The 63,396-nt window shown below is 36.1% G+C and overlaps 2 protein-coding genes and 1 long non-coding RNA gene across 4 annotated transcripts; 2 read left to right on the top strand and 1 right to left on the bottom strand.

Annotated features, from left to right (window-relative positions):
• Positions 1-24,975: 24,975 nt before the first annotated feature.
• LOC114535265 lies at positions 24,976-33,644 on the bottom strand. Of its 2 annotated transcripts, XR_003688232.1 has the most exons (4): positions 33,535-33,644; positions 32,615-32,673; positions 25,348-25,406; positions 24,976-25,080 (listed from the first exon to the last, which is right to left on the bottom strand). It is a non-coding gene; the product is annotated as an uncharacterized LOC114535265 (long non-coding RNA). The 2 variants fall into 2 exon arrangements; XR_003688231.1 differs by lacking the exon at positions 24,976-25,080 and having other exon boundaries at positions 25,320-25,406; positions 33,535-33,637.
• An 11,605-nt stretch (positions 33,645-45,249) lies between these two features.
• LOC114535295 lies at positions 45,250-46,497 on the top strand. Its single transcript, XM_028556666.1, has one exon. It carries the CDS (start codon positions 45,250-45,252, stop codon positions 46,495-46,497), a length of 1,248 nt encoding a protein of 415 aa, XP_028412467.1.
• LOC114535296 lies at positions 46,494-47,284 on the top strand. Its single transcript, XM_028556667.1, has 2 exons — positions 46,494-46,627; positions 46,732-47,284. Exons 1-2 carry the CDS (start codon positions 46,494-46,496, stop codon positions 47,282-47,284), a joined length of 687 nt encoding a protein of 228 aa, XP_028412468.1.
• The last annotated feature ends 16,112 nt before the right edge of the window (positions 47,285-63,396 follow it).

The following is a 63,396-nucleotide window of genomic DNA, read 5'->3' on the forward strand; positions in this document are numbered from 1 at the left end:
GGGGGGTAAGAGGCTGTGCATCTTATGAGATTTAGAGTTCATGATAGACGAGAAACACCTTTCGCATAACTGAGAACGTCTATCTTTTAGAGAAGTATAGATTAAACGTCTCCAAGTAAGATTGGTATGGACTGGCTTGGTTAGATGATAGCAAGCGCTCTTTTCTGAACATTTTCTTAATTATTAATGATCACACAGCTATTTCGGGAAGGAAACCAAAAATCAAACCTTCCATCCCATCAAGTTTCATCAGGTAATTTTTTGATATTTTTTCAATAGCTTGCTCAACACAGCATAAAAATTTGATTACATTCCAAATCGTAAGGGTTTACAAATTACGGATTTCATATACATTTATTACTTTTTCGCTTTCTTCCATTCTTACGTCGACAAAAAAATACTTGTTCAACTTACCAACACGTTGATCCTTGGTCAGAAGTCAAGATATATTTAAATAATGTGATTATTATTAAAATACTTGAATGGCAGTTCAAAAACGAACTGAAAAACACAAGTTTACAAGTATCAGAAATAAGACTATTTACATATTTACAGTGATAAAATACTCAGAAATACAATTACTAACATGTTAATACCATAACTACAAAAAGATATGCTAACATTAGGTTCTAAAATATTAAAATATTAAAATGAGTTCCATTTACGTATGCAATACGGCAAAAAGCTATCATTATAGCGTTTCGTTCGACATTTAAAAAGAGAGATCGATCGAGGATGTCTGAGATCGTACTCATGGGTTAAAAGTTTGGGTAATAGACTAGAAATTTTACCCGAAGGGTCATTATAATTATTTTTATAAAAGGTTCTGCATAACCGTTCCCTTCTCGCTTCTAAGGTAGGTAAATTCAGGTCTTTAAGGCTTTCGGTGTAGGACAAATGGGGAAAAAATAATTTTGAAAGCACGTTGCTGAATATGTTCCAATTCAACGGTGAGGAAATTAGGTAGTGAGGTATGCCAAACTGGACATGCATATTCCAGGACAGGTCTGATGAAACTACAATATACCGCCTTAAGATCACTAGGTTGGACACCATTTCTTCTTAATAGCCTTAAGGCATACAGGCGTTTGCTTGCTTTAGAGGATATGTGCCTGATGTGTGTGGTCCACTTGAGATCGGAGGTTAAATTTACTCCCAGGAGTTTGATAGAGTTCACAGCCTCCAGAGGTAGGTTATTGACAAGCAAGGGTTGTGCCGGGGGTTGATTGATCAAGAAGGACACGGTGAAATCTTTAGTTTTTTTACGTTTAATTTCATGTTGTTCACATTCGACCACTGAGACACCTTATCGAGTTCTTGCTGTAATTTTGGAAAATCCGGTTCACATACTCTAACAACTTCAGAAATAGCACAATCATCAACGTACTTGTACAGTGGTAGTTCACTGGATAGATCATTGACCATTATAAGAAAGAACAAAGGCCCCAATTTTGTGCCTTGCGGAACTCCAGCATTGATTTCTTTCCAATCAGATTTACAAGATTTTAATTTAACGCGCTGTTGTCTGCCTTGAAGGAAACTTGAACACCAGTTTAATAACACGGGTGGAACGTTGAGGAGTTGTAATTTGCGCATTAGAATGTTATGGTCAATTCGATCAAACGCTTTGGAAAAATCAATAAAGCAGGATCGAATAATGGTATTAGGTGTTTCCAGGGCCGAAAGCCAATGGTGGATTAGGTGCACGAGGGCGTGAGTCGTTGAGGACTTTTTCACACAGCCAAACTGGAGGGGATCAATGAATGGCATAACAATGGGTGCAAGCCAATTGAACACGAAAGACTCAAGGATCTTGCTCAGTACTGCCGTGAGGGATATAGGTCTAAGGTCCGTATCAATAGATTTCGGTGTAGGGATCTTGCTTAAAGGGAGAACATCCGCGCATTTCCACAGATCAGGTACACGACCTTCTCTAATGGAAGAGTTAAACATGGAGCATACAGGGTAGCTAATATTTGCGGCACATGTTTTCAGGATCCAATTGGGGATCTCATCAGGTCCTACAGACTTACGATCGTTAACACCTGCCAATGCAAGTTCAACAGCATCACGCGTAATGACGTATCTATCAGGAACATTGGAAACGGGTACTGGAGTGAAATTTAAATGCGGTATATCAGCAGCAGCACTGCAGAAGGATTCATTAATGACGGTGGCAAGTTCAAAGTCTCTCAAGACGGTGCCGTTTATGGCTAGACTATTAAACGGAGGGGGGTTGGACATTCCTGACAACTGCTTGATACCGTCCCACCACTTTTTAGGATTGCTCTGGTTCATGTGATTGATTTTGTCGTTATAGAATCTTCGACGTGCACTTTTACAGAGTTTTATCACTTTATTGCGATAAACATTAAATTTGGGAAGGTCATTATTCAACCAAGCTTGTTGACGTTTCTTAATGGATTCTTTAATAGCGGGAGTAATCCATGGTTTATCGTTGGGATGGAGTTTAACAGTACGCATGGGAATACATGAATTCAAAGCACCATGAACCACAGACTGGAACAAATCCAGTTGATCGTCACATGAATTTCGCCTCATGAGCGGTGTCCAATTGACCGAGTCCAGGCAGGATATCAAATTTCGTTTGTTGGAAACACGATAATCACGCTTTTGGAGTCGTGTGGTGGGTAGGCTTGGAGCATGTGGTGAAGTGGGTTGAAGTAATATGCTAGAATGATCAGATTGGCCAATAGGTGGCAGGATGGTAGCATCGTAGTAAGCCGATAAAGTTGAAAATGCTTGATCAAGGATATTACTTCCCCTGGTAGGCTTGGTGACCAGAGTTTTCAATCTAAAGGAATTGCACAGATTTCCTGGCTTAAATTGGTTAAAATCTCCGAGAACCAGGACAGCGGAATTAGGATAGTTGGCCAGTGAGGAATCTAAACATTTGAAGATATGCGTTCGAAGCGCGTGGTCATCGCTTTGGGGGGGTGATAAACTGTTCCCAGGATAATGGAGTTTATTCCTCGGGGTAATCGATCCATTTTGATTAAAAACCATTGACTCTCAATTTCAGGATCGCCTAAGTCAGTTAATTCGGTAAAATTAAGGTTTGAGTTAAAATAGGAACAAAGACCACCACCGCGCTGGTTATTCATTCTATCACGTCGGCAAGATACATAACCAGGAATACGTATAGACTCATTAGTTATTTGTGGATTTAACCATGTTTCAGTAATTACGGCAACGTCACACAGTTCGATAGAAATTGATGCAGAAACTTCGTCTAACTTGTTGACCATCGACCTAACATTACTAAACCAAATCTTGGGAAAGCGTGGGATCGTAACAGGAGTCTTCAATGGGATTAATAATCTAAAATTGGGAACCCAGATGCGCTCCCGCCGTTTGTTTTTTCTGTAAGTAATCCTAGTAGGTATTCTCATCTCTGCTGGCTGATATTGTTCCGTGTTACTCGATGAACATAGTGGAGGTATTCCTTCCACGACTTCATTTGTTCTATGGGGTCTATTTGAAGACTCGAGTTGAACTTTATCAGGGGCTTTATAAGCGTTGGCGGCTGCCAGAAATGGACCCTTGTTGGATTCCGAGGCGGCCTTGGACGGTAGTTTCTCCTTGGACGGTGGTTTCTCCTGGACGCTTTTAATAAAAAATTTTGATCACGATTTCTGACTAGGTGTCGATGGGTTATAGGGGGGTGATTTGCGTCTTGAATTCCAGGTATAGAGCTGCAGTGCCTGGGTCTTGCAGGGAAAGGCTTCTTGCACAATTCGCTTTCGCAGCTTGCTTTTGATGGAATGCTTTGTGTTGTTTAGCACGGTAATGATGAACCTGTTGCGTTAGAGAGTCATTTGCATTTTGTTATTTCCATTTAGATTATCTAGATTTGGACTAAGACACCGGTGGCTTTTATTTGCATTTGGGAGATGACCGGCAGTTGGATCTTTTAGTTGGATCTTTCTGACTAGATGTCGATCAGTTATAGAGGGGTGATTTGAGTCTTGAATTCTAGGTATAGAGCCACAACGCCTAGGTCTTGCAGGGAAAGGCATCTTGCGCAATTCGCTTTCACAATCGTGTTTTTGGAGGAATGCTTTGTGTTGTTTGGCGCGGTAATGATAAACCTGTTGTCTTAGTGAATCATTTGCATCTAGTTGATTTGCATTTAGTTGATCAAGATTTGGACTAAGACAATGGTGGCTTTTATTTCCATTAGGGAGATGACCTGCAGTTGGATCATTTTGTTCGACATCAGTAACAATGATGACTGAATCATTAGCAGCTGTTAAGCCTCTCGTTATACGGTTATGGTTTTGATATTCAAACACCGATTCGTGACCCAGACCATTGGGTAGTTTACTTTTGCCATTAACTGAGGCTAATCCGACAGGACTTAAATCTGTATTGTTCTCTATGTTCGCTGTTCCCTTTAGATATGATTTAATTAACAAAATCTCATCTTTGAGACGGTTTACCTCATGCTCTAAAGCACTGTTCTTTGCCTTTTCTCCCTCAAGATCAATATGTAGGCAAGCTACTTCTTTAGACAGTTTAGATACTATGATTGATGGGGGATCACCACGGGAATCGTTTAGGGCCTGCATTGAGTCGACCTTGCTATTCAGAATTTCAATCTCCAACATTATATTTTCTAAATACTCACAGTTGTTATCATGATGGTCGATACTTTTAAAAGCATTTTCCGGCATATCTTTAGGTGGCGTCAATAGGTCGATCAAACAGGCTTTTGCTGTTTCTCCAACTGTTCCTTTGAAAGTTAAGGTATTTAACTTTCCGGGATACCATGTCATAGATAGATCTGTGCTATGGGCATCAAAACACTTTGAAACGCCTCCTGACCGCCGCCACTTGCCTTGTTGACCGAAGGCATTCGCCACAAAATCTTGCAAGGATTCGTAGCTATCCTGCCATTTAATTCGCTTACCATCGTAAGAAATGCTATCCGATGTTATATACTTATTTATATTGAGGAAATCAAAGGCGTCAATGAGATTTTTATTTGTAGACTCGGAGCTATGAACACTGTGTCCATCCGCCATGACGTTCATGGATTGAGTAAATGCGAGTTGTTCTCAAATAAATTTTGCGTCTGTGGTCACCGAAGCCTGGCTTCTTTCGGCTGGTGGAATAATATGTTTGATATTAATATCTTGTACTGCCCTCCCAGCTTAGCAAATACACGGACAAATAGTTCATTAATATATCTCTCCGTAGTAAAAATGTTTATTCGTAAATTTTTGAACCTTTTTTGCTATATGTGAGCAATCACAACGTCACGGGAAAACTTGGGGGACATTTTTGCCCAATGTAATAATAAAGCAAAAGAGCGGGATAATTAAATACCGGACAAGAAGTTGCTAAACCTTTGTATGTTATTGCGAAATAGCTAATAATCGAATAACCGGATGATTTGTCATACTTTTCGACATCCGTGTCGTCGAAAGCGAAAACGAAATCAAAATTTTCCTCTTTCAACAAATCTTCGAAAGTTGCTTGAAACGCCATATTTACTCGCATGCATGTGCTAAAATAAGTAGGGGCCCGTGCATAACACATAAATCAGGGGTTATATCGCCGTTTCACTGCCCTATCTTATATACGCCCTATTTCCGTTTAGTCGTGATTGTCATCAACAAGTCATTTTCATCGATGAGAAATAGTCCGGCGGGTGTAAATTTTTCTTCATTTCCGTATTCAAATCGGTCATTGTTGACTGCACACACATAGAAATACACACCACCCACCTTGACATGTTCACGATACATACGACTGCATGTTCATACGACTTAGCAGACAGCAGGAGCTTTAAGGAGCGAAAGTAATTTGTTTTGGTAGAAACACATTCCTAACTGTTCAATTTCCTGCATTAACAAACTCCACAAGTCACAACAACACAAACTGTTAATCTTAAGTCGAAATGTATTTTTACACTTTCACAAAATTGCACAAAAACTGGTATTTCCGCCTTGTTTACCCAACCAGTAGTTATCACCCCCGTGTTGTGTGTTCAGTCCGTCGCCACAAAAAAACATGTTTTGTAAGGTTAGAAATTAACATTTTGGTCAATAAGTTGGTCGAACTGGCTGGAGTCTACCGAGTTAATTCGTGAAATAAAAGGGATAGGTTTTGAACTGACCACGTGCACTCTGTTTTGAAGTATATGAATATTAAACAATTATTGAATGAGGTTGAGCAGGATATGAGGAATTATTAAGGCCGAGGTTTGTGTTATCTGCCGAAGCCGAAGGCTGAGGCGGATAACACAAACCGAGGCCTTGATAATTCCTCATATCCTGCGAGAACCGAATTCAATAATTGTTTTATTATTTATTTGCAAAAATTCTGGGCTTAGACTAAACGCTTGCGTTGTAGACAAGGAGACGCAAGCTGCTGAAAATTGAACAACAATAGCAGTGTTCCGAATTATGAATAAACCAATCAGACGAGAAAAGAATAATTCTTAATACTGTTGTCAGATTTCAAGGTCGCAACTGAACATAAACACATCAAATCAAACAAATTTATTTCAATTCACATAAATAAGCGTTTGAAATTGCGCTTCGAAATTTTCACACAAATAAATTATTTGAGATTCACAGGTCATGAACCTCGTTATTTTACACTTCAAATCATGTAGAATATTTATATGAAAATACAAATGTTTGGAAAACTAGAGCTGAAATTGTCCTAACACAAGTTCAAATGAAACATTCCAGTTTATAAACATTTTAGTTGAACTGAACTTGACAGTTGTAAAAATTGAACTGTTTTGATGTTTGTGTAGTCGTTTGGATGCAGAAATCCCGCAAAATTGATTCCTCTTGTGAGTTTGTTAAAAGAAGCTCAGTTTCATCTTCATTCACAGAAGTCAGGGCAGACATGTTAGTGTTTTTATCATTACGAGTCGGAGTCTCAGCTACGTAATGTTCGCTTGAATCAATTACAGAAGACAAGCAACCGACCATTTTGCTCTTTGTTAAATCGTCAGTTTTAGTGTAGCTTTTTAAACTGCTTTCACTCCTGTGACCGCTTACTGACATAATGTGTCTGGCTTCATAGCCATTTCTGTCGAGGATAGTAATTGTTGTTGCTCGAATCGAATGGTTGGTATATTCAACAGAAAGCTTTGCTTGTTTTGACAACGCTTTCATCTTCTTGCCAAGTGTGTTTTGCCCGACGACCAAATTGTCATACCAAATTACCCGCTCAACAGGACAATTATACTTCGGCCTTTGGAAAAGAAACTCGTTGACGGGGTTAAGATGATTTAAATATTTCTCGAACGAATGCACAGGGCAGTAAGGACTGCCATTGGCAACCATCATTCCCCCTTCTTCAGCTTGAGCGTCGTTTACGCGGTGGTTTTTCGTGAGTTCGTCTGTTTTTTTTACAACACATCGCTGTCCTTGTGGGTTCGTTATAATAACGAAATCGTCTTTCTTCAGGTCGCGAAGATTCTGTCTTCCTCGACGACAGAAGAAGAACATAATCTCAAAGAATACTTTGTTTTGGAGAGTGGCTGGACTGTCTGTATTGAAAACGCCGCTTTCATAGAGTTTCTTGATATCTTCGTCGGCTATTGGTGGATGTGTTCTGTTTTGGCAAGTCCTCGTTTCTTTAAAGCTACGCATTGGGCCTCGTACACTTTGTTTGCTTCGTCAAATTCTTTGTCTTTGATGATGTCGTTGTTGAAAAGAGACTTAAAGTATCTATTCAGTCCAAACCTTATTGAACACAGCGAATTTTTTGTGTATTCCGACCCATCTTTTTTTCTCACTTCAGCGTAGAAGCACTTGAGAACTGAAGCAAGTTCTTCGCTATTTTGTGGATGGCGAAGCCTCTTTTCTTGTAAATAGTCTTCAAATATCATTTTGCTGCCTTTGGTAGCTCTTTTTGTGTTTTTTGAGTCTTTTTCTTCCAGCAATTTTTTAATTTCATCTTCCCCAAGGTCAGCGAACCTTTCCTTTGATGAAGCCATTCGTATTTTCCCGCTTTTAGGTTTTGGCACAAGCCGCATAAATTAGCGTGACGTCATACCGTGCAATATTTTTTTTCATATCTGACGAAGTGACGTCAAACGTGCAATAATTTTTTTCATATCCGACGAAGTGACGTCACTGTCAAATTTGGGCAGCTGCCGAGCGGATATGACGATTTCGCCAACAGCTGCTGGCCAATCAAAACTCTTGACTCATTTTCAATAAATAATAATGCTCATTAAATCAGCCTCCGAGGCAGTCAATTGGGGCATATTGCCAGTGTTTTGAATACAGCCTGAAATTCACCAAACATTTCTATATATTATTATGACCAAAGAATAATGAATTAACAAAGTAAAGTTGAAACACGAGGCTGTCTGTGTTAGTGATTTTGAAGTTTTTGCAAAAAAATTATTTACCAAATTTAGGGCATATTCGATTATTACACTTCCGCAGCGAACGACGAGCAGACAATCTCGGAATCAACTGCAGCTTTCAAACGGGTAAGATTGCCATTTTAGAATTGATCGAATTCGACTCTAGAATCAACAGAATGAGCAGATCGCCACCAATGGAACGTAAATAGCTTATCTTCGGGAGGAGAAGCTGTTAACTTGAATGTTTAAAACAGAATTAATACGATTACTAAACAATCTGTCGGCCTATATTTATCTATGTAATTAATCTTTTGGTATTTGTCGTAAATCATATGTATAGAAATTCCACGTAATGCAGCTTGTACATATATAAAAAAGAATTAAAACAAATTAGCTGCAAATTGCAAATTGACAAGAAATGAAGGTTTGAAGTGGCTTTGGAATCCTGAACAAAATGAGCCATCGGCAAGCACCTAAAGCCCCGTTTACACTACAGTCAATTTATCGGCACAGCACGGCTAAAAAGGGTACCCGTGCCCAATTTCACTAGTGGTCAAGCTACCAAAACAAAGGCTGGGCGCGGATGAAATGGGCACGGGTACCCATTTTAGCCGTGCCGTGCCAATAAATCGAGTGTAGTGTAAACGCGGCTTATATATAGCATCCTAATATCCTAGTATGAATATTTGACCATTCGTCTATTGTCAACACTTCTAAAACTGATTAATGGTCTCGGAGAATGCTTTAAGGCCCCTTTACACTTGCGTTTTTTGCTGCGATTTGGGGCGTTTTTCATTTGTGGGAAATTCTAGAAATTTTGACAAAAATCAAATGGAACATGGTTATTTCTGGACAATAATTTTGAAATGTTTTCATTATGACACTGACATTCCGGAAACGCAATCTGGATTTTCTGCTAAAATGGAAAGTGCTCTTTAAGTGCCATTTTCCTCTTTGAATAGATATGAATGAGTAATTAGTTACGAATGCTCTGATGTGTAGGAACTGCATGTTGTTTTAATATTAGTAATTACTGATTTACATCTATTAAAAGAAGAAAATGGCACATAAAATCGCAGTAAAAAATTGTATCACGGGCCATTACAGAGCTGTACACAGAGGGTTATTGTGCAGAGGTTATTGTACAGAAGTTGTTGTACAGAAGTTGTGACACTTCGTGTTATAGGCAAAACAGAAAGAAGCTTGGCTTATGGTACTTGTTTATCGGAACACGCAGATCCACAAAAAAGTTCGATTGCTAAACAGTTGTCGGAATGTGAACACGCCAATTACATGCTTAAGTTACACCACCTCTTTGACAACCTTTATGAACAGTAGCGTAGCCAACCTGACGATTTTGTCCTGCTATGTAAATTTTGAGTTATTATAATTATTCACTTCTTTCGAAATTCATTGTTTTCACAGTCAATGAACGCCAAAATATTAGCATAGCGGGACAAATCGTCAGGCTGGCTACGCTACTGTTTATGAAACCAAATTTAACCAATGACAATGATACCGCAAAGAAACATGATAAAATGCTCTGATGATATATATATATATATATATATATATATATATATATATATATACATATATATATATATATTTATATATATATATATATTATATATATATATATATATATATAATAATATATATAATAATATATATAATAATTATATATATTATTGGTCTTTCGCCTTTTGGTTTTAAGCATTTGGCATGAACAACGGAGCGTTCAGCCTGGCTGCATCGTTCACGCTCTCGCGTATTTTACGAAATGCCATAGACGCAGACAAAATTGATGATTTATGGAGTAGGTGCAACTTTTGACCACCTTTTAGAACGGCAATTTTTGTAAATTTTTGTAAATTTTTGGCAGCTTCTCTCATGATGAAGCAAACAAAATAGCTTGTCAATTGTTTTTGGAAATTACCATGCTATTATTTTGATATTCGATTTCTAGTTATTGAGAGCCTTCGTCAGGAAAGTTCGTATGAAAACAAATAGGGCAGAATACATGTTTTGTATGGGGGGAAAAATAAGTGATAAAATGGGCCAATAGAAAACAAAAAATAAAAAAAATATGAATACATTATATTGTTAAAGAGACGCCTGATTGTGGGCTAAGGATCACGCACGCGGGAAAAACACACGAATATGGCGGGAAAATGGGGCTTTAATTTGACAAAAAAGTAACATTTTGAAATGGTTCGATGTGCGTTCAATATTTTCACGCAGTATGATCTTTGTACGTAGCTGGAGTAACTGGAGTAAATGTTAGAAAACATTCAACAATCAAAAACCATGACCAGCCGACAATTTAAAAAAGTAGAGTAAAAAACAAATTCCTAATAAACAAGACATCTTGAGAATCAAATATGAATCAAGCAAGACACAGGTTGAACTGTAAATTTTCGGGCATCTTCAGACAACAATCAGTTGCAATATTCAGATCAGTGTCATCTCTCGAGTGTCGTGGGTATTACGTCGAGTGTCGAGGGTCACTTCGGGAAGAGTCGAGGATCGGACATTTATCGGACATTTAACCGTGTTCTTTGTGATCATGACTGACACTTTTAAGAGAGTTTAAAAAGAAGACATCAATAGAACTAATCATGTTTTTAATATTACTTTTTATCGACTGATACACAAAAACTCATCTACGACTATATTGCATGCAATTGATATTTATCTATCATAACTAATAAGATTATACTGACAAATACTATTTAATATTACCCTATAATATTCAATCCAAAAGGAAGCGGTATTTATGGTATGTTAAATATAATATATTGAACGGAATTTTTTGTATCGAAAATAATTATTTAACGCTACGACTTTTCAAATTTCATATTAATAAATGAGGGGTAATTTGCAGACTAAACAACAATTTTGGAAACTCTTCCTGCACAAACTACCAGGCGTTGAATGAAATAGAAAAACAGACAAAAAAAGAATACGAATTTGTGAAGTCGGCTACCACAACATCCATAAATTATCACTGTTTTGGTCAACATTTTCGTTCTTTTTCATTTTCACTTTATCTCTTCCATTTGTATGGATGAGATCAGTCCTTGGCACACGTTTGATCATAAGTTTGTTGTTCGGCCTCATTGCCATGTACATCAGTTAAACACCGTCTTCAACATATATATCCATTGCTGCTCGAAATATATGGAGTTTGCTTTTTTCGATTTCGACTGAATTGATTTTCGACCCATTAATAGAATAGTATGCAAATGAAGTTTGTTTTCAATCTGTCTTGGTTCCATTGAACTTTGAAGTATGCTTTTTCCATTGACAGCATTAGGCGTTCTTCTTTGGCGGTTAAAGAAATCATCTTTCGGTTTATAGAGTGAATCACATTATATGAATTAATGTAATGCATCTGATGACTCATTCGTAATTCTTGAGATAGCTACCACGATATATTCCAACGTTACTGTGAATGATTCTTCATTCCTCAACGGTCTTCATAAGAACTACACCTTGCAATACGTACTCTTTTCAATGAAATAACTCGATGATTTTGTAAACGTTTTGAGGTACAAGTTGACGATATTCTTCACGACAGCCATAACTGTTTAAATTTACGTTTTAACTTCACTGTAAACACTGTATTCACGATGCTCTAACGAACATATATAGTTTCTTCTGCGATTGAGACTTCTGCATTGCACTTGGGTGAAAGCGAAAATATTGACCACGTTAAGTGTTTCGTAGAATGTTGTGATAGAACTGATAAAATAAAATGCAATTTCGCGCATGCTGCTTGATAAATCTCGTTTGACCTGGCAATTTTTGCTGGAAAAGTAAAAACGTTATTTTAGAAAACTACAAAAAGAGGTTTTTCGACAAAAAATTGTAGATGGATAAAGAATGATTGATGATTGTTTCTTTGACAGCATGCACTATAAACAATTTCAAAAGAAAAGCATCAATTTTGCTCGAAATTTGATCGGCACTTATTTAACATACCATTACACACGCTAGTGTTGATTACATGAATATATCTTACTAAAATTTGAAATTGTAATAAAGTTTCTTTTCTATAAACTTCAAACAATACGTGCACTATATTGAATTTAAAAGATTATACTGATCTAAATCATTGCCATACAGAAATTTTTAGGCTGTCAATATATATATATGTATATATAGCTAGATGAGGTATAAAGTCCCACTTTCCCTACTGTTTCATTTTCCTTCTTTTTCAGCACCCATCTCTTCTGCATACAATTGATTCACTTTACGACTTCTACCAGCCGTTTCTTTGTCGGTTTTAATTGCAAAGCCAGAACTCCAGGCACTTCATAACAGAACTATTTCGATTTACGCTTGTTTTTCTGCTTGTATATGTGAAAATTACTGTAGTATTTGTGCATGCATTGCTCACTAATTTCTGCGGTGTATGAACTATACCGGGCTGTACTGTGATTAACTTAGGTAATTTTGAGTGTATTTCTTAACCGTATAGGATATACGCTACAGGATTATTCAATACAGGATTATTTAGACTACAACTGGATCATGTTGAATTGATGTTTTAAAATTATTTTTAAAAGTTAAATGCGCTTAGCATAAATTTTTATATAATTCAGTTCGAGATTCTTGATCAGGAAATCAAACTTGGAGTAGTGTCAATATTATTGTTTGTATATTATTTGTGACCTAAAGCCTGCTCCTTAACGCAACCGTTGAAAAAATTAGGACATTTCTTTATTAGTGACATATTAAGTGCATTATTTTATAACAACAGAAAAAAATACATGTTTTTTGTTCATCTTAATATATATGACAACATCGTATGATACCAAAGATTATTTACAGAAGATAATCCTCTTGAAGATGTCGTTTTACCTTGTCGAATTTAATACGCTTCCAAGACGTTTGGAAGTTCGCCTGGCCTTCGTAAAATTGAGCCAATTCATTTGAAAACTCTCCCATGAACCACTGCCAATACATTCGTTGTTTATTCTTTGATTTTTTACAAATATTCCAAGATTTATAGTAATCATTCACGGATCGATACTCCTTGTAAAGATGCCATTTCCAAACTGTATCTGGATTTCGAAATTTATCCTTTCCAGCAACGCGCTTTGTGCAATCATCAGTAGCCAATTTTCGTGTGTTTTCGTCTTTGTAACCAATTATCCCCAGTGGACGATGACAGAGTGCAGAGTGAACATCGTGATTTGGGGTGGCATGATCACATAAAGTCTCGCAAAATGGGCAAGAACATAGGCAAGAAAACATGGTGTTTGACAAACAATCCACTGGAGAAGGATTCCATTGTCGAAACATTTCGAGATCAACCACAAGCTTGTTTAAAGATTCGAAATGACAGATACTTTTTCATTAACTTCATTCCTAACAGATCAATATTTTCCAGATTTTCCATTGTAGCCACACTAAACATTTCTTTCTTTATAGCCAAGGAAGAGCACTCTTCCACAAAGCGTTGAATCCAAAAGTCAAGTTTTTTGCTCCCAGTTGCTTGTGTATTCATCTTTTCTGTTTCGTCACTGGCCTTTGAAATAGCAGACAAAACTTCGTTTTCAAACTTTTTGACTTTGTTCTTGAGAAGTGAGTCGATAGAGGCGGAATTTTCCAAACAGAATTTTTCAATTGATTCCTCAATTTTGTTCTGAGAAATCCAAGCTGATTTTCAAGATAAGGAATGTATGGTTCAAACTTACCATCCTCTCCAAGCTGAATGAGGACTCGGGCATGAAATTGACTTTTATTCTGGAACTTATTCTCCTTCGATATTTCTCTTGTCACAAGAGGGCCCATAGACGAATCCAACGCGGATTCAATTTGGTTTTCAAGAACGTCGCAAAACGAAGTAGCTGCTAGCATTTCCTTTCCCATTTTTGTGCAAACATTAAGGAAGTATTGTTTCAATCTTGGACGCAGGTCCTTCTCCATCTGACTCCTAATGTCTCGTTCTTGACAAAAGCGTTCTTCCATCTCGTGAAAGATTGGGTAAGCCTTGGCAAAAGTGTGAAGCAAAGTATTACATTGTAAAGAATTCTTGAATTTGAAGGGAATTCCTTGGTTGCTTCCTCTAAGGTGGTAATCACAATCTGGGTCATTTGTATGATGTAATTGCAATTAAACCTATTCCCCGATTCTGAAGAAGCACTTCTCGCTAAATGAAGTGCTTTCGCTATCGAAGATTTCCTTATGCGTTTAGCGTCAGGGAGATGTCTTGATTTTTCTGCATTTTGCACTACTGATGGAGCCATTTTAAAAAATCCCTTCCAATTAATCTCAAAAGTAAGGTCATCAACAAAAATATCGCCTTTGCTGTCCAGATATTTTGATATAATATGACCTTGTTTATTTATTTTTTCTCTGATTTCTTGACTTAGGACAGGGACTTTCGTGGAAAGATAATCTACAATTTCTTTGTTTATATCAATTTTTATTTCTTGACAAGGTGGAACTTTCTCAATCCACTTCTGCCATTGTTCTTCGAAATCTTCATTCATTTTTTCCGCATCTTCAATATCATAGGCTGAAGTAATGAACGACTTAGCATTTTCTAGAAGCTCTTCTTCATAGGTGCGTCCCTTATCTTTGATGTCTTGTACTCTCTGCAAGTGATTAAAAGTTGACAAGCATTTCTTCTTTACTTCTAAGATGTGTATTTCTTTCTCTTCTTTAATTTTAGTCAATATGTGTTCTTTCCACTGTTCAACAGTTGTCTTATCTTCATCCGTTTCGAAGAACTCGTTCATTTCTTGCGCCATTTTCCCTGCAAGATCTTCAGCTTCTTCATCTATTTTCGTTCTACTGTCTGCCCATCGCTTTTCACGCTCATCTGCCGCTGAACATCTTTCTAGAGCTACCATAATTCTTTTTTCAAGCTCGGCCATTCCTGCTACCATAATAGCCACGGATTTCTCGAAATATTTTCGGTCTAAAGACATGCGAGCTCTAACTTCGATCGTATTACGGAGACTAAATATGAAATCTTCCTTCAGAATCGCTTTCCAAAGGTTGATGACCCTCCTTCGAAATTGAAATACACTATGATAAGCGCTTCGTTTTGAACACATCACGGCAATCACCTCTTTTATTTTTTGAACCGCTTCTCCGTATTTAGGGTTCACTGGAGCCATTGGCGGATTTCCTTTCAGAAGGAAGGGTAAATAGAACACGTCTTCGTTTTCATTGAATGAAATGATATCATTAAATTTGTTGTATTTGTCATCACATTTTTCTTGAGTTGCAGCAAGTTTCGTCATTTCATCCAGACCTTGTCTGAGGTTAAAACGGTTGCCAACCAATTTCTCTGTTGCATTAGTGGCTGTGACATTTTGGTGGACAAATTTGCAAGACTTTTTCTTTTTTTCCTCCACAAGCTTCATTTTCAAAAACGCATGCACAGCAATTTCCAAGAAATCTTTCATTGTATTGTGATTCTCACCAAATATATTCACAATAGTTAAATCTGCAACGCCAATTGCAAAGGCTGCCAACTCATTATCATGAACTCGCAACTGAGGATCTGCTGATCCCCTTAGACCTTCAGTATCAATGACCAAAACGTAATCAAACTCTGACACAGTCTTCAACGAATCACTGACAGGAATAAGACTGGCAAAAACGCACGAGTGCATCTTCCAGCACTGACTGGAAATTCTAAACCAAACATTGTGTTTAACATCGTTGACTTACCTGAACTTTGGATTCCTACGACAGAAATGATAAATATTTTGGCATTTTTCGTTTTATCCTCCAGCTTATTAAACACAGCATCGAGCCATCGCGGTGGAATGTAAAATGAATCTCCATCGAGTATTCGAGAGGTTGTCCTGAAAGCAAAATGTCCGCTGCAACACCTGCATAGTCGTCTTTGCTTTCTTTAATCTCGTAAAGCTGAGCAAGTTCTCTGATGATGTGTTCTAAACCAAACGAGTGTTTTGAGATCGATTCCTCCAATTCTTTTAAACGTTTCTCTTCAGGTGCTTGTCTGTTTACTGTTTCCAATCCTGTGTCTCTTCGTGTCTTCTGTCGTTGAAGATCAAGTGAGAGAGCGCAATATTCTTGGTGCAATTTTGTAATGACCTCCAAAGACGTCTTATCCAACTGATGCTTTACTTTATTCAAGGCTTGATTTCGCTCCGTTTCATTCATATTTACCAAAGATTTGAAACAATTAATAATCTTTTTATCTAGATGTCTGAAAGATTCTTTTCGAGCTAACTCGTTTTCCCCGATTCTTTCTTGTATTTCGTTTTGATATTCTTCAACAGATTTGCCATCACGGTTTTTTGACGATGTAACTCACGTTCCAATTTTGCGAATTCAGGTACGTTCTTTTGCAAACGAAGAAGGTTTTTAGCATCTTCGATCTTCATTTTCAACCAGTTGTCTGAAAGTTTTGCAAATAGTGTGTTTGTTTGATTGTCATCATGTTGAATCCCAGATTCGCTTGTCCAAGATGCAAGATCGACCAGAGGCTTCGCCGTCACATTTTTATATTCTTTTGAATGCTATTTCGAATAGTTTGAAGAAAATCATATTCATTGGGTTTTTTGGCTTTCGTTATGAAGGAAACCATTTTACCGTATTTATTTTTTAATTCTTTGAGGTATTTTTTATGTGCTTCTGCATTTATGTGCATCTGTGATTTTTCATTTGCATGCGCCTTCTCACAAAAGATGACAACGAGTTTTGCTCCACTAAGGGTAGCCTTTTCAATAATATCTGTCAAATTTTCAACAGGACACTCCGAGGGTAGCACTACACATACAACAGACGAAATCTTCAATATTACATTAAGCTGGATCTTGAAATTTCCAGCGTCTCCCCGAAGATTTGCAAAACAAATTTCTTGTTGTAGTATCTGTTCACGATTCTCACCAGGGAGATACCAGCTCAATTCGACCAAACCATCGACAACTTTTCTTTCGATATTGCCACCTTTCATATCTTTGTGGAAGAAAAATCTATGGTCTGTGCTTCCATCGCTCATTATTTTGTTAATCAAGGAGGATTTTGACATGGTAGTTTGGTCAATACGGATGAAAGAAACCACAGGAAATTGATGTTCTGTCGCAAATACATGTCGTACGTTCTTGTTGTCATCTAAACCACTACTCCAAGACTTTGTGATATTCTCTAGAGCTGAGAGCAAAATTGTGACTTTTTCCGATGTCCCCTCAAGATCGGGCAGAAGAAATGGAACACTAAGTTGACATTCAGACAATTTTACAGCAAGATAACGTCGTAAAGAAATATCGGAACAATAAAAAATACTAATCAATGCATCCATCGGATGGACTACAATTTCATCGGCATCAACAAATTCATCCTCGCTGTCATCAGAGTCGTAATTATTGTTGGTTTTACATTTATTTAAAGGTAATTCAAGAACATTGTGATCAGCTATCATAAGTTTATTAAAAATATATTGATCTAAACAGGTTAATTGATCATCGGTAAGTGTACGGTTATCGATTGTTCGTGCTTGTTTTAAAGAATATTTAGGTTTTAAATTAAGATCAGCCCGGAGTTTTGAAAGTGCAGAGCTAGAGGTTGAGCATGTATCGTGTGCTTTTGTGGTTTCAGATTCAGTAGGCGCAATGCTAGAGGTTGAGCATGTATCGTGTGTTTTTGTAGCCTCAGATTCAGTAGGCACAATGCTAGAGGTTGAGGATGTATCGTGTGTTTTTGTGGTCTCAGATTCAGTAGGCGCAATGCTAGAGGTTGAGGATGTATCGTGTGTTTTTGTGGTCTCAGATTCAGTAGGCGCAATGCTAGAGGTTGAGGATGTATCGTGTGTTTTTGTGGTCTCAGATTCAGTAAGCGCAATGCTAGAGGTTGAGCATGTATCGTGTGTTTTGTAGCTTCAGATTCAGTAGGCGCAATGCTAGAGGTTGAGCATGTATCGTGTGTTTTTGTGGCCTCAGATTCAGTAGGCGCAATGCTAGAGGTTGAGCATGTATCGTGTGTTTTTGTGGCCTCAGATTCAGCAGGTGTTGTTAAGGTATCTCTAGATTGGATGCCTGGTTGATCCCTGCCTGTTTTTGAACCAGGAGGACATTCTTTACCAGAGAGGTTTGCAGCTGGCGCTACAATCAGAAAATAAAGCTTGGTGCAAACGCCACACTTCATGCACAATGCAGTAAAGGAGAAAATGAGGTGTTTCAATCTAGCTTTTAGACATACTACCGACAAAGTGTGGTTTTGTGACGTGAGGCAAAATATATAATATAATATCGGAATATTATACAAATTTTTGCGGGGTAATCCGTACTTTAGTGATTGAAATGGAGTCAGTCAACTGATAACCGCAGTGATTCCTTAGATTCCTTAGATTCCTTCACTTTACGCGACCAAAAGCGGTCAAATTTTGAGTAGAAATGGGGTATTTTTGTTCAAAAATAAAGCGGTGAAACTGCATTTTCCATGGCAGGCAGATATAAAATAACTTTATTTACACTTGAAACCGGAATTTCTGAAGACTCGAAAATACTTGTCTGTATACTGGAATTCAAAAGAGCCCCTTTAAATAGGGCAGAGTATGCTAATGTTGCACGGCGATAATTGTCTCATAGGTCTATCTTGACTCGAAGCATTGCAGCTTCAGACTAAAATAGATTCTTTGGTAGTTAGTTAAAAGTACAGTAGATAATATTTTCGTTGCACTATACCAGTTTCGTCAACGTGTTCTCGGGGTTCCTTTGAATTTTCCGATATTGAGTGGTTTGAACCAGATGCGTTTGCTGATTTTTCATTTTTTCCTTTTCCTCCTTCCATGCTGCTGCAAAATAGAAATTGAGCCGTTCATTGTTTGCAATATTCTACTATAATATACTGTATATAGTAATAGCTAATAACACTTTGCATCAACAGATATTGCATGATCTATATACCATTGTCTTTGATCATGCATGCATTACAGTGAGCGTATTGCAGACCGCTGGTTCTTTTATATTTGCTGTTATACAAACAATACTAAACAAACACTGCAGATTCACATGTGATAGATCAAAGTCATATTTCACATCAAAACAGTCTCGTGGAATGTTGTTTACGAATATAGAAATATTGAAATAGCGCGCACATCCGGGAAAATAGGTAAATCAATTACGATTTTGTGGCATTTCACTCGATGTAGGTAAATTCAAAAGGTTTTTAAAGTGTCTTAATTTCAAGTGAAATCATACACAACTCAATTCAAGCCAGGAACAGTTGAGAAAAATTAGTCAACTATCGGTTCTCCGGTTAGCCTACGTAGACCCATCCATCACGACGTAGGCTATCCTCCGGTAGGAATCGAACCTACGCTTATACTAACATGCATATAACTTAGCATCAAATGTGGTATAACAACTGCCTAAATTACACAAAACACTTCTCGACGTTTCGACCTGAGGACGACGTTTCGACCGAGAGTAACTCTCCTGACGAAGGTCCTCAGGTCGAAACGTCGAGAAGGGTTTTGTCTATTTAGGCAGTTGTTATACCACATTTGATGCTAAGTTGTTTAAAGACGCTGCCACGCTGCTCCCTGGTTATGTTGGAACATGCATATACCTAGTTTTAAACGAAGCGTGGACGACGTCTGAAGGGCAACGTTTGAACTGCATTTTTCTTACAAAATGCTGGTAAATATACTATAATATCAATGAAAACACTAACAATTTATAAAGCCTTTTCATATTTTCACACGTTTACTACGAACCAAGACAAAACACGTCTTAAGGCCGGCGCACACTAGAGCTATGTGCTTAGCAAAAAGTCATTCGTGGCCATCGGCGTAAGCCAGTTGCTCTCGTGTGCGGGCGACTTTTCCGGCGACTTTTGGCACGAATGACGAAAGTCACTGGAAAAGTCGCCCGCACACGAGAGCAACTGGCTTACGCTAATGGCCAGGAATGACTTTTTGCTAAGCACATAGCTCTAGTGTGCGCCGGCCTTTAGCAATACCATATATATCTACATCACTAGCTACATGCCTATTACTCAAGTATAATGTTACCGGTAGTGTTGCCATAACTTGTCAACAAAGGTCAGAGGTCTCTATACTACAACACTATACTCAGTCTATAGGCTTATTCGCACTATAATATTTACAAGGGATAACACATGAAGACAACAGCTCTTAATAATTAACGAATTCATAGAAGCGATCAATCTACTTACATAAAATTCTTGTCCTTTTATTAACTTTCGCTGGCCTTCTGATCTTTGCTACACAATTAAACTTTCATATACATACATTTGCAAGCATACAGTGGCAGTTTACTACGCACTTCTGGACGACATTTGGGATCAATAATAATACCCTTGTGTTTCTTTGTGCTTCGCTCGTCAACTGGGTGGATACCTGAGAAACCCCAAAGTGAGGATTACTTTCGATTTTACTGATTTATTAATGAATCATATATTATTCATGTATATACATGGGCTGAATGAAGAGCAAAGCTTGGTAGTTGGTACAATTGTATTGCCCTAATTTGAATTTTAAATTCCTAGGTCGATAAAAATGATTGATTTTTCTGCACAAGGCTAGTTTATTCGCGCGACACGAAGCGATTGGTCTGCAAAAAATCAGTCGCCGGCTCGCCGCAAAAAAATTCAATACGAAGACAACATCTATGATAAACAATGTAGATCTCCAATTACACTTTCATTATTTGAATGCAAATTGGATTGCAAAGTGCACGAGGTGTGAATAAGATCAAAATTTAAGAAGGGTTTATATTCAGGTGAAATGCAACATAATTTTAAAAAGTAAGGTGAAAGATTCACTTAGATTCACTTCAATCTCACCCAGCAGAACTGATTCAGGTCAGACTTAAAATCGTAGCTACGTCACTACATTAAGGAAAATGAATATAATGAAGTGGAAGCTTCAACAACATAAAAACAGTGTACTTTAATATCCCAATTGCTAATAGTTTGAAAAGCTCTAAATTTCCATTTTTAATGCAACCGTTTGTCAAAATACAGCCTTGCTTGACTTCCTGACTTTTATCCATTATTTTATAGTTTTGGCTTTCTGGCCTTTCTTAGATTCTCTATGCCTAGAGATATTTAGTTTTGTTTGCATAATAACTTTCTGCCATTTTGTTTTGTCCATTACCAGAAATTTGTGACATGATAATTTGCATGTATACTAATTTGCATTTAACTTTCAGCATAATGGCCTTCAACATTTACTATAAAATATGTATAGTAAATATACAAAACTTAAAAATGCCGTTGACCTAGACCTTGCCTACTGTTTGCCGACCTCTAGATCGGTCGAGCAGCTGTTTAGAAACGTTTTGGTGGCCGAATTTTTTGCTTGGGCATTTCTGTAATCTGCCAAATTTAAAAATATATTGCTCAAAGTTTTGTCCGTGTTCTGTCAACGAACTTATAAAATCGCTCACATTGATTCGAATATTTCGATTCAGGTAGTTGATGAATTGACGTTTAATATACCAAAAAAGTTGTTAAAGATATTGTCTTTCGTATTTGTGTATAAACTTTTCTGTACGGCTCGGATTTTCACTGCAATCACTTTAAAAAATATTATCAGTCTTATCAGGAACTTGAACAATACGAAGGCTATATACACATTTGTTCACAATCAGTTGGCCGAACGTAGAAATACCTAAGGTAAGTAATTCGATCATTAAAACGTTGGGAAACGGCTGTTCTATTGACCCAGAGGTCGGCAAACAGTGGGCAAGGTCTAGGGCAACGACATTTTAGGGTTTTGTATATTTACTATATGTATTTAATAGTAAAAGTTGAAGGCCATTATGCTGAAAGTTAAATGCAAATTAGTATAAATGCAAATTATCATGTCGCAAATTTCTGGTAATGCATGTAATAATTAATCTCATTATCTCAACATCGTGAACCATTTTGTGTGAAACTGGATGTGTTTGTTCTCACTGACTTGTGGGGACAAGAATCAGAATACACACCGACTTGTGGGGACACCTATACTTGTGGGGACACTTTTGGTGTCCCCGCAAGTTTAAGAGTCTAGAAAGAGATGAAAGGCATCTGATAAGTTCATTTTTAAACGTTTTGAACGTAGGGGTAGTGTTGAAATAAGGGAATTCACATTAAAAAGCATTTTAAAGAAATTTTCGTGAATTTTTTCATGCTGTCCTCACAAGTTGGTTGGATGCGTGTGTAAAACTGTCCCCACAAGTGCGTGTAAAATCAATAGTAATTTAAATCAACACACCTGTGTTCTGAATGTCTAATTTGACAAACAATTGACCAAAAAGATAAATGCAGCAAATCTTACTATTTTTTCTTCTCAATATATTGGTGTCCCATAAGTATTTACACACCGTCCCCACAAGTATTGTACACACAAACTGTCCCACAAGTATTGCATACATGGAATGTCCCCACAAGTATTTACACACATGGAATGTCCCCACAAGTATTGCACACATGGAATGTCCCCACAAGTATTGCACACATGGAATGTCCCCACAAGTATTGCACACATGGAATGTCCCCACAAGTATTGCACACATGGAATGTCCCCACAAGTATTGCACACATGGAATGTCCCCACAAGTATTTACACACATGGAATGTCCCCACAAGTATTTACACTCATGAAATGTCCCCACAAGTATTGCACACATGGAATGTCCCCACAAGTATTTCAGATATATAGATGACACGTGATACATGTATTTAATGGTGCATGAACAATAACAAACGTTTAAAAATTATAGAAATCCTCCAAAACTCCAGAATGGTATTCGAGAATATATCTTAGCCTATCCATACACGAATAGCACGCAATTCATGTACAAGATTTGGAGTGTTGCTTATCGATAACGGTGGAATCATGCACTATGTTTTCAAGTTCAAAGATATAACAGGTACTGGCAGAATCACCATAATACTTTCATGAACGGCATAAACAATAGCTTTAATAAATCAGCATTAGTGGCACATTTCAATGCTATAAATCCATTTAAAATCACTTGCAAAAGTCAGTGGAAAACAGGTTCAAATTCTTATACTATAAGTTGGAAACACAACTACTTAAACAAAATACAGGTCATTGAAACAAATGTATGGGCAAAGGACAAAGTTGCCAAGGCAACAAAATATTTAAAATTTGTACTGTATCAGCGGACAATTTCGTTTTTCTGTCCAACCTAAACATGGAGCTTGTTATGAAGAAATTCACATGGAGGTATTCAAACAAATAACCGTTGGAAAGGCAAGGAGTTCTAGGAGACTTGGTTCGTTGTAATGTAAACAAAGAGAATGTGCAAAAGCTTCTGCGAAATCGAGGTTCTTGATACGAAATCACACATGCTGTGCCTTTACTGGGAAAGAAGAAACAGTTAAAGGCTAGGCTGGATGCAACGTCAATTTTAGGAAGGTGTTCAAAACTTGAAATTCTACTGGAGGAAGGTTCAACAATTTTCAACTCAGACCAGGAGATATCAGAAAATGATTTTAGGATCATCATGGAATAAGACACAGTAGGCATAAGCATATATCATGTCAACACACATCAGCATGTCTAAATGTTTGGGCACCCATCACGAAACGAGAGATGATGACAGTGATCAACAGCATGTCTGATATCATTGGATAATCGCCTCAAATGATAGTAATTGTAAGGGTGAAGTTCAGAAGGGTTCAGAAACCTTTAAATTTCACCTTCTGGCTCCGGGTATTGTACAAACGTGTCGTCTTTGGATGAAAGATTTAGAATAAGAAGTTTTATCACTTTGAGAACTATGGCTTCTCAGATGTGAGCAAAATAGCTGTATGTGCCATAGTGGAGAGTATTAACTATAGACCAACGCTGATTCATCATTCCTTAAGCCAAAATCAAGAATTGCCCTTAGACACATATTCCAAGATTGAAGTCAATTTCAGCTTTGAGCCAAATCATTGAAGAGTAACATGTTGCTCATGGTTTTCTCATAGGATTCCAGATCATGGAGTTTCCTGAAAGCAAATGTGCAATTCTTCAGCACAGTCTATTTTCAAAAAAACAAAAGGCGGAGCTAGGAAGGCGATTATTGAAAAGAGTCAATGGCGGTTTATACGAGCCAATTCTTTTTCTCACTATTGAGAATGTAAGTTAGCAAGAACGATAAAAAGAAGTCAGTTGAAAGAAACTGGAAGAACGACCAGCAGAAATGCACCCAGTCTGAAGAAACCTCCATAGACCAAATGGTGCATTGAGTGTACTACATTAGTAGTCAAACAGCAAACTAGACAGCAAAAAGTAATTTTGCAGAGCAATGCTGTGAAGTGATCGACTCCTATTTCTCATCAATCTCATTGTTCAAAGACAACGTAAGCCCGCACGTTTTAGTCTGTTGAATCTAATAGTTGCAATCATGAGTAGCATGGCCGCCGATCTTGGTGGCATGTGCAGTAGTAAATTCAAACGCTCACCAACGTTACGACAGACGAATTCCAGCCGAGGAACTATGTATGAAATTGTTGTTATATGTTGTCTTTCTTAATATTATCATTCTTATCATTAGCACCCAACTTGTTCATTTTTCTAACTGATGAATATCTTTCTAGCAGCACATTAATACATGGACGTTAGATCCTCCACGAAGATCCTCGGAACAATAATGTTAAAGATTGAAGCACAAGCTACCATCAAAGGTTGTCATCACCAGCTGTTAATTATTGGTTGACAGTATTTCCTCTCATTAACCCCTCCTGTAAATCACCTAAGGTTGAAAGGTCAGTCCATATAAATATATCATCTAACAAAGCCATAAACATTCGACTACGAATCTTTCCACTGCAAAATCACACACTCATCGATAATTTATAAGAAAAACCGTATCGTTGTTTGGACATGTGATCTTAATTAGCATAAAATATCATCAAGTTTAAACTCAAATTTCAATCTAAGGGATCTATCTCGTGTTTCCCAAATCTATACACAACATGCACATAGTATAAAACTTTCATCATAATTTTGTGCTTCATACCTGTTCCCACTTGCTAAACTCTGTTCTTTGAAAGGCTCGTATCGATTTCCATTATAAACCTGAATGATACAGAAACAAAATGAACCTATAGAGCACGAAATCGGAATGCAGACGGACCTAGATTGTCCAAAATGCGAATGGAGCGCGGTTTTCTGTCAAACTAACTGCTTTGCAATCTTGTAGTTGAGCGATGATAGAAAGTTTAGGAAACTGCAAAAAGCAGTCTAAAATAGCTATATGAATAGCCTCGGTGAAAAAATCTTTTTTTATACCAGATCACTGATATAGCTAATAGAACTTTTTCCTGTGGTAAGTTAGCAATTTCATCTTGAGGAAAAAATCATAACTACAATAATTAATAATTTACTGGCAAAAAGCGACCTTTCAACTGACCGCTATAAAAAAGTTGCCAAATTTATAGTAACGAATACTGGTCACGTTATCTACCCTCTTAAACACTTCTTGGGAGTGGCAAAATACACACTTAACTTAATGGTGTGGATAATTTTGTAAAGCAGATGTAGTACATATGGTCTATATCGTTTAAGATATGTTAAATACTAATTGTTCTAATTAGTCATTGTAATATATTCGTGATAGTCTGTATAATTTATAGCACATGCACATTTAAATAAAGTGATTATTTAAACCACCCACGACTGAGTGTATTATAAGACAGACTATCGGTTTTTATAACTACGAATGACTCAAAACTTATCTATATATTCCCTAAATAAGTTATCAGTTCCGTATTACAATATCTAACGCAAGATGTTGATAGGCAGAGTAGTGTTGCTAGAAATACTTCCACGTTTGACAATCTAAGGGATCTATCTCGTGTTTCCCAAATCTATACACAACGTGCACATAGTATAAAACTTTCATCATAATTTTGTGCTTCATACCTGTTCCCGCTAAACTCTGTTCTTTGAAAGGCTCGTATCGATTTCCATTAAAAACCTGAATGATACAGAAACAAAATGAACCTATAGAGCACGAAATCGGATTGCAGACGGACCTAGATTGTCCAAAATGCGAATGGAGCGCGGTTTTCGGTCAAACTACCTGCTTTGCAATCTTGTTAGTGCGATGATAGAAAGTTTAGTAAACTGCAAAAAGCAGTCTAAATAGCTATATGATAAATAGCCTCGGTGAAAAATCTTTTTTTTACCAGATCACTGATATAGCTAATAGAACTTTTTTCCTGTGGTAAGTTAGCAATTTCATCTTGAGGAAAAAATCATAACTACAATAATTAATAATTTACTGGCAAAAAGCGACCTTTCAACTGACCGCTATAGAAAAGTTGCCAAATTTATAGTAACGAGTACTGGTCACGTTATCTACCCTCTTAAACACTTCTTGGGAGTGGCAAAATACACTTAACTTAATGGTGTGGATAATTTTGTAAAGGAGATGTAGTACATATGGTCTATCGTTTAAGATATGTTAAATACTAATTGTTCTAATTAGTCATTGTAATATATTCGTGATAGTCTGTATAATTTATATAGCACATGCACATTTAAATAAAGTGATTATTTAAACCACCCACGACTGAGTGTATTATAAGACAGACTATCGGTTTTTATAACAACTACGAATGACTCAAAACTTATCTATATATTCCCTAAATAAGTTATCAGTTCCGTATTACAATATCTAACGCAAGATGTTGATAGGCAGAGTAGTGTTGCTAGAAATACTTCCACGTTTGACAATCTAAGGGATCTATCTCGTGTTTCCCAAATCTATACACAACGTGCACATAGTATAAAACTTTCATCATAATTTTGTGCTTCATACCTGTTCCCACTTGCTAAACTCTGTTCTTTGAAAGGCTCGTATCGATTTCCATTAAAAACCTGAATGATACAGAAACAAAATGAACCTATAGAGCACGAAATCGGATTGCAGACGGACCTAGATTGTCCAAAATGCGAATGGAGCGCGGTTTTCGGTCAAACTACCTGCTTTGCAATCTTGTTAGTGCGATGATAGAAAGTTTAGTAAACTGCAAAAAGCAGTCTAAAATAGCTATATGATAAATAGCCTCGGTGAAAAAATCTTTTTTTTATACCAGATCACTGATATAATTAATAGAACTTTTTTCCTGTGGTAAGTTAGCAATTTCATCTTGAGGAAAAAATCATAACTACAATAATTAATAATTTACTGGCAAAAAGCGACCTTTCAACTGACCGCTATAAAAAAGTTGCCAAATTTATAGTAACGAATACTGGTCACGTTATCTACCCTCTTAAACACTTCTTGGGAGTGGCAAAATACACACTTAACTTAATGGTGTGGATAATTTTGTAAAGCAGATGTAGTACATATGGTCAATATCGTTTAAGATATGTTAAATACTAATTGTTCTAATTAGTCATTGTAATATATTCGTGATAGTCTGTATAATTTATATAGCACATGCACATTTAAATAAAGTGATTATTTTAAACCACCCACGACTGAGTGTATTATAAGCTAAGTTAAGAGAGACTATCGGTTTTTATAACCACTACGAATGACTCAAAACTTATCTATATATTCCCTAAATAAGTTATCAGTTCCGTATTACAATATCTAACGCAAGATGTTGATAGGCAGAGTAGTGTTGCTAGAATACTTTCACGTTTGACAATCTAAGGGATCTATCTCGTGTTTCCCAAATCTATACACAACATGCACATAGTATAAAACTTTCATCATAATTTTGTGCTTCATACCTGTTCCCACTTGCTAAACTCTGTTCTTTGAAAGGCTCGTATCGATTTCCATTAAAAACCTGAATGATACAGAAACAAAATGAACCTATAGAGCACGAAATCGGAATGCAGACGGACCTAGATTGTCCAAAATGCGAATGGAGCGCGGTTTTCGGTCAAACTAACTGCTTTGCAATCTTGTTAGTGCGATGATAGAAAGTTTAGGAAACTGCAAACAGCAGTCTAAAATAGCTATATGATAAATAGCCTCGGTGAAAAAATCTTTTTTTTATACCAGATCACTGATATAGCTAATAGAACTTTTTTCCTGTGGTAAGTTAGCAATTTCATCTTGAGGAAAAAATCATAACTACAATAATTAATAATGTACTGGCAAACCGACCGTTCAACTGACCGCTATAGAAAAGTTGCCAAATTTATAGTAACGAGTACTGGTCACGTTATCTACCCTCTTAAACACTTCTTGGGAGTGGCAAAATACACACTTAACTTAATGGTGTGGATAATTTTGTAAAGCAGATGTAGTACATATGGTCTATATCGTTTAAGATATGTTAAATACTAATTGTTCTAATTAGTCATTGTAATATATTCGTGATAGTCTGTATAATTTATATAGCACATGCACATTTAAATAAAGTGATTATTTAAACCACCCACGACTGAGTGTATTATAAGACAGACTATCGGTTTTTATAACTACGAATGACTCAAAACTTATCTATATATTCCCTAAATAAGTTATCAGTTCCGTATTACAATATCTAACGCAAGATGTTGATAGGCAGAGTAGTGTTGCTAGAAATACTTCCACGTTTGACAATCTAAGGGATCTATCTCGTGTTTCCCAAATCTATACACAACATGCACATAGTATAAAACTTTCATCATAATTTTGTGCTTCATACCTGTTCCCACTTGCTAAACTCTGTTCTTTGAAAGGCTCGTATCGATTTCCATTAAAAACCTGAATGATACAGAAACAAAATGAACCTATAGAGCACGAAATCGGATGCAGACGGACCTAGATTGTCCAAAATGCGAATGGAGCGCGGTTTTCGGTCAAACTACCTGCTTTGCAATCTTGTTAGTGCGATGATAGAAAGTTTAGGAAACTGCAAACAGCAGTCTAAAATAGCTATATGATAAATAGCCTCGGTGAAAAAATCTTTTTTTATACCAGATCACTGATATAGCTAATAGAACTTTTTTCCTGTGGTAAGTTAGCAATTTCATCTTGAGGAAAAAATCATAACTACAATAATTAATAATGTACTGGCAAAAGCGACCTTCAACTGACCGCTATAGAAAAGTTGCCAAATTTATAGTAACGAGTACTGGTCACGTTATCTACCCTCTTAAACACTTCTTGGGAGTGGCAAAATACACACTTAACTTAATGGTGTGGATAATTTTGTAAAGCAGATGTAGTACATATGGTCATATCGTTTAAGATATGTTAAATACTAATTGTTCTAATTAGTCATTGTAATATATTCGTGATAGTCTGTATAATTTATATAGCACATGCACATTTAAATAAAGTGATTATTTTAAACCACCCACGACTGAGTGTATTATAAGAAGACTATCGGTTTTTATAACAACTACGAATGACTCAAAACTTATCTATATATTCCCTAAATAAGTTATCAGTTCCGTATTACAATATCTAACGCAAGATGTTGATAGGCAGAGTAGTGTTGCTAGAAATACTTCCACGTTTGACAATCTAAGGGATCTATCTCGTGTTTCCCAAATCTATACACAACATGCACATAGTATAAAACTTTCATCATAATTTTGTGCTTCATACCTGTTCCCACTTGCTAAACTCTGTTCTTTGAAAGGCTCGTATCGATTTCCATTAAAACCTGAATGATACAGAAACAAAATGAACCTATAGAGCACGAAATCGGAATGCAGACGGACCTAGATTGTCCAAAATGCGAATGGAGCGCGGTTTTCGGTCAAACTAACTGCTTTGCAATCTTGTTAGTGCGATGATAGAAAGTTTAGGAAACTGCAAACAGCAGTCTAAAATAGCTATATGATAAATAGCCTCGGTGAAAAAATCTTTTTTATACCAGATCACTGATATAGCTAATAGAACTTTTTTCCTGTGGTAAGTTAGCAATTTCATCTTGAGGAAAAATCATAACTACAATAATTAATAATGTACTGGCAAACACGACCGTTCAACTGACCGCTATAGAAAAGTTGCCAAATTTATAGTAACGAGTACTGGTCACGTTATCTACCCTCTTAAACACTTCTTGGGAGTGGCAAAATACACACTTAACTTAATGGTGTGGATAATTTTGTAAAGCAGATGTAGTACATATGGTCATATCGTTTAAGATATGTTAAATACTAATTGTTCTAATTAGTCATTGTAATATATTCGTGATAGTCTGTATAATTTATATAGCACATGCACATTTAAATAAAGTGATTATTTAAACCACCCACGACTGAGTGTATTATAAGACAGACTATCGGTTTTTATAACAACTACGAATGACTCAAAACTTATCTATATATTCCCTAAATAAGTTATCAGTTCCGTATTACAATATCTAACGCAAGATGTTGATAGGCAGAGTAGTGTTGCTAGAAATACTTCCACGTTTGACAATCTAAGGGATCTATCTCGTGTTTCCCAAATCTATACACAACATGCACATAGTATAAAACTTTCATCATAATTTTGTGCTTCATACCTGTTCCCACTTGCTAAACTCTGTTCTTTGAAAGGCTCGTATCGATTTCCATTAAAAACCTGAATGATACAGAAACAAAATGAACCTATAGAGCACGAAATCGGAATGCAGACGGACCTAGATTGTCCAAAATGCGAATGGAGCGCGGTTTTCGGTCAAACTAACTGCTTTGCAATCTTGTTAGTGCGATGATAGAAAGTTTAGGAAACTGCAAACAGCAGTCTAAAATAGCTATATGATAAATAGCCTCGGTGAAAAAATCTTTTTTTTATACCAGATCACTGATATAGCTAATAGAACTTTTTTCCTGTGGTAAGTTAGCAATTTCATCTTGAGGAAAAAATCATAACTACAATAATTAATAATGTACTGGCAAACAGACCGTTCAACTGACCGCTATAGAAAAGTTGCCAAATTTATAGTAACGAGTACTGGTCACGTTATCTACCCTCTTAAACACTTCTTGGGAGTGGCAAAATACACACTTAACTTAATGGTGTGGATAATTTTGTAAAGCAGATGTAGTACATATGGTCTATATCGTTTAAGATATGTTAAATACTAATTGTTCTAATTAGTCATTGTAATATATTCGTGATAGTCTGTATAATTTATATAGCACATGCACATTTAAATAAAGTGATTATTTAAACCACCCACGACTGAGTGTATTATAAGACAGACTATCGGTTTTTATAACTACGAATGACTCAAAACTTATCTATATATTCCCTAAATAAGTTATCAGTTCCGTATTACAATATCTAACGCAAGATGTTGATAGGCAGAGTAGTGTTGCTAGAAATACTTCCACGTTTGACAATCTAAGGGATCTATCTCGTGTTTCCCAAATCTATACACAACATGCACATAGTATAAAACTTTCATCATAATTTTGTGCTTCATACCTGTTCCCACTTGCTAAACTCTGTTCTTTGAAAGGCTCGTATCGATTTCCATTAAAAACCTGAATGATACAGAAACAAAATGAACCTATAGAGCACGAAATCGGAATGCAGACGGACCTAGATTGTCCAAAATGCGAATGGAGCGCGGTTTTCGGTCAAACTACTGCTTTGCAATCTTGTTAGTGCGATGATAGAAAGTTTAGGAAACTGCAAACAGCAGTCTAAAATAGCTATATGATAAATAGCCTCGGTGAAAAAATCTTTTTTTATACCAGATCACTGATATAGCTAATAGAACTTTTTTCCTGTGGTAAGTTAGCAATTTCATCTTGAGGAAAAAATCATAACTACAATAATTAATAATGTACTGGCAAAACGACCGTTCAACTGACCGCTATAGAAAAGTTGCCAAATTTATAGTAACGAGTACTGGTCACGTTATCTACCCTCTTAAACACTTCTTGGGAGTGGCAAAATACACACTTAACTTAATGGTGTGGATAATTTTGTAAAGCAGATGTAGTACATATGGTCAATATCGTTTAAGATATGTTAAATACTAATTGTTCTAATTAGTCATTGTAATATATTCCTGATAGTCTGTATAATTTATATAGCACATGCACATTTAAATAAAGTGATTATTTAAACCACCCACGACTGAGTGTATTATAAGAAAGACTATCGGTTTTTATAACATACGAATGACTCAAAACTTATCTATATATTCCCTAAATAAGTTATCAGTTCCGTATTACAATATCTAACGCAAGATGTTGATAGGCAGAGTAGTGTTGCTAGAAATACTTCCACGTTTGACAATCTAAGGGATCTATCTCGTGTTTCCCAAATCTATACACAACATGCACATAGTATAAAACTTTCATCATAATTTTGTGCTCAATACCTGTTCCCACTTGCTAAACTCTGTTCTTTGAAAGGCTCGTATCGATTTCCATTAAAAACCTGAATGATACAGAAACAAAATGAACCTATAGAGCACGAAATCGGAATGCAGACGGACCTAGATTGTCCAAAATGCGAATGGAGCGCGGTTTTCGGTCAAACTAACTGCTTTGCAATCTTGTTAGTGCGATGATAGAAAGTTTAGGAAACTGCAAACAGCAGTCTAAAATAGCTATATGATAAATAGCCTCGGTGAAAAAATCTTTTTTTATACCAGATCACTGATATAGCTAATAGAACTTTTTTCCTGTGGTAAGTTAGCAATTTCATCTTGAGGAAAAAATCATAACTACAATAATTAATAATGTACTGGCAAACAACGACCGTTCAACTGACCGCTATAGAAAAGTTGCCAAATTTATAGTTTCGAGTACTGGTCACGTCATCTACCCTCTTAAACACTTCTTGGGAGTGGCAAAATACACACTTAACTTAATGGTGTGGATAATTTTGTAAAGGAGATGTAGTACATATGGTCAATATCGTTTAAGATATGTTAAGTACTAATTGTTCTAATTAGTCATTGTAATATATTCGTGATAGTCTGTATAATTTATATAGCACATGCACATTTAAATAAAGTGATTATTTTAAACCACCCACGACTGAGTGTATTATAAGCTAAGTAAAGAGAGACTATCGGTTTTTATAACAACGAATGACTCAAAACTTATCTATATATTCCCTAAATAAGTTATCAGTTCCGTATTACAATATCTAACGCAAGATGTTCATAGGCAGAGTAGTGTTGCTAGAAATACTTCCACGTTTGACAATCTAAGGGATCTATTTCGTGTTTCCCAAATCTATACACAACATGCACATAGTATAAAACTTTCATCATAATTTTGTGCTTCATACCTGTTCCCACTTGCTAAACTCTGTTCTTTGAAAGGCTCGTATCGATTTCCATTAAAAACCTGAATGATACAGAAACAAAATGAACCTATAGAGCACGAAATCGGAATGCAGACGGACCTACAATCTTATGCAAAATTAACGAGACACTACATACTCCCGCACCCTGTTTCAATGTTGGGTAGTGATGGTTTTCACTATTCGAGGTGTTAGTCTTCATTAACTGTTAAAATACAACATTGAGATGGGGGGAAGGGGGATCAACATTGAAAACTCATGGTGGCACATATTATATTGCATGGGATTGTAGATTGTCTAAAATGCGAATGGAGCGCGGTTTTCGGTCAAACTAACTGCTTTGCAATCTTGTTAGTGCGATGATAGAAAGTTTAGGAAACCGCAAACAGCAGTCTAAAATAGCTATATGATAAATAGCCTCGGTGAAAAAATCTTTTTTTATACCAGATCACTGATATAGCTAATAGAACTTTTTTCCTGTGGTAAGTTAGCAATTTCATCTTGAGGAAAAAATCATAACTACAATAATTAATAATGTACTGGCAAAAAGCGACCGTTCAACTGACCGCTATAGAAAAGTTGCCAAATGTATAGTAACGAGTACTGGTCACGTTATCCACCCTCTTAACTGCGAATTGCTCCAGATTCCCTGTTCTAGACTGAAGACATTTGGGGATAGATCATTTTGTGTCGCGGGACCAGGATTGTGGAACGAATCACCCATTAATCTTTGGATGTGCAAATCAATTACTGTTTTTAAAAAAAATCTTATAACATATCTTTTTAACTTATTTTTGAATAATGTATGATGTTGGTCTTAACATTTATTTTATTAGGTTTGTCAATGATTTAGATATTTTAATAGTTTTATTATTAGATTTTACTGTAAAGCGCCTAGAACTGAACACAATTTGGTTGTGCGCTATAGAAATACTTTTATTATTATTATTATTATTATTATTATTATTATTATTATTATTATTATTATTATTATTATTTAATTATTATTATATTATTATTATTATTATTATTATTATTATTATTATATTATTTTTATTTTATTATTATTATTTATTATTATTATTATTATTATTATTATTATTATTATTATTATTATTATTATTATCTTAAACACTTCTTGGGAGTGGCAAAATACACACTTAACTTAATGGTGTGGATAACTTTGTAAAGGAGATGTAGTACATATGGTCAATATCGTTTAAGATATGTTAAGTACTAATTGTTCTAATTAGTCATTGTAATATATTTGTTATAGTCCGTATAATTTATATAGCACATGCACATCTAAATAAAGTGATTATTTTAAACCACCCACGACTGAGTGTATTATAAGAGAGACTATCGGAATGAAACTCATCCATATATACTGAACAGCACACCATTAAAAAATTAAAGGTAACTTGTATGATAATCACAAGTAAAACACAGTAAAATAAGCAAACAATGAGATAGCATAATACAATGCGTACCAGTAGCTGATAATCAGTATATGCATGGCAAAGATTGAAAATTTTTTACTTATATTAAACTCCACTGTTCTGATATGTTGACATGCATGAGTCAACATGCAACATGTATTCTTATGTGGATCTGCATGTGCATGCCTGTATTGATGATTTAATTATTTCCTGAAGCTCAGTTGAATTCTGTTTTAACACTTCACTGATTTTTCATTACCTTATTCTGTGTATAAGTCGGAAAATTTCTCATGATCAAAGGGAACGTTGCATGAGAGTTAAGTGGGATGAGAAATGAGTGAAGACTCCTATGGTATGTATCTAATTATTACTATGTGTGCATCTTGTGTGTCTTTTTTTCTTTCCAGGGCTTTCACTTCTGTTATTCTGTGTGACAATGTGATTACAGGATGGAGAGGGTACCGTTTAGGTTCCCTATCCGATGGACGTATCCATGATTGAAAATTACAGTAAAGATTATTCATAGTATTCACTAAGCTAAGTATATTAATTGTGGTTAGCATTTTGTACATTGTAGAAACTATTTTTAAAAATTCCCAGAGGTATAACAACGCGAGTTCAACGAAGGGTGAGTAATTTATACAGGGGGACACTTTGGGGGCACCCAGTATATATAAAACAATAGTCTTGATAATTCTACCTGATACAATTAAGAGTTCGTAGCTACACTACAATTATTTCTTCCCACACTCAGCCAACACCAAGTTACCGCTTTAGGCGTTTAAATAATTCGATCATGGAATCATAAGCTGTATATGGATGATGATGTAAGAAATAAAAAGAATATGGCAAGATAGTAGCCAATTAATGAAATCTATATGCACAGTTAATTTGAAATTACAAATCAGCGCCTTTCATTTGAGCATAATTTTAAATTTGGCAAAAAATATAAAGCTTACCTTTGTCATATTTTTGTTTAATATATATGTGATTTCAAATATTCATGCATGCATGTAGCCACCAGCATCGAAGGTGCCATCAGACTTCAAATGCATTGAATTCACGCGAACTTGATTTTTCACATAATTATAATACCAGTATTTCACAAGATTATCTTTGCTTTAAAGCAATTGCTCGCTAGATTTTGCCTTTACGATATATTTTCTTTCACGAAACCAAGAAGAAACCTTCCAGAAAGAGGCAGAAAGATGAAAGATCTTTTGGTATCTCCATGGCAACGATTGGCGATAACAACACGTGACCAACGACTGGCCTCCTATATATAGAACTCTCTTATGCCCAAAATGGGAGCTCTGTTTCACCGGCATGTAGTGCCAAAGACAAACTTCTAAATGGATTTACTGTCTGAAACTTTGCATGCACGAATAATTGCGAATTGAAGTATTCCTGAAAGTCAATCCAGTGAATAAAGTATGGGATGTGTGATATTGCTATCGATTTTCTAACAGGGGTGTAGAAACACTGTATAGCGTGTATCTGGTGCCAAAGACAAACTTCTAGATGGATCTATTGTCTGAAACTTTGCATGCAAGATTAATTTACGAATTGAAGTATTATTTTAAAATTTCAGTTCAATCGAGTTTATAGAAGTATTGCATGTGTGATAGTGCAATCGATTTTGTTATAGGGGTGTAGAAGCACTGTATTTTGACGGGCATGTAGTGCCAAAGACAAACTTCTAAATGGATTTACTGCCTGAAACTTTGCATAAATGATTAATTTGCGAATTCAAGTATTATTTTGAAATTTGAAGTCAATCGAGTTATTAGAAGTATGGGATGTGTAATAGTGCTATCGATTTTGTTATAGGGGTGTAGAAGCACTGTATTTTGACGCGCATGTAGTGCCAAAGACAAATTTCTAGATAGATTTGCTGTCTGAAACATTGCATGCATGATTATATTACGAATTCAAGTATTACTCTAAAATTTCAGGTCAATCGAGTGAATAGAAGTATGGGATGAGTAATATTGCTATCGCTTTTGTTACAGGGGTGTAGAAACACTGTCTTTTGACGGGCATTTGGTGCGAAGACAAATTTCTAGATGGATTTACTGTCTGAAACTTTGCATGCATGATTAATTTGCGAATTGAAGTATTATTCTAAAATTTCAGGTCAATCGAGTTAACAGAAGTATTGCATGTGTGATAGTGCCATCGATTTTGTTATAGGGGTGTAGAAGCACTGTATTTTGACGGCATGTAGTGCCAAAGACAAACTTCTAGATGGATTTACTGCCTGAAACTTTGCATGCATGATTAATTTGCGAATTCAAGTATTATTTTAAAATTTGAAGTCAATCGAGTTATTAGAAGTATGGGATGTGTAAAAGTGCTATCGATTTTGTTATATGGGTGTAGAAGCACTGTATTTTTACGGGCATGTAGTGCCAAAGACAAACTTCTAGATGGATTTACTGCCTGAAACTTTGCTTGCATGATTAATTTGCGAATTCAAGTATTATTTTACAATTTCAGTTTAATCGAGTTAATAAAAGTATGGGATGTGTGATAGTGCTATCGATTTTGTAACAAAGGTGTAGAAGCACTGTATTTTGACGGTCATCTAGTGCCAAAGACAAATTTCTAGATGGACTTTCTGCCTGAAACATTGCATGCATGATTTGCAAATTGGAGTATATTTTTAGAAACTTCAAGTCAATCGAGTTGATAAAAGTATCGGATGTGTGATATTGCTATCGATTTTGTTACAGGGGTGTAGAAACACGGTATTTTGACGGGCACGTAGTGCCAAAGACAAACTTCTAGATGGATTTACTGTCTGAAACTTTGCATGCATGATTAATTTTCGAGTTAAAGTATTATTATGAAATTTCAGGTCAATCAAGTTATTAGAAGTATGGAATGTGTGATAGTGCCATCGATTTTGTTTCAGGGGGGTAGAAAACCGTATTTTGACGGGCATGTAGTGCCAAAGACAAACTTCTAGATGGATCTATAGTCTGAAACTTTGGATGCATGATTAATCTACGAATTGCAGAATTATTCTGAAATTTCAGGTCAATCGGGTTAATGGAATTGCGGAATTTATGATAGTGCTATCGATTTTGTTACAAGGGTGTAGAAACACTGTATTTTGACGGGCATGTAGCGCCAAAGACAAACTTTGATGGATTTACTGTCTGAATTTTTGCATGTATGATTATTTTGCAAATTGGAGTATTTTACGGAAATTTCAGGTCAATCGAGTCAATAAAAGTATGGGATGTGTGTGTGATAGTGCCATCGATTTTGTTACAGGGGTGTAGAAAACCGCACTATTTTGTCTGTCATATAGTGCCAAAGACAAACTTCTATAGATGGATCTACAGTCTGAAAATTTGGACGCATGATTAACCTACGAATTTTGAAAAATATTTTGAAATTTCAGGCCAATCGAGTCAATAAAAGTATGGGATGTGTGAAAGTGGTATTGATTTTGTTACAGGGGTGTAGAAACACGGTATTTTGACAGGCATGTAGCGCCGATGACAAACTTCTAGATGGACTTATACTGCCGGAACCTTTCATGCATGATTATTTTGCAAATTCGAGTATTTTTTTAGAAATTTCAGGTCAATCGGGTTAATGGAAGTATGGAATTTATGATAGTGTTATCGATTTTGTTACAGGGGTGTAGAAACACTGTATTTTGACGGGCATGTAGTGCCAAAGACAAACTTCTAGATTGATTTACTGCCTGAAACTTTGCATGCATGATTAATTTGCGAATTCAAGTATTATTTTAAAATTTCAGTTTAATCGAGTTAATAGAAGTATGGGATGTGTGATAGTGCTATCGATTTTGTAACAAAGGTGTAGAAGCACTGTATTTTGACGGGCATGTAGTGCCAAAGACAAACTTCTAGATGGATTTACTGTTTGAAACTTTGCATGCATGATTGATTTACGAATTCAAGTATTATTTTAAAATTTCAGGTCAATCGAGTGAATAGAAGTATGGGATAAGTTATATTGCTATCGATTTTGTTACAGGGGTGTAGAAACACTGTCTTTTGACGGGCATTTGGTGCGAAGACAAATTTCTAGATGGATTTGCTGTCTGCAACTTTGCATGCATGAATAATTTGCGAATTGAAGTATTATTCTAAAATTTCTGGTCAATCGAGTTAATAGAAGTATTGCATGTGTGATAGTGCCATCGATTTTGTTATAGGGGTGTAGAAGCACAGTACTTTGACGGCATGTAGTGCCAAAGACAAACTTCTAAATGGATTTACTGCCTGAAACTTTGCATGCATGATTAATTTGCGAATTCAAGTATTATTTTGAAATTTGAAGTCAATCGAGTTATTCGAAGTATGGAATGTGTAATAGTGCTATCGATTTTGTTAGAGGGGTGTAGAAGCACTGTATTTTGACGGGCATGTAGTGCCAAAGACAAATTTCTAGATAGATTTGCTGTCTGAAACTTTGCATGCATGATTATATTACGTATTCAAGTATTACTCTAAAATTTCAGGTCAATCGAGTGAATAGAAGTATGGGATGAGTGATATTGCTATCGCTTTTGTTACAGGGGTGTAGAAACACTGTCTTTTGACGGGCATTTGGTGCGAAGACAAATTTCCAGATGGATTTACTGTCTGAAACTTTGCATGCATGATTAATTTGCGAATTCAAGTATTATTTTAAAATTTCAGTTTAATCTAGTTAATAGAAGTATGGGATGTGTGATAGTGCTATCGATTTTGTAACAAAGGTGTAGAGGCACTGTATTTTGACGGTCATCTAGTGCCAAAGACAAACTTCTAGATGGACTTTCTGCCTGAAACATTCCATGCATGATTAATTTGCAAATTGGAGTATATTTTTAGAAACTTCAGGTCAATCGAGTTGATAAAAGTATGGGATGTGTGATATTGCTATCGATTTTGTTACAGAGGTGTAGAAACACGGTATTTTGACGGGCACGTAGTGCCCAAGACAAACTTCTAGATGGATTTACTGTCTGAAACTTTGCATGCATGATTAATTTTCGAGTTGAAGTATTATTATGAAATTTCAGGTCAATCGAGTTATTAGAAGTATGGAACGTGTGATAGTGCCATCGATTTTGTTACAGGGGTGTGGAAAACCGTATTTTGACGGGCATGTAGTGCCAAAGACAAACCTCTAGATGGATCTACAGTCTGAAACTTTGGATGCATGATTAATCTACGAATTGCAGAATTATTCTGAAATTGCAGGTCAATCGGGTTAATGGAATTGCAGAATTTATGATAATGCTATCGATTTTGTTACAAGGGTGTAGAAACACTGTATTTTGACGGGCATGTAGCGCCAAAGACAAACCTTAATAGATTTATTGTCTGAAACTTTGCATGCATGATTATTTTGCAACTTGGAGATTTTACGGAAATTTCAGGTCAATCGAGTCAATAAAAGTATGGGATGTGTGATAGTGCCATCGATTTTGTTACAGGGGTGTAGAAAACCGCACTATTTTGTCTGTCATATAGTGCCAAAGACAAACTTCTATAGATGGATCTACAGTCTGAAAATTTGGACGCATGATTAACCTACGATTTTTGAAAAATATTTTGAAATTTCAGGTCAATCGAGTCAATAAAAGTATGGGATGTGTGATAGTGCTAATGATTTTGTTACAGGGGTGTAGAAACACGGTATTTTGACAGGCATGTAGCGCCAAAGACAAACTTCTAGATGGACTTATACTACCGGAACCTTTCATGCATGATTATTTTGCAAATTCGAGTACTTTTTTAGAAATTTCAGGTCAATCGGGTTAATGGATGTATGGAATTTATAATAGTGTTATCAATTTTGTTACAGGGGTGTAGAAACACTGTATTTTGACGGGCATGTAGTGCCAAAGACGAACTTCTAGATGGATTTATTGTCTGAAACTTTGCATGCATTATTGATTTTCGAATTGAAGTATTATTATGAAATTTCAGGTCAATCAAGTTATTAGAAGTATGGAATGTTTGACAGTGCCATAGATTTTGTTACCAGGGGGTGGAAAACCGTATTTTGACGAGCATGTAGTGCCAAAGACAAACTTCTAGATAGATCTACAGTCTGAAACTTTGGATGCATGATTAATCTACGAATTGCAGAATTATTCTAAAATTTCAGGTCAACGGGTTAATGGAAGTATGGAATGTATGATAGTGCTCTCGATTTTGTTATAGGGGTGTAGAAACACGGTATTTTGACGGGCATGTGGTGCCAAAGACAAACTTCTAGATGGATTTACTGCCTGACACTTTGCATGCATGATTAATTTGCGAATTCAAGTATTATTTTAAAATTTCAGTTTAATCGAGTTAATAGAAGTATGGGATGTGTGATAGTGCTATCGATTTTGTAACAAAGGTGTAGAAGTACTGTATTTTGACGGTCATCTAGTGCCAAAGACAAACTTCTAGATGGACTTTCTGCCTGAAACATTACATGCATGATTATTTTCCAAGTTGGAGTATATTTTTAGAAACTTCAGGTCAATCGAGTTGATAAAAGTATGGGATGTGTGATAGTGCTATCGATTTTGTTACAGAGGTGTAGAAACACGGTATTTTGACGGGCACGTAGTGCCCAAGACAAACTTCTAGATGGATTTACTGTCTGAAACTTTGCATTCATGATTAATTTGCGAGTTGAAGTATTATTATGAAATTTCAGGTGAATCGAGTTATTAGAAGTATGGAATGTGTGATAGTGCCATTAATTTTGTTACGGGGGTGTGGAAAACCGTATTTTGACGGGCATGTAGTGCCAAAGACAAACTTCTAGATAGATCTACAGTCTGAAACTTTGGATGCATGATTAATCTACGAATTGCAGAATTATTCTGAAATTTTAGGTCTATCGGGTTAATGGAATTGCGGAATTTATGATAGTGCTATCGATTTTGTTACAAGGGTGTAGAAACACTGTATTTTGACGGGCATGTAGCGCCAAAGACAAACCTTGATGGATTTACTGTCTGAATTTTTGCATGCATGATTATTTTGCAAATTGGAGTATTTTACGGAGATTTCAGGTCAATCGAGTCAATAAAAATATGGGATGTGTGATAGTGCCATCGATTTTGTTACAGGGGTGTAGAAAACCGCACTATTTTGTCTGTCATATAGTGCCAAAGACAAGCTTCTATGTTTATCTACAGTCTGAAACTTTGGATGCATGATTAATCTACGAATTGCAGAATTATTCTGAAATTTCGGGTCAATCGAGTCAATAAAAGTATCGGATGTGTGATAGTGGTATTGATTTTGTTACAAGGGTGTAGAAACACGGTATTTTGACAGGCATGTAGCGCCAAAGACAAACTTCTAGATGGACTTACTGCCGGAACCTCTCATGCATGATTATTTTGCAAATTTGAGTATTTTTTTTAGAAATTGCAGGTCAATCGAGTTGATAAAAGTATGGGATGCGGGTTATTGCTATCGATTTTGTTACAGAGGAGTAGAAACACGGTATTTTGACGGGCATGTAGCCAGTGGCGTAACTAGAACGATAATTGGGGGGTTGAATATTCATACATCCAGTTCCGCCCTACGGATTTCTTTTGTAATTGCAATAGCTCACCCCCCCTAATAATCCTTCTACATAGTTACTCCCCTGCATGTAGCGCCAAAGACAAACTTCTAGATGGATTTACTAGACTTTGCATGCATGAATTATTTTTGAATTGAAATTTTATTATGAAATTTCAGTTCAATCGAGTTATTAGAAGTATGGAATGTTTGATAGTGCCATCAATTTTGTTAAAGGGGTGTAGAAAACCCGTACTATTTTGACGGGCATGTAGTGCTAAAGACAAACTTTTAGATGGATCTATTGTCTGAAACTTTGCATGCATGATTAATTTACGAATTGAATTATTATTATAAAATTTCAGTTCAATCGAGTTAATAGAAGTATGGGGTGTGTGATAGTGCTATGGATTTTGCTACAGGGGTGTAGAAACACTGTATTTTGACGGACATTTGGTGCCAAAGACACTGGCGTAGCCAGCATCGATAATTGGGGGGGTCCATATTCATATATTCATGTAAACAGACTGTAAAGACAATTGATTTGAAAAGAAATTAATCCTGCGTATCACGAATATATGAATATGGACCCCCCCCCCAATTATCGTTCTGGCTACGCCGCTGGCCAAAGACAAACTTCTGGATGGCTTCACTGTCTGAAACTTTGCATGCATGATTAATTTACCAATTGCAGTATTATTCTGAAATTTCAGGTCAATCGAGTTAATAGAAGTATGGCATGTGTGATAGTGCTATCGATTTTGTTACAGGGGTGTAGAAACACTCTACTTTACGGGCATCTAGTGCGAAAGACAAACTTCTGGATGGATTTACTGTCTGAAACTTTGCATGCATGATTAAGTTACAAATTGCAGTATGATTCTTAGATTTCAGGTCAATCGAGTTAAAAGAATATATATACAGGGTGTCTCAAAAAAACCCCAAAACTATTGAAATCATGCACTCATTGTTAAAATTTGAATGCCGTGTGCACGAATTTTAGCCCGCGGTGATTTAATGCAATTCAGTAAAATGCTAAATGCTTTGTGTTGCTAGAGAAAGGGGACATGTCGAAGGTCATGGTGATTGAGATGCACATTTAAATATTGTTAAATATCCATATATGTAAATTGAAAATATTGTTAATAAATATCATTTCCGCGAAACAGCAAATTTTACTGCATCATATGTATGCATAAAAATGCTTATGCCTTATGGCAAACATTTACACACTTGTGGGTCCCAACAGAGTGCTTAGGCATTCAAACTTTAACAATTAGATTGTCATGCGATTTATATGATTTAAAGGTTTTCGTTGTTTTTGAGACACCGTGTTTATAAATAAAACTTTGCCTGACATAAGGTTTAGGCGTTTAACGTCATGATGAGGAACATCTATTTCTGATACATATATGACCAGATTGGAGGTCCGTATAGGGAAATATGTCCTTTACGGACCGCCCTATACGGACCGCCTAAAAAGGTTAATAATAGATTTATTGTTTTGAATTCCCGTTTAATTTTGCTTTTAAAAACTCGCGCGGTCAGTACGGACCGCTCGCGTAGTCAATCAGATTGCAGAAAACGCTAAAATATGAATTCGGACCGCAAGAAAAAAATCATTACAAGCAAGATTGAATGTCAAACTATAAACCAATCAGGTTATATTGTGATATTTCGATAGTTGGGCGGAACCTGTCAAAACTGTCAAAATACCACAGTGTAACCTGATTGGTTTATAGTTCTAAGTTCTAACATTCAACGTTTCGATTAAACCCAAGAGTTTAACGGTGGCTTGCAAACAACCTCGTACCCAGGGTAATTTGGCTGTGTTATAGGGGGAGGCAAAACCCTGGGTATGAGGGTGGCTTGCAAATAGCTGTAATAGACAGTAAGAAAAATTATGGATTCTCATGCTAAAGGTAGCTTTATATTAGAGTGGATACGCGGATACGCAGTGAAGTGTTTATCTTAAGAACTATGGATACAGTTTGTTTAAATACATCAGACTCTTAACCTAGAGGTAGCTTTATATTGGAGTGGCAGCAACCGCAGCATGATCTCCTAACAAAATAACAAAATTGTCTGACAGTAAATTGTCGGGAATTGACAGATAAGCACATAAAATACCTTAGGGCAAGCACAATATCATATAACATATTAATTAAGGGAAGGGTTTTTTAATTTAGTTAGTTAGGAAGAAGACACGCGAGAAGCGCGGACGAATACCTTGTGATTTTGGTATATATTCTTTATAAATTTTGTTGTTTGAGACTTTGTGACTTGTCGGGGACATCAGTTTGGGGGCGACATTCCCGATACGTGGCACCTCCGACGGGATCTCTATAACATTAGAGTTTTATGCGAACCGCAAAAGGAACGAAATGGACACAGACGCCGCACAACCCAAGTGCTAGATTCAGGTAGGAAAGAATCTATTAAGAGGCACCTCCAAGCACTAAGAGAAACAGTACGTGAAACAAACGAGTCGAAGCGAGCTGTTGAAACAGCCAAAATCGCAAAAGATGAAAACGCTGATGTTATTGATGCTTGGTACAATGACATCGAAGTTAAGTTAGAGGACGCTGACGCTAAGGCACTAACCCTTGAGAGTTGGATCGCGGATAAGGAACTATCGGAAAAAACTAAGGCACGGGGGGAGCAGGTTAATAGAGATTAGAGAGTTAAAACTACATGAGAAGAAGTTACAAATGCAGCGCGAATTAGCTCTGAGTAAAACCGAGCCGGAAGTTCAGGAATGCAGTGGTTTCAAAACAGCGAAATTGCCAAAACTAGTCATTTCTAAGTTTGATGGCTCGTATATGGTGTGGTCAAGGTTTTGGGGACAGTTTTCCGAAGCTATAGATAAGAGCACGATTCCGCCCATAACAAAGTTTACTTACTTACGCGAGTTACTCGCTCCGAAAATCAGACGGTGTGTTGAAGCTTTGCCATTCTCAGTGGAAGGTTACAATCGTGCCAAGTCAATCCTCACTGATAAGTACGGAAAGGAATCAGCGATTGTCAATAGCTATGTGAAAGAGATATTAGAACTGGCCTACATATCTAACGCGAACACTCGTAAGATCGCGGAATTCAGTGAAAAATTGTCCTATTGCGTGCAAGCCCTTGCTACAATGCAAAAGTTAGAGCACATTCGGGGAAATGTTGCCATGACCCTTGAGAAATTAGCTGGGATAAGGGGAGATTTGGTACGCAGCGACCCTGACTGGGAATCGTGGGATTTTGGGCAATTGAGCGAAGCCCTGCGCCAGTTGGTGAGACGAAACCCTGTCGTATCGAATGACAAGGACCGAGAAGTCAAGCCGCTGTTCAACGCGCATAGAGAAGACGAGAGGATAAAAGGTTGCGTTTATTGCGGGGACAGTGAACATAAAGCAACTCAGTGCACAAAAATCGTAGAGTCGAGCGAGCGTAAGAAAATTCTGGCAAGAAAAGGTTTATGTTTCAATTGCGCCACTAGGAAACACCGCGCTTCCGAGTGCTCTAGTAAGACGTCCTGTCAACATTGCGCGAAACGTCACCAGTCTTCGATCTGTGAAAAGCGGTTGGAAACACACGGAGGTGACGGGGAGCTAAAGATAGACGGCGCAAGTGACGATGGAGTCTTCCCAGTCGTTGTTGTCAAGGTGAAAGGCGTGAAGTGCCGTGCGTTGATAGATTCCGGTGCCGGGGGGTCTAATTACGCGTCGGCGAAATTGATCAAGACGTTAAATACACAACCGAGCGAAGTCAAGTCCCAGCGAATCGAGATGTTGATGGCCACTAAAACCACGCGAATAGAGATGTACGACACTGAAATAAGTTCCCTGGACGAGAGCTTTAAACTCAACGTGAAGGTGTCTAAAGTCGACAAACCCGAGCTGTTGACCGTGAATAACCCCAGTTATGACAGATTGAAGCAGAGTTACGAACATCTACGGGGCGTCGCTCCATGAACGATGTTGATACTAAAGAGAAACTGCCCATACATCTGGTCTTGGGAAACGGAGAGTACGCTCGAGTGAAAACTAGAACCAAACCCCTACTCAGCGGAAAAGATAGCGAGCCGGTGGCGGAAAAGACGAAGTTCGGCTAGATCATAATGAGCCCTGGTATCGACGTAGATCGGGACGCGATGTTGTTGACGCAAACCACACAACACGACGACTTCGAGGATCTTTGTCGGTTAGATGTTCTGGCTTAACTGATGCTAAGGAAAACGACCAACATTCTGTCTACGAAGAGTTCAAAGAACAGCTCGTCAGGAACCCAGCAGGGTACTACGAGACGAATCTTCCATGGAAGCCAAACCACCCTCCGTTGCCAACGAATAAAGCAGGTAGCCGTCGTCGTTTAACCACTCTAGTGAGAAAGTTAAGACGCGAGGGAAATTACGAACAATACGATAACGTGATTCGTGATCAGATCAACCAGGGAATCATAGAAGTAGCGCCGGAGGAACCGAAGGGTAGAGTATTTTACCTTCCACACACGGGAGTCGTCAAGAGCTCGGCAGAGACAACGAAATGGCGTGTGGTGTACGATGCCTCTGCGAAAGAACAAAATAACCAGCCATCTCTGAACGAGTGTTTGAGCCCTGGCCCTCCACTTCAAAATCTGCTTTGGGAAATTCTTATACGTTCACGATTCCATCCTGTCATCCTAACGAGCGATATCGAAAAGGCCTTCCTACAGGTGAGGATAAAGGAACAGGATGAAATATTTCAGGGTCTATATAACTAAAAATATCAACTATTCTGGCGAACCATTTTGACGTAGTAACTCATTTGAAGAAGCATCGGACTAGAAGGTCGAGGTTTTGACTTCCACTGTGGCCAGCTTACGTTTCAGCTTGCCTGTTGGCAATTCAGAGTTGCGACATCACAATACTGAATCTTGTTAAACAACCCTTATTCCTCCATCAGAGATGCAAAAAAGCTGCAGGTACGCGGGTGCCACCCGTGAAGAAGGTTTGCTTTCAATGAGGTTTTAGGAAGTTTCGAAGTTGAACACTTGAATGGTTGAATGTCAAACTATAAACCAATCAGGTTACATTGTGATATTTCGATAGTTGGCGGAACCTGTCAAAACTGTCGAAATATCACAGTGTAACCTGATTGGTTTATAGTTTAACATTCAACGTTTCGGTTACACCCAAAAGTTTAACGGTGGCTTGCAAACAACCTCGTACCCAGGGTAATTTGGCTGTGTTATAGGGGGAGGTAAAAAAAACATGGGTACGAGGTTGGCTTGCAAATAGCTGTAAATAATAGACAGTAAGAATAATTATGATGGATTCTCATGCTAAAGGTAGCTTTATATTAGAGTGGATACGCGGATACGCAGTGAAGTGTTTATTTTAAGAACTATAGATACAGTTTGTTTAAATACATCACACTCTTAACCTAGAGGTAGCTTTACAATGGAGTGGCAGCAACCGCCGCATGATCTCCTAACAAAATAACAAAATTGTCTAACAGTAAATTTCAAAAGCACTCAAAATGAGGAATTGACTAAATTTTCAAAATTAAGGCATTAACTTAATTTGGTAAATCCTAAACCTAACCCCAAACGAGACACGAGTCTATAGCCTTTAGATTTGTTACAATTTCCGCTGCCCACTTTCCGATCGCTTAACTATTTTCGACTGCGTTTCCACGTATCCAATGAAATTGTAGCTACTTGATTTAGTTCGACTAGTGGACGTGTAACGTGCCGAATTAAGAAGAATAGACGCACACACAGTTTACAATTATATATATATTCTTTCAGCTTTACACGTGCAACCTTCTCACTTCGGTTGTACGCTCATACTAACTAACTTGAGCGTCTTGTATTACCATGCATATACTGTCCGGAAGCAGTCTGTTTTATATTAACCCGTTACAGACGGGCATGATAAGCGTTTGCTACTAACCATCTACAAAGGCAAACGAGGATATCGTAAGTCGTGACTAGCGAATCCGGAATCGTGTAACCGGGGCCTTACATATGTGAATAATATTTTTGCACTCTGTCTTCAGTGTTTAGTGGTTATATCTCGCACCTGAGTAAATATTTTATTCACCGTGCATATACACATTGATACTTCCTACCATTTTGTAAATTTGTTGCATTTTATAAACCCTTCAGGTAACGAAATATTACAATAAAAATTTAGAAATGATCTGTCTCAAAAATTTACTCAGAATCTCTACCACTATTCCCAAGAATTTACCAACGCCTTTTACCATTATCAGCACGAATCCCTATCCGCACGAATCCCTGTCCGCATCCGTACATGCGATACTATATTTGGAAGACGATACCATATATGGTGTACGCAAAATTTTTTAAACTAGCTAAAAATATAGAAATAAACAAGAGACAAAATGCATTTTGAAATGTATTCATTACACTTGGCTTTTTGTCTGATAAAGATGCATGATATTTATTAATCTAAAATTATTAAAATAAAGAACGATTTTAGAATAGCAGAGCAGAGGACATGTATTATGAAACTGTATGGTCTTAGTTTTTTAGAGAGGATGACCATGGAATTGATTATTGATGGTATGTTTTTTATAATAATTTAAATGACACAAATATAGATAACTGATCATTTGAAGAAAAAGGTATTTTAGACATTCAAATTTAGTATATTTGTTCCATTTAGCTTGAATATTGGGGGTTTTTTATGAATATATATCTGAATTATAATTAATGTAAAATAGGGCTGTATAATATGAGAATTTCAATTAGGGTGTAGTAATGATGAGATGATTTTAAAATTTTTAGATCAAAACTGAAAATCAAAGAAAGGCTGTGGAAAAGGTGACTATGCCATGTTTTTGAAAGTAAACGTTTCTCAATTCAAGTTAATAAATAAATGCCATTTTTGTGTTTTTTACACTATATTCAGTGTGTTAATGCTTATGCTCATCTTCAGCAAAAAAGGTTTTGATTGCAATCCTTGGCAACTAAATCTGAGCCTCTATGGACGTACGGATATACTGTAGACTATCCTATAAGGAAACAATGTTGTAGTGTGGCAGCAAAAAATACATTTAGTCACAAAAACGTTTGAACTTCTCAACAATTTTACAAAGGATCAATTAATTAGGGCAGATACTTTCAATTTTAGCTATTTATAGCTTATAACAAATATGCAGAAGGTAGCTCAGACAAACAGCTGCTAATGATACCAGCACTGCATGCGAGAGTAAGCACCCCAGCATATGCATATTTCTTCACTAATTTATCAAAGCCAACTAACATTAAGGTAAAGCAGTAGATGAATCATGATCGTCTACTATAGGGTGCATTGTTCCCAGCTGTGGTGCAAGAGCCAAGGAGTTGAACATCAAGACATGTTTCTACAATCTGACCAACTGAAATACATGAAGAATGTAAGTTTTATCACTTGACTATATATAAAGCCCTTTCCAAAACCTGCTATATAGCAACTAATGTAAAGAATTAATAAATATGTGATGAGCACTGTGATTTTTAATTACTAGAGGTAACTTTTCTGTTTCATTTTCTATTAATTATTCTTATGTGAATTGCTTCCTTTTGTAAATGTATTTGTCATACTTTAAATGTATAGAAGGAAAACTTATACACTGTGTCAGGTTGACTTAGTGTTGGGTTCGAGTCCAGCACACAGTTGAAATATCCTTTAAATATACATTTAAGTATGACGTAATAGATTTTGCAACCGAAAAGCAATCAAGACTAAACTCAGAGACGACGCTAAGGCTTTAACTATATCTATGGTTATATCAAATGAAAGTCAGCCCCTAATTAACTCTGATTCTAATTTGATGACCATTGGCGCTGTCTAAACTCTATATTTCAGTTTGTTTCTGGGCGAAACTAACACGATAATTGCGGAAGGTGTGATTATTCATATATTCAGTTGTACAAGCGGATTCTTTTGAAGTTGCACGCACCTACAAAAGCAATCCAAATCCGTTATCATTAAGGTTGTCCATGTCAATTATATACAATATTAAATATCAAACACGTGACCATTAACATGGCTTTTTTTGTTCACTTACCTCTTGTCTCTTTATTTATCAGTTTGTTTACCTTACTATGAAATTTAAGAAATTTTCAGGATAGATTTCCAACGATTTGACGTAAAAGTAACGTTTGCAGTACATCACGTGATCGATATTTACTTTTTATATATTTCCAGGTGACACTTTAATGATAACGACTGTATATATATATATATACACCCATTTGCAAAAACGTTGGCCGCAGATAGATAGATAGATGATACTCGAAATCTAATTAGAATTGCATATGTTGTGTAATATGATTGAAATCCCATGCAAATGTAATCATATGCAATTCTAATTAGACTTCGAGTATCTATCTATCTATCTATCTGCGGCCAACGTTTTTGCAAATGGGTGTATATATATATATATATATATATATATATATATATATATATATATATATATATATATATATATATATATATATATATATATATATATATTTATATATATATATATATATGTCAGTATATATATATAAATATATATATATATATATATATATATATATATATATATATATATTTATATATATATATATATAATTCATCGCTACACTGTGTTTCACGTACTAGTTTTAGTATGATCCTCAGGTTGTAAACAGTTATCGCCTGAGGATCGTACTAAAACTAGTACGTGAAACACAGTGTAGCGATGAAATACTATTTTATGATTATATATGATTATATATACCAAATATGTCTTTAGAATCATATATCTGCTTGTGGATCCAACTTTGTCCTGTCTACTCCGTAGTACCATTTTCAAGATAGTGCAAATACAAGACCAAGTGCACAAGCTAAAGAATTAACTGAACTTGGCCACAGAGAGGATCAAACCCTTGATCCTTAGTTTACTAATCCGATGCTACTTTCCAACTGAGCTACTAGAGCAAGACGGCTCAACCAGTTCAGATTTCGGAATATTATACCTCACACCAAACTTTTCCAATCACATAATTTGTTTTATGCAACATGATCATTACTTTTTTTTAGCGAATACTACGCCCCGAATAGCTCGTACTCCTGATTTTTCCCCGGGTTTGGCATTCAGTCGAATATCACGCTTGAGCCAAAATTGCGTAATTTCTTGAGGAATCTGATTTCAGTTTTTATAAAACTTTGAAAGATTTTGAAGAATTTGGTTCCTAGTCATGTGGGGTTCGGTATAATATCCTAGTTATAGACCTTAAACTCGAGGTATTCGCCCAAAAAATTACCTGTCAGGATGAAATATTTCAGGGTCTATATAACTAAAAAATATCAACTATTCTGGCGAACCATTTTGACGTAGTAACTCATTTGAAGAAGCATCGGACTAGAAGGTCGAGGTTTTGACTTCCACTGTGGCCAGCTTACTTTTCAGCTTGCCTGTTGGCAATTCAGAGTTGCAACATCATAATACTGAATCTTGTTAAACAACCCTTATTCCTCCATCAGAGATGCAAAAAAGCTGCAGGTACGCGGGTGCCACCCGTGAAGAAGGTTTGCTTTCAATGAGGTTTGTTAGGAAGTTTCGAAGTTGAACACTTGAATGGTTGAATGTCAAACTATAAACCAATCAGGTTACATTGTGATATTTCGATAGTTGAGCGGAACCTGTCAAAACTGTCGAAATATCACAGTGTAACCTGATTGGTTTATAGTTTAACATTCAACGTTTCGGTTACACCCAAAAGTTTAACGGTGGCTTGCAAACAACCTCGTACCCAGGGTAATTTGGCTGTGTTATAGGGGGAGGTAAAAAAAACCTGGGTACGAGGTTGGCTTGCAAATAGCTGTAATAGACAGTAAGAATAATTATGATGGATTCTCATGCTAAAGGTAGCTTTATATTAGAGTGGATACGCGGATACGCAGTGAAGTGTTTATTTTAAGAACTATGGATACAGTTTGTTTAAATACATCACACTCTTAACCTAGAGGTAGCTTTACAATGGAGTGGCAGCAACCGCCGCATGATCTTCTAACAAAATAACAAAATTGTCTAACAGTAAATGTCAAAAGCACTCAAAATGAGGAATTGACTAAATTTTCAAAATTAAGGCATTAACTTAATTTGGTAAATCCTAAACCTAACCCCAAACGAGACATGAGTCTATAGCCTTTAGATTTGTTACAATTTCCGCTGCCCACTTTCCGATCGCTTAACTATTTTCGACTGCGTTTCCACGTATCCAATGAAATTGTAGCTACTTGATTTAGTTCGACTAGTGGACGTGTAACGTGCCGAATTAAGAAGAATAGACGCACACACAGTTTACAATTATATATATATTCTTTCAGCTTTACACGTGCAACCTTCTCACTTCGGTTGTACGCTCATACTAACTAACCTGAGCGTCTTGTATTACCATGCATATACTGTCCGGAAGCAGTCTGTTTTATATTAACCCGTTACAGACGGGCATGATAAGCGTTTGCTACTAACCATCTACAAAGGCAAACGAGGATATCGTAAGTCGTGACTAGCGAATCCGGAATCGTGTAACCGGGGCCTTACATATGTGAATAATATTTTTGCACTCTGTCTTCAGTGTTTAGTGGTTATATCTCGCACCTGAGTAAATATTTTATTCACCGTGCATATACACGTTGATATTTCCTACCATTTTGTAAATTTGTTGCATTTTATAAACCCTTCAGGTAACGAAATATTACAATAAAAATTTAGATCTGTCTCAAAAATTTACTCAGAATCTCTACCACTATTCCCAAGAATTTACCAACGCCTTTTACCATTATCAGCACGAATCCCTATCCGCACGAATCCCTGTCCGCATCCGTACATGCGATACTATATTTGGAAGACGATACCATATATGGTGTACGCAAAATTTTTTAAACTAGCTAAAAATATAGAAATAAACAAGAGACAAAATGCATTTTGAAATGTATTCATTACACTTGGCTTTTTGTCTGATAAAGATGCATGATATTTATTAATCTAAAATTATTAAAATAAAAGAACGATTTTAGAATAGCAGAGCAGAGGACATGTATTATGAAACTGTATGGTCTTAGTTTTTTAGAGAGGATGACCATGGAATTGATTATTGATGGTATGTTTTTTATAATAATTTAAATGACACAAATATAGATAACTGATCATTTGAAGAAAAAGGTATTTTAGACATTCAAATTTAGTATATTTGTTCCATTTAGCTTGAATATTGGGGGTTTTTTATGAATATATATCTGAATTATAATTAATGTAAAATAGGGCTGTATAATATGAGAATTTCAATTAGGGTGTAGTAATGATGAGATGATTTTAAAATTTTTAGATCAAAACTGAAAATCAAAGAAAGGCTGTGGAAAAGGTGACTATGCCATGTTTTTGAAAGTAAACGTTTCTCAATTCAAGTTAATAAATAAATGCCATTTTTGTGTTTTTTACACTATATTCAGTGTGTTAATGCTTATGCTCATCTTCAGCAAAAAAGGTTTTGATTGCAATCCTTGGCAACTAAATCTGAGCCTCTATGGACGTACGGATATACTGTAGACTATCCTATAAGGAAACAATGTTGTAGTGTGGCAGCAAAAAATACATTTAGTCACAAAAACGTTTGAACTTCTCAACAATTTTACAAAGGATCAATTAATTAGGGGCAGATACTTTCAATTTTAGCTATTTATAGCTTATAACAAATATGCAGAAGGTAGCTCAGACAAACAGCTGCTAATGATACCAGCACTGCATGCGAGAGTAAGCACCCCAGCATATGCATATTTCTTCACTAATTTATCAAAGCCAACTAACATTAAGGTAAAGCAGTAGATGAATCATGATCGTCTACTATAGGGTGCATTGTTCCCAGCTGTGGTGCAAGAGCCAAGGAGTTGAACATCAAGACATGTTTCTACAATCTGACCAACTGAAATACATGAAGAATGTAAGTTTTATCACTTGACTATATATAAAGCCCTTTCCAAAACCTGCTATATAGCAACTAATGTAAAGAATTAATAAATATGTGATGAGCACTGTGATTTTTAATTACTAGAGGTAACTTTTCTGTTTCATTTTCTATTAATTATTCTTATGTGAATTGCTTCCTTTTGTAAATGTATTTGTCATACTTTAAATGTATAGAAGGAAAACTTATACACTGTGTCAGGTTGACTTAGTGTTGGTTCGAGTCCAGCACACAGTTGAAATATCCTTTAAATATACATTTAAGTATGACGTAATAGATTTTGCAACCGAAAAGCAATCAAGACTAAACTCAGAGACGACGCTAAGGCTTTAACTATATCAATATATGGTTATATCAAATGAAAGTCAGCCCCTAATTAACTCTGATTCTAATTTGATGACCATTGGCGCTGTCTAAACTCTATATTTCAGTTTGTTTCTGGGCGAAACTAACACGATAATTGCGGAAGGTGTGATTATTCATATATTCAGTTGTACAAGCGGATTCTTTTGAAGTTGCACGCACCTACAAAAGCAATCCAAATCCGTTATCATTAAGGTTGTCCATGTCAATATATATACAAATATATAAATATCAAACACGTGACCATTAAACATGGCTTTTTTTGTTCACTTACCTCTTGTCTCTTTATTATTATCAGTATTGTTTACCTTACTATGAAATTTAAGAAATTTTCAGGATAGATTTCCAACGATTTGACGTAAAAGTAACGTTTGCAGTACAATCACGTGATCGATATTTACGTATTTATATATATTTCCAGGTGACAACTTTAATGATAACGACTGTATATATATATATATATACACCCATTTGCAAAAACGTTGGCCGCAGATAGATAGATAGATAGATACTCGAAATCTAATTAGAATTGCATATGTTGTGTAATATGATTGAAATCCCATGCAAATGTAATCATATGCAATTCTAATTAGACTTCGAGTATCTATCTATCTATCTATCTGCGGCCAACGTTTTTGCAAATGGGTGTATATATATATATATATATATATATATATATATATATATATATATATATATTTATATATATATATATGTCAGTATATATATAAATATATATATATATATATATATATATATTTATATATATATATATATATAATTCATCGCTACACTGTGTTTCACGTACTAGTTTTAGTATGATCCTCAGGTTGTAAACAGTTATCGCCTGAGGATCGTACTAAAACTAGTACGTGAAACACAGTGTAGCGATGAAATACTATTTTATGATTATATATACCAAATATGTCTTTAGAATCATATATCTGCTTGTGGATCCAACTTTGTCCTGTCTACTCCGTAGTACCATTTTCAAGATAGTGCAAATACAAGACCAAGTGCACAAGCTAAAGAATTAACTGAACTTGGCCACAGAGAGGATCAAACCCTTGATCCTTAGTTTACTAATCCGATGCTACTTTCCAACTGAGCTACTAGAGCAAGACGGCTCAACCAGTTCAGATTTCGGAATATTATACCTCACACCAAACTTTTCCAATCACATAATCTGTTTTATGCAACATGATCATTACTTTTTTTTAGCGAATACTACGCCCCGAATAGCTCGTACTCCTGATTTTTCCCCGGGTTTGGCATTCAGTCGAATATCACGCTTGAGCCAAAATTGCGTAATTTCTTGAGGAATCTGATTTCAGTTTTTATAAAACTTTGAAAGATTTTGAAGAATTTGGTTCCTAGTCATGTGGGGTTCGGTATAATATCCTAGTTATAGACCTTAAACTCGAGGTATTCGCCCAAAAAATTACCTGTCAGGATGAAATATTTCAGGGTCTATATAACTAAAAAATATCAACTATTCTGGCGAACCATTTTGACGTAGTAATTCATTTGAAGAAGCATCGGACTAGAAGGTCGAGGTTTTGACTTCCACTGTGGCCAGCTTACTTTTCAGCTTGCCTGTTGGCAATTCAGAGTTGCGACATCACAATACTGAATCTTGTTAAACAACCCTTATTCCTCCAAGACCTCCATCGTAATTATCGCTACTCTGGTTTTAATAAATGAAAGTAACCACCACACAAAGATTAACTTTCACGACCCAACGTTTTGACACGAAACTCGGTTCGACGATTCGTTCTACGTTCGACACGATCTACGATCTACGTTCGACATGTTGAAACTCGGTTCGACGATTTAGTCCCGCTATGTAAATTTCATGTTATTATAATTATTCATTTCCTTAGAAATTCATTGTTTTCACAGTCTATGAACACCAAAATATTAGAATAGGACAAATCGTCAGGCTGGCTAGGCTACTGCGAACTGGCGTTTTGTTTCACCTAGATATTCTTTCTCGCAATCACCACATGGTATAGAGTGTACCGCATGAGTTTTCTGTTTAGTCGCTACGCGATCTTTGGGTTTCGCGAAAATATGTCCCATAGGTCATGTATGTAGGCCTAATAATTTAAATCAGTTGAAACAGTAAATAAAGGTGTCACTGATCCGCTATATTGTGTTTACCTATGGCACCTGCCGTCGTGAAATCCTCTACTATAAAACAACTGACAACGATTATACCTAAACACTTGCATTTACGTACGTATACGTACGTGTCTAAACTGTGTAAACTGTCAAATTTTAAACTGTACAACCGTACCAATTTTATCCGTTATATCATGTTAAACTTCAGTTTCGGGTAAAATTGAGAATGAATAAATTTAGACTTCTTACTAAATAGATTTTCCTAATTTCATCCGGGCAAAATCTAAAAATTAATTGTGCATATAGTGTAAAATTAATGGGACCTTAAGTGCAGGGAATTAATTTCATCCCCTAAGGGGATCGAGAGACTTGTATCCAGGCGCTTTATTAAGGTTGTATTCAGCAACCGAATAGAAACTTATCAGCAAAAAGCAACAAGCGTGCTGTGTGCAATACGCGCCTGCTCTTCGTAGCCCTTGACCTATAGCTTTCTGTAGTACCTGAATGTAACATTTATGTTTTCCAGTACTGATAAGAGTTTTTTCCAGTTAGCTGGTTTTCTGTTTACCATAGGTGTGGAGTTTTGTTTTCTTCTAGAGGAGCTCAAACTTTAGATACATTATACCTAGCTAGCAACATCTTCTGACATTAGATACGATGAAATTCGAATTTTCCTCTAGATATCTAGTTGCATCGGTAGTCATGGCCGATAGGTGGAGAAAATATTTACCAATGGTTATGACCTGTGGGTAGAAAAGCTAGTAAAAGATAAAATGAACTAGCTGTCATGTATTTTGTGATTTTAAAACTGTATTAAACATGTTTAATATAAAGTTACAAACAGGTTATAAGTGTTCCATACTGCATGCTTTAATTAGATAACATAAAAGAGTGAAAAATAATTATATTTCCAAAAAAAATTTACCAATATACCAACACGACAAAAAACGTTCAAGTTGTTCCCGGTTGATGAGAACAGGCCTCAACAATGTTTTGCTGCACCCCATGAACAATGTTGTCAACAACATGTTGCAATATTGTTAAGCGTAACAAGGTGGAAGAGTTGCTTTTCCGAGTTTTTTGATATATTATTATATTCCTTAATAATACCACATGAGTATATAAGGATGCCATTTCAAAGATTCGACATTGGTCTGATGCAATATCACCTGCTGGAAAATTTCTAGAGGGGCTGAGCCTTCCCCCAAGTAATATTTCTCAGGGTGGCTCCTGCCCCTCAGCCCCCCCATACTCTACGCCTATGCTGTTAACTGCCTAACACAGCAATACCATTGTGTTTACTGCCGTAGTATCTTCGCTAAGATTCTGGGTAAAATTGAAAGAATCCCTTGGATGGTCTGATACAACGGTTGGGAATCTTGCTTGAGTTAAAGATAAGCTCGCAAAATCACTCGCCCTCCGCTCGCGTTTTGCGCGCTTTCTTAACTCTCGCAACATTCCGTGTGTCAGGATCAGGCCATTAAAACACGGAAACCATTAAGTTTTTGTTTAATGAAAATCACTGATGACCCGGCACAGACTTCACGGCCTCTGATGAGTGAGACTGGTTACGTATTAAGAAGTAACACTCTCTATTTCTGCTATTTCTAGGTATAGATTACAAGAGTTAACTTTTTTAAACGATCCTTGGTTAAAACTTTTATTAATATATGCTTCGATTCTTAAAAGAATCTGTAAATTCATTAAATTTTGTACATGTAGACTTGCAGTATATTAACTGAATTTGAATTTGAAATGCTGAAGATGAATTATAGTAGTTAGGCAGTGGCGTAGCAGCCAGAACTTAGCTGTAGCGTAAAAAAAGCATCTATATGCGTCTACAGGAGTCAATTAAGCCTGAAGGCAGTTGAAGCATTAAAATATTTCTACAGGGGTGTTCCTTTCACAATGAATGATTTAAATACAGAAAAAAAAGAAAATGTAATTAAAAAAATCTCATCGGTCAAATGACTTCTTATCGCTGTAAATGACTTCGAAACCGAGCATGAACTCGGCGACCAGAAAGACCACCTAAAAGAATTGAATCTAATTTCTGTATTTTAAAATGAAGATCGTCAAAGCAGTTTTCACAAACCAGGGAACGGGGAGAACCAGGATTTGCTTATTCAAATTCTGAAGTTCAAAAATTTTATTAGCCGAAATAGCGTGTTTAAGACTTGTCTAATTAATCTTGACTAAACCTCTTTCAGTTCGTATAGGGTTCATTTAAAATTTCACAGCAGCTTACATAAACAAAAATGACGTTGATAAAACTTAACACAGCGGATTCGAGGGACCAGACTGTGTTCAGGAGGGACTCTACATTACCAGCACATGAAATGATCATCCCAGTTCCTGTAATAATAGTGAGGGTACTGTATGTCTAATGAGGGTACTGCACTTAGTGAGGGTACTGATGGTACTGTAGTCAGTAGAAGTCGCTAGCAATCTCTATGACTATGTTGGTAGATGACATGAAGATTAATATTGATGATGTAATGTTGAATGTGAATGTTCCTGAAAAACTAGATCCCCATAGGCGTATGTCTTCAAAGGGAAAATGAGATTAGTAGTAGTAAATTAAAAATGAAAACATCGCTTTAAGTGCTTTTTAATAGTAGACAAGGTAAATCAGAATAGCAAACGGAGTCATTTGATGACGTGTAATCAGAAAGAGTCAATCAAAATCCTGTTACACGATATGGCGGCATTTTCCGCCAATCACGAAACAGAACCGGCTAAAACAATGTATCAAGCACCTTTGCATCCACTGAATCCGTGCATGCGTTCAAGCTTGGGACATTCGATTCGAATATCTGCGCTGTTACGAACAACATTGCAGGTCAAAGGCACAGCGAAAAAATATATATATATATATATATATATATATATATATATATATATATATAGGTGGGTATTCTGTGTTCGATATGTACGTATGTAAATATTCTGACCGAGTAAACTATATTCTATAAGTATAATAGATTTTTTCTTTCTAGTTGTTCTCTGTTCGTCGTTTCAAACAAGAAAGAAACCGAGGTAAAGGCTAAAGCAAGTTTTGTAGATAAAACTATAATAAGTTTATCTTTCGCTAATAGTTGGTTATCCAATCATGTATTGCCTAAAACAATGTATATAAGACCCATGTTTAGAATATTTCACTCATTTTGGTTAAATTCGTGGTAACAAACTACGATCGATGTCAATCGCGAGCCTGGTCAGTGTTGGAAGAACAGCATATGTTGTCCTTTACAAGGACTACTTATAAAAGCTACCAAAATTCTTCTGCCGTATTGATACAACACTTTGCACCAATTCAATCTTTTACATCAATGATGATACGTCTCTGTTTCTTTTTTTTTAACTTTTCTTTATTTTTAGGATTGGAAATCGTCACTTAAATGATTTAGCATGACCTGATTAACATGGCCGACCAAAAAGAAACCAGGAAAAGTCGTCGTATCCTGGTAAGTTCTCAGTTAAATAAATTTTCAGTTTTCAGTGGTTTTTACATAAATAAAGAAAAGTTTTTGTGATCATTCCTCTGATGCATTTGGATCAATTGGATTTTCGGCAATTAAACAATAAAGCTAAAACCTACTCAAACAACAACACGAAAGTAGTTTGGTTCCTTGTATAGCTTGCGTCTTCTGAAAATATTAAAATGTCCGAAAAGTGGTCTTTCAGATTTCTACTATTTTTTTAACAAAACAATCATTAGTTGGGAAAGTTTCGAAATAAGACACCGGCATGCAGCAAAACGCAATTTTCACCTCAGCCTTTCAGCCCTTCGAACGGACTCCTAGGTCTTTGGTACATGCCTTTGGCCTTCGAGAATGACCTTGCTCGCTGTTGCATATGGCGACTTGCACCCAAAGTCAAAATGAACCTACTCAATAATAAGCGAAAATTTGTGTATCAAACTTCATCACTCATCAGGATTGTTTTTTTGCTAAAATGTTTTAGATATGTCATTTATACTATAAGATTTTGAAATATTTCAAAATTTATGACTACGTCTGGAATGTATACTATATAAAGCCTTTTAATGGCGCGACACTGTCTAGACTATGCAACATCCTGAACTTGCAGCGATGTTGATGAGTGTAGTTGGGAGAAAGCTAATAACCGATCTTGGCACTTTTGAATGGATGCTCAATAGTTATCAGTTAAACAACGTAAGACCTAGGCCCACTCTTTTTTGTTATCGCATTGTTTGAGTGATTTTGTGCATTATCGAAGAGCGTCAAGGTCAATGTTAGTTCAGTTCAAAAAATAAAATGACAAAAGAGAACGAGACAAGGAACTTTTAAAAATACTGCAAAACGTATCCTATCAACACATATCTACCCCTCTCTGGCTCATCGTTGTCATTTTGATGGAAATTTCCTCATTTGGGGAAGCCCTAGTTTTACTCCAGTTTAATGCTATATTACACTGAGATTGGATTCAACTAAATATTACAGAATCAACAACGACAATCAAGTTAATCATCACGAAAAACCAAATTCAGATACGCCAAAAAATGGCAAAATATATTGATGCTTGTATTTTACAGTAATTATATGATGTGATATTTACCAAATAATTATTCCACTCTTGCATCTTTCTCATAATTCAGTTGTACTGCATGTCCATATTATACCAATCTGTAGTAAACTGGCTAAGGAAAAAGAATATACATTAACAAAAAACATTAACTTCAATTAACTGGGAGGAGATATGGTGTGTTTATTGATTTAATTAGCATTTTTTTAATTTTCCAACCTGGAAATAAATTCAAATTTCCTTTTTGAACCTTCAAAAGGGTTTATATAGTCAGACTCCTAAATTTATTCTATATGAGAATGGTTAAAAAGCAGAAAATCCTGTTTAACTAGGGAAAGCATGAATCACTAAACGTGTGAGAATCAGAAACAATTTTAGCTTCTTCACTTTCATGTATATGCATGTGTCTAAAGCACCCTTGTTTTCAAATTTTGGCCCAATGCAATAACTATGTTAAGTACAATAGGGAAACATCTTTGACATGCACAACAAAGAAATTAAACCACAAAACAATAGAAAGTGTCATACAAATTACGTAGAATCATGCTAAACATAAATTTGTATGAAACACTCTCTAGACAAATGATTAAAGTTTCAGCCTGCCATTTTGACTAACACCATTTCCAGAATCAGCTGACAATTATAAAAGTTATGATTAGGCTGGAAAAAAACAGCTAAAGTCTTTTAGTAGATTTAATTATTTAGTAGATTAAATTTAGACTATCCTGATGAATTAATTTTTACATACTAGGAAAACTGTTATATATATATATATATATACTTTTTTAAAAAGTCTATAAACATTACTAGATCTGACTAGTGGTAATTTTAATTATAAAGAGCCAAAATTTGAACTAATAATGCATCATGAAACCACAGAGGTTATACAAAATGCAAACCATACTAGCTATCAATATTTAGTTAATGGCCAAATCTTAAATCTTTTTTAATAAGCAGTTTTGAATTTTCCAAAATGCATATTGCTAAATATCATCACACCCTATATAAACACATTAGTGCAAAATATAATTTATACATCAGGAGACTACGCCCATTAATCAAACTGACTTGAACATTGAAAATTAATAATTATAATAAGACATCTGATGCAAAGTATTTGGAAATTCATTTTGTCCCACCCCTTAACCTACTTTTTAAACTTACCCTCTCAGATAAAGATTCGGATTGAGATTGCCACCTAGTTTAATAGGTACGCAGTAGAAGTACAGGATATATTTTTGTATTACCTTATAGTAATTCAGTCTGTTGTAAATATATACAATGTTCGTCATATGATATGATATTGCCTCCTAGGAACAAAAAGAGCCAAATTCACTTCCACAAGACAGCCAAGACCTAGAACAGAGGTTCATTAATAACCATATTGGTATATACACTTTTTTATATTTATTAGAGGACTTCAGATACAATACAAGCTTAATAGTTAGATCTTAAACATTTTACCTTAGCCAGCTTGTATGGTTTTTGCTCAGCAGATGATTCTCTCAATATAACAGGTCATGGTGTCTTTGCAAAGAGAGCTTTCATGAAAGGCGAATACCTCCTTGAATACAAGGGCGAATTGATAAATGAAAATGAAGGAAAAAAAAGGGAGGCAGATTATGACAAAAATCTTGGAAGTTTCTTGTTTTTTTGCAATTCTTTTTGGTAGGTAAACAAAAACAGTAAAGAGACTGGATTTGTACTCCTTCACAAACAGGGGTGCAGCAAACAAACAGCTAGGAGTGGTGGATCGAGTTTATAATTGACAACACCTAATTATAATAAACCATGCATGCCCGTATTGCCAAGACTTGCACCACCTCCAAGAATGAAGTGCTTAATTG

This window comes from Dendronephthya gigantea, unplaced genomic scaffold, assembly GCF_004324835.1.
Source record: "Dendronephthya gigantea isolate DGI-Jeju-01 unplaced genomic scaffold, DenGig_1.0 000115F, whole genome shotgun sequence".
Taxonomy (NCBI): domain Eukaryota; kingdom Metazoa; phylum Cnidaria; class Anthozoa; order Malacalcyonacea; family Nephtheidae; genus Dendronephthya; species Dendronephthya gigantea.

Bases quoted from the DNA above. Each gene is read 5' to 3' on its own strand.
- LOC114535295 (XM_028556666.1), top strand. From the start codon at position 45,250: ATGCAGCGCGAATTAGCTCTGAGTAAAACCGAGCCGGAAGTTCAGGAA.
- LOC114535296 (XM_028556667.1), top strand. From the start codon at position 46,494: ATGAACGATGTTGATACTAAAGAGAAACTGCCCATACATCTGGTCTTG. The intron at 46,628-46,731 runs GTTCGGCTAGAT...TTTGTCGGTTAG, and splicing joins CCGGTGGCGGAAAAGACGAA to ATGTTCTGGCTTAACTGATG.